The sequence below is a fragment of the Gobio gobio genome (assembly GCF_949357685.1).
Source record: "Gobio gobio genome assembly, chromosome: 23".
NCBI classification, from domain to species: Eukaryota; Metazoa; Chordata; class Actinopteri; order Cypriniformes; family Gobionidae; genus Gobio; species Gobio gobio.
This window is the reverse complement of record NC_137119.1, coordinates 20,123,938-20,190,400: the sequence shown is the minus strand read 5'-3', so window position 1 is coordinate 20,190,400 and position 66,463 is coordinate 20,123,938. Positions and strand designations below refer to the sequence as shown.

The 66,463-nt window shown below is 40.6% G+C and overlaps 1 protein-coding gene across 4 annotated transcripts; it reads right to left on the bottom strand.

Moving 5' to 3' along the window:
* Positions 1-15,615: 15,615 nt before the first annotated feature.
* LOC307119430 (myelin-associated glycoprotein-like) lies at positions 15,616-60,077 on the bottom strand. Of its 4 annotated transcripts, XM_079805696.1 has the most exons (9): positions 59,649-59,743; positions 53,355-53,468; positions 52,405-52,481; positions 25,559-25,945; positions 25,119-25,436; positions 24,710-24,973; positions 24,507-24,615; positions 24,223-24,274; positions 15,752-16,246 (listed from the first exon to the last, which is right to left on the bottom strand). In XM_079805696.1, exons 3-9 carry the CDS (start codon positions 52,469-52,471, stop codon positions 15,998-16,000), a joined length of 1,446 nt encoding a protein of 481 aa, XP_079661822.1. In that variant the 5' UTR covers positions 52,472-52,481; positions 53,355-53,468; positions 59,649-59,743; the 3' UTR covers positions 15,752-15,997. The 4 variants fall into 4 exon arrangements, with proteins under 4 accessions (XP_079661821.1, XP_079661822.1, XP_079661820.1 ...); XM_079805695.1 differs by lacking the exon at positions 53,355-53,468 and having other exon boundaries at positions 15,616-16,246; positions 59,649-60,077; XM_079805694.1 differs by lacking the exon at positions 59,649-59,743 and having other exon boundaries at positions 53,355-53,567.
* Positions 60,078-66,463: the final 6,386 nt, after the last annotated feature.

The following is a 66,463-nucleotide window of genomic DNA, read 5'->3' as shown; positions in this document are numbered from 1 at the left end:
TTTTACCACAGTATTGGTAGTTTAAATGTGATGTTTGTTGTAAATAGACAGTAAGCACAACACTTACCATGCTTTTAATGCCTTTTAATGTAAAATCCAAATATTGTGATGTAAATAGTACTTTGTCCTGTATATAATGTATGTTATATATTATGACTTTTTCTCTTTCTTTTTTTTTTAACCTGAAAAGACCAAAAGGGCCTTTCGGACTCAGTCAGCCCATTCTTGTTCATGGAAAAGTAATGGAGAAGACCGAAAGCAGCAACAGCAAATATTTGCAATGGTAAGTATGTGTTGGTTTGAACTCTTTATCAAGCATTTGTTGTTTCTCAAACATATTCTTACAAACCCCATGGCTCAATCAGTAAGAACATACTCTCAAAGTCTTAATAATTCACAAGATTTAACAAGCTGTCAAATTCATATGATACTCGTACATATTTGTACATATACTCGTACATAATCCTGCAGCTTTTACTCCGACTCCTGCCATTGGCTACAGCCTCAATTCCTGTACATATTTATCATGATTTTTGTAAATCAGTTGCGCCCCTTCTTGGAAAGCAGTCCCAGAAAGAAAAGTTTATATTAGGTCCAATGTATTCTTTAAAATTATTACAAATTGGGCCATTGGGGAGGTCTCTTCACACCTCATGACCTACCTCTGTTTGCAAGAGTGGAAATGCTCACATAACATCAGATATTCAATTATTTTGTCATCAGTTGCACTGCTGATAACGTCCCATTTGCATGTAAATAATTTACGTGATCAAAAGATCAAGTGAATAATCAACATTTTTAAACAAATTCATATGTGCTATTAAAAATATACTTTTAATAATGGAAATGCACACCTATCAGTGAACTTGTTACATAAATGTATTTAACATTTAATTATGCAACACTTTTTACAGAAGGATATCCTACAGTTATGTAAAGGGACAACATCATCATCATCATCATGTCCTGTCCTGGGCACACTGGGCAACATGTGTCCTCCAACATATTCGATCTGTGGCCACGTTCTTCACATCTTCTCATGGAACACCTGCATTCTTCAGGTCTTCGCAAAACATCTGTCTCATGTCTTCCTTGGTCTTCCCTGTCTCCTGCGTCTTCCTGGTGGTGTCCACTTCATAACTGTTTTGGGGTGTTGTTGTTTGGGCATGTGTAGGATATGTCCAGTGAGGTGCACCCTTTGCTATGTCACAGTTTCTCTAAGTCTTCACGTGGAGTACCACTCCTCCTCATGATCTCTTTGATATATGCAGAACCAATATTCATAAACTGTACTTGATGTCTGCTTATGCCTTTATCAAAAAAGCATCAGTGCTCATCAGGAGTTTTAGTAAAGGACATATTTATTGCCATCGACTTCATGATGCTATAGTCCAATGTATATATCTGCATTTGTATATTTGCATATATATGCATTTGTATAACAGTGTTTGTTTGAACAAATGAAGATAGTGAGAGTGAACACCTTTTGAAATCAATATGTATTCATTAAACCTTTTATTACAGTGCAGTATTCACTATAGTAAATGTCCACCTTAACAAAATATATGGTATCATTCATTATATCACTACCTTGCTAATGTAAATGTAACATGAATGTATTTTATAAAAGCATTTTCTTACTGAAAATGGTTAACATTTATAATAATCATTAACTATTTGAATTGGCCTTTCATTTAGTTACAATAGAAGTGAACAATAATCACAAGGATATCGTTTTAAAGTTGAGAATGTAAAATATTCTTAATGTTTTTGCCTATTTATTTCTTAAAGGCAAGAAACCAATATATTTTCAGATAAAGTTGAACCTAATTTCTTTTATTTGTACCGCAGCACGGTTATTTTATACTGTTGTGCAGTAGTTTGGCCGCTACATTTGTATTTAAACTGTTTGACATTAAATATTGGAATATGCTTACAAAATTGTGTGCATTCATTATGCTTTTGTTACATTTATTTTAATTCCAAGAGTTCAGATGGTGAACGATGGCATTTAGAAGTGATTAAATTTTTATATATATATATATATATATATATATATATATATATATATATATATATATATATATATATATATATATATATATATATATATATATATATATATATATATACATATACATATATATATATATATATATATATATATATATATATACATACATATATATATATATATATATATATATATATATATATATATATTAGTGCTGTCAGTTAAACGCGTTATTAACGGCGTTAACGCAAACCTATTTTAACGGCGTCAATTTTTTTATCGCGAGATTAACGTTCTTTTTGGTCTAACAAACTTTGTAGTTTTTTCACATGCTGTTGCAACAACTAGTAACGTTAGAAAAACTACAACACCACTCCGGATGTAGCTAGACCGGAAACAAAACATCAGGCACGCTGCGGCTGCCCGTCTCGTTTGGGCCATTAAAAGAGTAGACGTGGATGGCAAGCGTGAGACGCCGAAATGAGAAACGTATTAAGCCATGGTTTAACTCAGGGGTCTTCAACTAAAAGTGCTTGTCTTGAGCGCTGCTTTCTGCTCTGATGGTGCGTAGCCTACACACCAGACGCGAATGAAGCGTTTTGCGCGAGTGATTTAAGTCAATGCAAAGACGCAAATAGACATTCTGCGGCGCGGATTAAGCGGCGTGCATGTCGCGTCATTCGCGTCCGGTGTGAGCGCACCATCAGTCTCTTCTTCACTGCATGCTTGACCGCGCGTCTGGGTCTGAACGTAGTAACAGAGAGCATTGCAACGTTAACTGTTTCATTATGTCAAAAGGCTTCGCGGTCCGGATGGACGCATCTCGCGGTCCGGATTTGGACCGGAGTCCGCTAGTTGGCGACCCCTGGTTTAACTGCACTATAGGCGGAGTCCTAGTTTACCTTGCATGTGCACTTTGTAATTTTATTTTGTATCACCCTGTTTTGATCCCTTAGAAAGGGCTGTTGAAGGGGCTGTTTGTGCAACAAAGTATTTGTTTCACCCTTTTATTGATGGGCAGTGTTACATTGTGTGAGATTATTTGCTCCAAGTGAGAATGTTGGTGTGAAATCGAACACTAAAGTATGCCAATGTTGTTTTCAATAAAACAAACATTTGAACAAAGCAAGCCGATCCACTTTTCTATGTTGATAAGAGCATTAAAATAAGAAAAAATAATGGGACAAAAAGAAATCAAGGGACATTTAGAATAAATAAAAATGTGCGATTAATTGTGATTAATTGTGAGTTAACTATGACATTAATGCGATTAATCGCGATTAAATATTTTAATCGTTTGACAGCACTAATATATATATATATATATATATATATATATATATATATATATATATATATATATAAATACACACACACATATATATATATATATATATATATATATATATATATATATATATATATATATATATATATATATATATATATATATATATATATATAAATACACACACATATATATATATATAAATACACAGAGAGAGAGAGAGAGAGAGAGAGAGAGAGAGAGAGAGAGAGAGAGAGAGAGAGAGAGAGAGAGAGAGAGAGAGAGAAAAAAAAAGGTTTCTCTTCCATATATATCTGTAAATCAGTTTAACCACACAAAGGAGATTTTTGTTTTAAAATGTGAGTTGTATTAATTAATTAGAAGAAATAAATATTTAGCAGCCTAAATATTAAATATTTAAGGATATCCCATGAGATCTGTCATCATTTTCCATAAATGGACAAGTAAGTGTGACGCCTCTGTTCTGCTGCGTTGTCATTGGCTGGGACTTCATCGCAGAACTCGCTGTGATTGGACTTTTAACCGTTCCTTTTTTAACCGTTCTTTTAACCGATATAAAACGGCGTTTCATGTTACAAAGTATGTTTTGGTGTTATTGTTACGTTAGTAATACGTTAAGTTAACTATAAATTGTCGCTATGTGAGAAATTACTCCTTTACCGAGATCCCAACCCTAACCCTAAGCATTTCTGCACACTTCAATGAACTACAGCGCCATGTTTCCCATTGCATTGATACACTGACAAAGGTATATGGGTAATGTAGTTTAAAACGTTTAATAATGAGACAATAAATGTTAAGTAAATGACATCTTTAATGGACAACTGGATATCTAAATATGTTCATTGTGTAAACCTTTTTGACATATATGAGGGGCAGGCTGAAATTTGATATTTTACTGTGAGCACTTTTAGAAAACCTTTATGCCAGCTTTCCATATCTGTCTGAAACCTGTGCCCAACATTATTTAGTAAAAATAGCATAAGCAGTTGTCCTGCCGATTTTCTCTGTGATACGCTAACCAGACTTTGAGTAACAGCCATTTGAAATGTGCTTTTTTTTGCTCTTCCAGGGGCCTCTACTGGGTCCCTGGGGGTGAAAGGGCAGTACAACATCTATTCTCCTCATCATGGACAACAAACTTTGAGTCACATTTAAATATCAGAGTATTTTCTCTTTTCTATTCTAACATCATGCTTGTATTAGATTTTGATGGGTATTGTGAGACCATCTGATGAAATACAGAAATATTTGAAAGAAATGTAATATAATTATTAATATTTATTTTCTTTTATGGATAAACACCCATAAATATAATGGATGAACCCACAACACCTTGCCATTGTCCAGTTTCCAGTGTAAACAAAAACTATTTAGATTTACACTTCACTATTATTATAAATATAAATATAGGACAATGCACCATTAAGTAAAATAACAAAAGAGACATTGCCAAAATTTAATGTATTTTCACGTACCTGACATCGGTAATGTGCATGCTTTAATTTTTATTGCAGTAGTAGATGTACCAGTTTTATCAACATGGATCATCTTCAGTTAAGCTTGAAGTGTTTGAAATCCTTCCCTTTATTTCACTGAAAACTGGCATATTGTCACAGCATGCAAATATATGCAACTTTTTGGTGCATTGTTGTACCAAATATAATATAACCAGATTAAAAATGTTTATGTTTCAAGTAAAATAATATTGTTAATTACTTAGATAACCTAAATCAACTCATAAAATGTGTATTTACTTTAAAAACACCATACACAATATTCACCATACTTTATCACTCAACTCTTTATTGGAGGATACAGTATACAGTTGATAAAGTAGCATAAAGCAAAATTAGATTCAAGATAAATAAAAATGGGTCTTCAAAAATACATTGACATCATATTAATCAATTCACAGCTGCTGAAGCCACACAAATGAATGCCACAGAATCCCATCCAGTCAACTATGATACAGAAAACAGATTTGATATTGTGTTGAAAAATAATGATTCATTATCACAGCTAGACTGGTTTCTTGCTCTTCCCTCTATCATGTCCATGTTCTATCCTGTTCTTCTTCTAAACAGTTTGCCCACTTGTACCCTACAGTGTATAATTGATAAACAGATGATGTGGTCACTGATGTGGTGTAGCCTTTTCTCAACCAGTGGAAGAAGTTGTAACTGTTACGGGTGTGCAGGCAGGAACAGGCAAAGACAGGTAGTAGAATACTCAAACAACATTTAATACTTCAGAAGACTCAAATCAAAGTAGCACACCATACATACACGTATACACAAACGAGATCGGACAGAGACTGAAGGAAAGGGAGGAACTTAAATACAAACACAGATGACTAACTAACGAGGGGCACAGGTGATACAGATGAGGGTAACTAAGGAAACAGACAAGTGGCGGGAAACTCAGACAAAGGAACATGTGATAACTAAAACCAGGAAGTACAAAACACAACAGAGACAGACAGTAACTGTGACATAACGCCCCCCTCCCAATAGGCGCATCCTCGCGCTGTAAAAAACACAAATAGGGAGGGAGGGTGGGCACCCTGGAGTCCTGAGGACGGGAGTACTGGGGTCTGGCTGGCTGGGGTGCCTCCAGGGTGGAGCCGTGGGCGGCCATGGCGGGTCAGGAGCCGTGGGCGGCCATGGCGGGTCAGGAGTCTTTGGGCGGCCATGGCGGGACAGGAGTCTTTGGGCGGCCATGGCGGGACAGGAGTCTTTGGGCGGCCATGGCGGGACAGGAGTCTTTGGGCGCCTAGGCGGGACAGGAGTCTTTGGGCGCCTTGGCGGGACCAGAGGCCCACCCACCTGTCTCCCACCCACAGGTATATGCCCCCCCCCCCCCCAAACTTTCTTTGGGGAATTAAGGGCTGGAATGGGGGGCCTGTGGAAAGGGACAGTCCTGCGATGTAGAATGGCCTCGTGGAAGGCTGGAGCGGCTTCGTGAAAGGCTGGAGCGGCCTCGTGGAAGGCTGGAGCGGCCTCGTGGAAGGCTGGAGCGGCCTCGTGGAAGGCTGACACGGAGTCCAGGAAGTCCAGAGGTGCTGGAGCGGAGTCCAGGAAGTCAAGGGGTGCTGGAACGGAGTCCAGGAAGTCAAGGGGTGCTGGAACGGAGTCCAGGAAGTTCAGGGGTGCTGGAGCGGAATCCAGGAATGTTGGAGCGGAGTCCAGGAGTGCTGGAGCGGAGTCCAGGAAGTCAAGGGGTGCTGGAGCGGAGTCCAGGAGTGCTGGAGCGGAGTCCAGGAGTGCTGGAGCGGAGTCCAGGAAGTCAAGGGGTGCTGGAGCGGAGTCCAGGAAGTCAAGGGGTGCTGGAGCGGAGTCCAGGAAGTCAAGGGGTGCTGGAGCGGAGTCCAGGAAGTCAAGGGGTGCTGGAGCGGAGTCCAGGAAGTCAAGGGGTGCTGGAGCGGAGTCCAGGAAGTCAAGGGGTGCTGGAGCGGAGTCCAGGAAGTCAAGGGGTGCTGGAGCGGAGTCCAGGAAGTCCAGGAGTGCTGGAGCGGAGTCCAGGAGTGCTGGAGCGGAGTCCAGGAGTGCTGGAGCGGAGTCCAGGAGTGCTGGAGCGGAGTCCAGCGGAGTCCAGGAGTGCTGGAGCGGAGTCCAGGAGTGCTGGAGCGGAGTCCAGGAGTGCTGGAGCGGAGTCCAGGAGGGCTGGAGCGGAGTCCAGGAGGGCTGGAGCGGAGTCCAGGAGGGCTGGAGCGGAGTCCAGGAAACACAGAGCGGTAGGATCGCTCCCAAAGTCTATCAACCACCGCTCCAGTGAATCTGCCGTGGCAGCGACCGTCACGCCCCGAGACGAGCGCTTAGCAGCAGCTCTCCTCTTCCTCCTGGGCTTGGGGACAGGCAGGACCTTCCCGGCAGGCCCACTGGAGGGATATGCAGAGGAAACTGGCTGCGGGTGAACTGACCAGGCAGCGAGCTTTTCTGAGGGGACTGGACGAGGAAGACACATATTCATAGGAACCTCTTCGGTTATCTCGAACTCGGAACAATTTAGGGACAAAACCAGGTTGATTGTCTCGACTAGGGAAAAGGAACAGGCAGGTTCCAGAAACCGAATAGTGTCCTCGTCCAGGCCCATCAGAAAAACCGCATTAAGCGGCGCATCTGGCCAGTTCACCAGATAAGCAAGCTCAGAGAATTCCTCCACATACCTCTCCAGTGGGCGACCGTTCTGCCTAATCCCCCATAGGCGATCCTCTGCAGAAGTGCCTTCTTCTGGGGACACTGGAGAGAACGGGAACAGGAAAATGCCCATCTCGCTGAAGTCCCTTCGCTGTATTGGTCCGATCTTCTGTTACGGGTGTGCAGGCAGGAACAGGCAAAGACAGGTAGTAGAATACTCCAACAACATTTAATACTTCAGAAGACTCAAATCAAAGTAGCACACCATAAATACACGTATACACAAACGAGATCGGACAGAGACTGAAGGAAAGGGAGGAACTTAAATACAAACACAGATGACTAACTAACGAGGGGCACAGGTGATACAGATGAGGGTAACTAAGGAAACAGACAAGTGGCGGGAAACTCAGACAAAGGAACATGTGATAACTAAAACCAGGAAGTACAAAACACAACAGAGACAGACAGTAACTGTGACAGTAACATTCAATTTTCAGGCATTCTCCAGTCCTGGTCTAAAAGTAAAAGAAAAAACACAATTCAAATTAAGTTTAATGTAGTCAGGTTAGCATATGTTCTACATGATTTAAGCAGTGGTTGGCTACTCTGGGCCTCAGCATCCATTGTCCTGCAGATTTAGCTCCAACCTCAAACCCACCTGCCTATAATTATCTATAAGTAAACCTGAAGACTTTAGTTACATATTCCAGGCATGCTCGATTAGTCTTGGAGGTAAACTCTCCATTTCGAAAGGCCCAGAGTTGCCCATTCCAAATTTAAATTTACAAAGCCGCAGTCAGTACATTATATACTATACACATTGAAGCATTATGTATATAATATTGCAGCACATAATATTAGCCAAGTACTGACAAAAAAATATTTTACCCATATCAACAGCAACCTTTTAAACAGCAGGGCCCGTATTCATAAAGAATCTTAATGCAAAGAGTAGCTCCTAGTGACAAAACTCTAAGAAAATTCTTAGAAATGTGGGCGTTTACTCTTAAAATTAACTAAAAAATCCTAGCAAAGAAAAAAGTAATTCAGAAAGTATCTTAACCCTTAAAAGAGGTCTTAAGGTCAAATTTGTTAGGAGCACGGACGAGGACTTTTAAGAGGCTTAAGAGTTTCTTTAGCAGCGGAGAAAATGGCAGAAAGACGAAGAGGGAGAAGAAATGTGTTGCAGACGATGGATGACAGTGACTTAATAAAACGCTATAGATTAGATCGTGCAGGGATCATGTTTGTTGCATTAAATCCAACTTTCAAACCACCAATTAAATAGACATGCCAGCAATCAGTGTAATTGGAAAGAGTGGAACAATGTTTATAATTCTAAGCCAATCAAATACCTTATAGGAAATTAACAGCATGGTAAATAATAAAAGTATTTATATACACTGAAAAAAATGATTTGTTGAATTTACAAAAAAAATGTATCGTAAGTGGTCGCAATCAATTTATTTGATCTCAATTTAAACAAAAACACATGCAATTCCCATAAATCCAATTCATTTTTTTAAAATTCATATAAAAAAAACTAAATTTAAATTATTTAAACGAGCACAAATTAATTATGCTTAATTTAATTTTTCAGTGTACATATATATAATGTGTGTGTGAGTGAGAGAGAACGGTAAAATAGGACAATTTGCGCTTGTAAATTCAAAGTGAAGGCTTAGAATAGACCCTATACTTAAAAGCGCTCCTTTATTCCCCTTTTTAGACAACCAACCAATCACAGTCTTCAAAAGACTGTGTCATATGTAGCAACGGGGTCAGCCCCGCCTCTTCACTAAGATAAAAGTTTTTGTATTTTCCTTGCTCAGAGTTGCTCTCAGATCGTTTCTTAAAGCTCTTAAGTGTCACGGTTCATGAATGCATTGCTTTCTTTTGTGTCTCGTGTCTCTGTTTGTTGTGTTGGTATGTGCTGCGTGGATCCGTGGGCGTGGCCGGAGCAATCATGCTCATTCATCCATCATCGGCGCCAGCTGCGAGTCATTATCACTTGCATTTATACTCACCGTTTTCTCCTCTCCTTTGTCAGATCGTTGTCGATGTTGTGTGCTGTCTGGTGTCCTGAGTTCCTTGTTCCTGTTCCGTTTGGATTATCGTGTGGTGTTTGTTTCTGGGATTCGCCAATTTCTACCGACGTTTTATTCGTAACTACAGCCAACTAGCCGCGCCTCTGACTGCCTTGACCTCCCCCAGAACGACGTTCAGGTGGACTGACGCGGCTGAGGCCGCGTTCACCAAACTAAAGGACCGCTTTGTTTCGGCCCCCATTTTGATAGCCCCTGATTCCTCACGTCAGTTCATGGTGGAGGTCGACGCGTCAGAGGTGGGGGTAGGTGCAGTGTTGTCCCAATGTTCTTCCACGGACGAGAAGATGCACCCTTGCGCGTTTTTTTCTCATCGCTTGTCACCTGCCGAACGTAACTATGACATTGGTAACAGAGAGTTGTTGGCAGTCAAGTTAGCGTTGGAGGAATGGCGTCACTGGTTAGAAGGGTCGGGGGTACCTTTTATCGTCTGGACCGATCATAAGAATTTGGAATATATTAGGACGGCTAAAAGATTGAACTCCAGGCAGGCTCGGTGGGCACTTTTTTTCGGTCGTTTTGACTTTACTCTCTCGTACCGCCCGGGTTCCAAAAACATCAAACCCGATTCTTTGTCGCGTATTTTACCTGAGACCCTATTTGTCTCCACACTCACATGGGAGGTCGAATCGAAGGTCAAGAAAGCCTTAGAAGGGGTAACGCCCCCGGTCGGTTGCCCACCGAATCGATTATTTGTGCCGGAGGGATTACGGTCAGACGTTATTCAGTGGGGGCATTGTTCCAACGTAGCCTGTCATCCAGGAGTGACTCGTACGAAGTTTCTGGTTAAACAACGATTCTGGTGGCCACTTATGGCCCGGGACATTCACAGTTTTGTTTTGGCTTGCTCGGTTTGTGCCATTGGTAAGTCTTCCAATCGACCCCCAGATGGGCTACTCCAACCGCTGCCTGTCCCTTCGAGACCCTGGTCCCATATCGCACTAGATTTTGTTACCGCCCTCCCGCCCTCCCAGGGCAACACGGTAGTTTTAACCGTGGTGGACCGGTTCTCGAAGGCGACTCATTTTATTCCCTTGCCCAAATTACCCTCAGCCAAGGAGACAGCGGTGGCCGTCGTGGATCACGTCTTTCGGTTACATGGCCTCCCGATGGACGTGGTTTCCGACAGAGGACCCCAATTTGTGTCCAAATTTTGGCAAGAATTTTGTAGATTGCTAGGGGCGACTGTTAGTCTTTCCTCAGGGTTTCATCCCCAGAGCAATGGTCAGACCGAGAGAGCCAACCAGGATCTGGAAAGAATGTTGCGGTGTTTGGTTTCCAAGAATCCTTCGTCTTGGAGTCAGCAACTGTCTATGGTGGAGTACGCCCACAATACGTTACCAGTGTCATCTACGGGCCTGTCTCCGTTTGAGTGTAGTGTAGGTTACCAGCCACCTATCTTTCCCAGTCTGGATTCCGAAGTCGCGGTCCCCTCCGCCCACGCCTTCATCCAGAGGTGTCACAACACCTGGACTAGAGCCCGAGAGACTCTACTCCGGGTGGGGTTGCGCACCAAGGCTAAGGCCGATCGCCACCGGTCAAAGCCTCCCGTATACGTCGTTGGTCAAAAAGTGTGGCTTTCTACTAAGAATATTCCTCTCCGTTCCGTCTCTAATAAGCTCGCACCCAAATTCATTGGCCCGTTCGCTGTCACCAAGATCATTAGTCCGGTGACAGTCCGCCTCAACCTTCCTCCAGTGTACAGGAGAATTCACCCCGTGTTTCATGTATCTAAGATTAAGCCTGTGTTTCGATCAGCAATTAACCCGCCGGTTCCGGTTCCTCCCCCGCCGCGTCTCGTAGATGGGGAACCTACGTTTTCGGTAAATCGTATTCTGGACTCTAGGCGGAGGGGACGCGGAGTCCAGTACTTGGTGGACTGGGAAGGTTACGGTCCGGAGGAGAGAAGTTGGGTCCCTACGAGAGACATTCTGGATCACTCCCTTATCGATGATTACAATCGACAGGTAAGGGAGGCTGGGAACGCCAGGAGGCGTTCCTAGGAGAGAGGGTACTGTCACGGTTCATGAATGCATTGCTTTCTTTTGTGTCTCGTGTCTCTGTTTGTTGTGTTGGTATGTGCTGCGTGGATCCGTGGGCGTGGCCGGAGCAATCATGCTCATTCATCCATCATCGGCGCCAGCTGCGAGTCATTATCACTTGCATTTATACTCACCGTTTTCTCCTCTCCTTTGTCAGATCGTTGTCGATGTTGTGTGCTGTCTGGTGTCCTGAGTTCCTTGTTCCTGTTCCGTTTGGATTATCGTGTGGTGTTTGTTCTGGGATTCCTGTTCGTTGTTTCCTGTTCATCGTTTCACGCCGGATTTCACCCACATCACCATCGCGTCACTTTTCACCAGCACAGATACAACCTGTTGATCATCGAGGTCCCTGCGTCACCTGCCAGCGGTGTTGTCTGTCTCCAATTTGTCCTGTCTGACATTAAAAACTGAGTTTATTTGCACCTGCATTTGTTTCCTCTTTCTGTGATCATGACATTAAGCTAAGACTCCTACGTAAAAGTTAAGCTAAATTAGGAGTTTTCTGAGAGGACTCTTAGAATCTTTAATAATACGGGCCCAGATCTTTAAAAATATATTTTAGAAAGGCATGGTCTCTACTTAGCCTTTGCCAGTGATGCTAGATTTCTTTTAAGACAACATACTCTTCTGTCACTTGTTTCAAGAGCATCACTTGTGATAGCCTGCACAATGTAAAATTGTTAAAATACGGCAATACAATAGGTACAGAGGGTCAAGACTTACCATGCTTATGAAGCACCCATGGCAATGCATAGTTCTCAGAGACTGGAGTTTTTTGCCTCTTGTATTCCTCCTTGGCTGCACATTAGTCTTTTCCTGTAGAATCTTCTGAAGTGTGTGCCTTCTCTTGCTATCCATCTTAAAACACAAATGCAATGCGTTTTAGTCTGTGGAGTATAAAGCCTTGTTTCAAGCCAAAAAACTAAGCAGATATTTCACATAATTCAAAGAACATTTACTATTTGATTCCTAATATATGCCACAACTCATTATCTTCCAAAGCTACACAGAATTGAAAGAATTGAAGGCCAAAAGTGTTCCAGCCTTTATGCTAAAAGGCAATCATTTTAATAATAATTGTATCAAAAAGGGAAACCAATATTTACCATTTTAGATAAATCCAAGATACAGAACCTAATTTGCTCATTTTAGGAGTTATAAAAAGATTTAGACATGAATAATGGTGTGTATTTTATCAAAGTATAGAAAGAATGATCACAGCTGTCCTTTGAGAGATCAACATCAAATTCTGTACTACATATTACAGCAAGACAATACATCAATACAAGACATACCAATGGACTTGCGCACTTTTCTGTCGTCTTTGGGCACAAGATGGCCATGTTCCTTCCTCACCCTAAACAAAGGACTTATTCGATTAGCTTGCTTCGATATAAGGGTCTGGTCTTTCTTCTCTGCTGTAAAACAAGAAAGTCTCACTTACTCTATGTGCAATTACTATTGTTTTTGAAACATATAAATTAAGACAGTTACAATAAAATGAATTTACATACGATTCAGGGGAGCATTTCATGAGTAAATACTGATATACTAAAAATATTATTTACCTGATTACGGCAAGATTCGCTACGACTAACTAGTAGCTCTTGTGAGGGTTGGCTCATAAAAGTAATCTGCAAGTAATCCTGCAAAACAGAAAGAAAGGAAATTTCATTACATTGCATGCAAGTTGTGATTTCATACATAACTGTTTAAAAAGTGTTGCATAATTAAATGTTAAATACATTTATGAAACAAGTTCACTGATAGGTGTGCATTTCCATTATTAAAAGTATATTTTTAATAGCACATATGAATTTGTTTAAAAATGTTGATTATTCACTTGATCTTTTGATCACGTAAATTATTTACATGCAAACGGGATGTTATCAGCAGTGCAACTGATGACAAAATAATTGAATATCTGATGTTATGTGAGCATTTCCACTCTTGCAAACAGAGGTAGGTCATGAGGTGTGAAGAGACCTCCCCAATGGCCCAATTTGTAATAATTTTAAAGAATACATTGGACCAAATATAAACTTTTCTTTCTGGGACTGCTTTCCAAGAAGGGGCGCAACTGATTTACAAAAATCATGATAAATATGTACAGGAATTGAGGCTGTAGCCAATGGCAGGAGTCGGAGTAAAAGCTGCAGGATTATGTACGAGTATATGTACAAATATGTACGAGTATCATATGAATTTGACAGCTTGTTAAATCTTGTGAATTATTAAGACTTTGAGAGTATGTTCTTACTGATTGAGCCATGGGGTTTGTAAGAATATGTTTGAGAAACAACAAATGCTTGATAAAGAGTTCAAACCAACACATACTTACCATTGCAAATATTTGCTGTTGCTGCTTTCGGTCTTCTCCATTACTTTTCCATGAACAAGAATGGGCTGACTGAGTCCGAAAGGCCCTTTTGGTCTTTTCAGGTTAAAAAAAAAAAGAAAGAGAAAAAGTCATAATATATAACACATACATTATATACAGGACAAAGTACTATTTACATCACAATATTTGGATTTTACATTAAAAGGCATTAAAAGCATGGTAAGTGTTGTGCTTACTATCTATTTACAACAAACATCACATTTAAACTACCAATACTGTGGTAAAAGCATGGTAAGTGTTGTGGTTACTGTCTATTTACAACAAACATCACATTAAAACTACCAATACTGTGGTAAAAGCATGGTAAGTGTTGTGGTTACTGTCTATTTACAACAAACATCACATTTAAACTACCGATACTGTGGTAAAAGCATGGTAAGTGTTGTGGTTACTGTCTATTTACAACAAACATCACATTACAACTAAGGTTACAGCTAAAAGCATGGCAAGTGTTGTTTTTATTGTGCTTCTACTAAATGCCACGTTGGAACTACACTAGTTGTTATTATTAAATATGAATAACTGTTTAAAAGGTCTAGCACGTCACGTGACAGTGTTTAAATGCCCTATTAGCAAGGTGTGTTGATTTAGAAAGCAAAGAAATGCGAAGCCTGAGTGGAAATGAAAGATATAATGCAGTGACTGAACATAATCTGATCAATAACGACAGAAAATACTTTATATCAAACATTCATGGCTACTCACCAACATGTGGCACAAGTGCACTGATGCCAAACATCGCGATGTATTCTGAATGAGACTTCTTCAGCGAGATTTCATACCGATAGAATACCGGCAAAGGTTTCCCATTGAAAGCAATGGAGTTCCCAGTTTGTCTATAGACTGACGCCGAGGGGTATGGCCATACCTGTGGCGTCTTCTCTATGACGCCGCGGTGCGGATGGAAAAGCAGATCGCTTTTGGGTCTTTTCTTCACACAAATCAATCGTTTGGCCATTTGTTTGTTGGAATCGTTGGAATACTTGACATTTTTCAATAAAGTTTGCATGTTGTCTGTTATATTCTGTGTTTTATATCATATAACGCAAATGGGTAGGTTAAGGGGCGGGGTTGGGCTACTTTCAAACGTGTCTGAATAGCGTAAATACAAATCAATAAATGTAAATAAAATAATGCTGGCTGATTAAATTGAGAATCATACTCCAACATGTCATAATGGAAAAATTATAACCCAATAAATAGTTACATCATGATAACATTCACATGCCCAACACGACTGTGTATGACGCCAAAGGTGTCTCATTGGAATCACTGGAGTACCCTGCACGTCAAAAAATGACTTTCAAGGGGTACCCTGTACGTAAAAAAGTGACGACGAGGGGTCCTGACCAAGCGTCAATGTGACGCTGTGGGAGTGAGACTGTGTTGTAAAGGAATAGTTCACCCTCCAAAAAAAATATATTCCTCTCATCATTTATTTCAAACTTGACCTTGTGGCTACTCTTTTTCCACATGAACCAAACACTAATTCATTTCACAAAAGACAACAGTGTCAAGGTAGTGATTCTCAAGTGAGCTGTATAAATGTTTCTAATATATAAATCTATTTCAAAGCAGTACCACCCTTTAATTACTTATTTTGGAATATTGTAGAGACATTTTTAATAGTTAAAATGTTGTATGTACTGTACATTGTTTTGCAACAAAATAACAGAAAAATATATTGACAAACAAACAAACAAACAAACAGACAAAATACCCCAATGAAGACAGAAATAAATACAGTCACTCGTTGCCTTTAATAAAAGATTAATTATTCATACGAATAGGCTATAGCAATAGATACAGAAATATAACATACAAGTCATTTTAGAATGTTAGAAAACATGAACTTCTCATTTACATTTGAAAGAAAGCTAAATTGTTTTGTCTCATTTTTATAATTGCCCTCAAGTAGCTGTTTAGGATTATTTTTCATAAATAGCATAAAACATTTTTTTTTTTTTTTGTGAGATGTAAAAAATTATTTCTTCACCTGAGCATAAATGTCCTCAGGCACAACACTGATGGCTTTTGGTTTTTTGTATATCATGTGGACCTGAGCATATACTACATCTGAACCTTTTTCATGGTTGTCTTCTTCGGTTGAGTCTGTCCCTGTATTGTGGTCGATCTCAGTCGTGAACTGATCATCAGAGATCTTGTTGTCCTGGTTGGTCACGGCGAGGACATTATCATAGATGGAATTCCTGTCAATAGTTTCATCCTGTGCCTAAAAATTAAAACAAAAAATATTTGGTGTATATATCAGCATTTTAATCATGACAACTCAGTTAATGGATATGACGATGTTAATGTATTTGGCCTTAGCTGACTAGATATGCCGTAGAGTATGTATGGACTTGCTATTGCCTATAGATACATAGACATGCTACTGCTGCATGAATAGACACATAAATCCCATAGCACAGTGGTCAGTGTGCAGCAGGACCAGCTTACAGCAAACACTATCCACCTTATTTTGAACTTAAAAGCAGACATGACCATTTCTAAATTGAATGTGTCAGACTTCCTGTGCTTCCAGTTATTTTTAACTGTACAAAAGATCTAATTTTGCTGCTTGATATTGCAAACTGGTATATTTCTCACCATGTTATTTTAATGTATTGTCTTAAAGGGGTGGTAAACCACGATTTCACTTTTCTAACTTTAGCTAGTGTATAATGTTGCTGTTTGAGCATAAACAACATCTGCAAAGTTACAACGTTCAAAGTTTAAAGCAAAGGGAGATATCTGCTTTAAAAGAAATCCATTTCTAAGGACTACAGCAAACGGCCAGTAGAGACTACTTTACATTCTTCCAGGGTTGCTGACATCACCAGCCCCAATATTTACATAAACCCCTCCTCCGAGAATATTGAATAAGGCATTTTGTATCGCTGCTTCCCCACAGCTCCGTTGTTATGGTATAGTTGGTAGGCTGGAGTGTTGTTGCCGCAATGCCAACGATACGCTGTTATTTTAATCTTTGCAGGTCCACTTTGTTCAGCCTTCCTAGGGACGGGGGTGCATTGCAGTGCGTTTAACATACAACATGTTATATATGTGTATGAGACAGAGGGGAACAGGTCGCATTTGCAGCAGATATATGCTGCCCATCATAAATCAAAGCACGAAACAGACAGGGGTCGGAGGAGAAGACCAGAAAATGTGACACAATGGACAATATTCGTCTGTATTTGCATGTGAATGTGAATCATGCACACGGGCGCGCGCAGCTCCTGCTGCACATTTCACGGAGGAAAGCTTCCACAATCTTCGCGAGTTCAATCAAGGATTTGCACAACGGCTTGTCCTGAAAGACGGATTTAAAAACAGAAGCTGTTTACGGGCCACAACCTCTAAGTATGATTTATTTTTCATCAATGTGTTTTCCTGTAATAGTTCGTATTGTTAATTGTACGTTGTAGCAAGGAAGTACACAGATGACAACGCTCATTCATACTTTACGCTATCCGACAAACACCTAGGGCCCTATCTTGCACCCAGCGCAATTGACTTTGTACACCGACGCATGTGTCATTCCTATTTTGCACCCGCGCAAAGCGCGCTTTTCCCTCCACAGAAGCACGTCGCTAAACTAGTGAATGAACTTGCGCTCCCTGGGCGGTTCAGCGCATAAAAGGAGGCGTGTTCCGGCGCAAACAATCCCTGGTGCTATTTTGCTGTTTCATTAAACAATTGCGCCACTGACCAGAAAAAACCTAGTCTAAAGTCAGTGGCGCGTTGCGCGTTGTTCCTTATGCTATTTTAAGGGCGCATGCTTGACCATAATGTATAGCGTGCACAACGCGCATACACTTTGCTCATGTAATCTACACAGATGCAACAGTTATTTTTGCAAATCATAAATTGTTACACTAAAAAATATTAACTTATGAGATGACGGAAATCATTGTGGTGTGCCACGAAGATGTGAAAAAATAGGCATAAATCTAGCTTACAAATTATTCAGGCTAATTGTTGTCTAATAATTAAGGATCAGACCTGTTTGCCCAATAGTGGCAACTTCTGGCAAGACATATATGTATATAAGGACATCTAACAAATTGGTTTGTCCGTCAAGAACCAGGAAAAAAAATCGGTGAGGGTGGACGCAGCGACGTCCTCTGCTGGCGTCAGGTCCTGAGTAGAGGCAGATCCACCTCCCGTTACACGGCGTGCCCGATTGATGCTGGCAAGCTTGGACTTTCCCCGTCTTCTGATGTCACTGTAGCGCTTGCGGCACTGGTGCGACGTCCTGGGGATTCCAGCTGATGAAACAATTGTGGCTATTTCCTCCCACGCCTGTTTAACCGACGCTATTTTGGGTGGGTTTCTCCCATCCCCATACAACACAACTTCTCTGTCTTTCACTGCTCTTACAAGAACATCAGTCTCCTCGGCTGTGAACCGCTCCTGGCGTGCGCCTGGTAAATACGCCATAATAATAGCAATCCATAATGGAACTTGTGCACCTGCTTTTACAGGGAATGTTGGATGACGCTCTGATTGGTTTATTCACGTTACGCCCAAACCACACCTATGAATAATGAAGCTACTTCAGACCAACCCATTTTAGATTTGCGCCGGGCGCAAGAGCCATTTATCCCGCCGGGAAAATAGCAACAGCGCCGAGACCCGCCCACAAAGTTACTTGCGCTTCGCGCTTTGACACTTGCGTTTCAGATCGTTAAAATAGGGCCCCTAATGTTACAAACTTTTTTTTTTAAATCTCAACAGCGAACTTGGCATTAGTGTAAATTATTCTTTGATTAGAGTTTTTATGTATTGTTTATCTACAGGCATGCTAAACATGGTTCTGTGTTTGATTTGGCTACTAGTAAAGTTTGTCTTGGGTTAATAGTTCTTGCGACAGATATTTGGCTATAATCGTTCTAAAAATACAAAAGTAACAGTGCCATTCAGTAGCGATCACTATATGATAAGTTCGGGAGGAGTTCAAATGATCTATCCAATCATGATGTCATTCAACCAGCTTTCAGCAATCAGTAATCAACATGTCTACCCAATCAGCACAAGTGGAGGATCATATAAATACCCAGTCAACTCAACAAAGTTCCTTGACAGGTTTTCAGCATCCTTCCACCACCTCGTCTTCCTCACACTCACCTAGTTACTTCCTAAACCAGACATACGGGGGGAGTACTCTGGGTTCGGGCCAAATACCGAGCTCGGAGCCCTCTCCTCGGACAGCACGCCAAATACGCATACCATTTATTCTATCTGACTTATTTGTAAGTGTGAACTCGTGAAAGATCCGCAGTCTTTACTCTTGAGGACTGAACAGGAAGAACAGGTTCTGCTCGATCATCTTCACTAAAATGTTCTGGGTCTGATTCGGGCTCAAATTGGTATGGTATTATTGACGCCATTGTTTCTAATACTACCAAAGCACAGTCTATCGGTAAAGGTAAGGGGCGTGACGTTTCCGACAAACGTGCACTAGGCGGTTAGCAAATCACAACACACTGGGCCAGCTAACCAATCTGAGCCCACTGCGTATTTTTGAGGGACCGGCTTCATACAACCCGGAAACCATCAGACCGTTTTTACAAGGAGGGACAGAGCAGTGTAGAATAAAGGTAAAATATATGAAAAATAATGCAATTTTTTAAAAACGAAGCATGAACACATGTTACAGTGCACCCCACAAACACAATCAAGCCTTCAAAAGAATGTGTTTTACCACCCCTTTAATACAGTTTTTTGAATTCACTTTGGTACTATTTTCACAAGTAAGGTGTACATTTTCAAACCTCTTAGTACTAATATCACAACAGATCATCAAAAGTGCACTTTTTCAAACATTTCAGCATATTTTTTCATTGTGTTAGTACAGTACACCGAATCACAAAGTATCATTTTCACTACACAAAATAAGTGTTATATCTTTATAAATGTTTCATTCACAGTAACTGCCTTTCATAAAGCTCAAACTTTTGATTTGCATGTCCTCTCATTCAGTTTAATACATTTGTCCAAGGCCGTAACCATGTCTTGAACATTGGGGGGGACCAATTTTTTATTTTATTTTTATAAAGCATAAAGAAACAGAACAGTGAATGAAATTCTATGTCTAGGGAAATAATCATATTGGGACTATTTGCAAATAACATTTGCATTAATTTGTGTCAAATATATCGTTAGTCTCGAGATTCTTCCCGTTAGTGAATAAATACATAGATCCGCTGTTAACTTTTGATTTCTTTAGTGGTCTGGTGGTAGAATATTTGTAAACCGTGGCAAAGGTTACAGGTTCTAACCCGCCCTCATATAGTTTTTTTTCTTCATTAAAATCAAAGATGTTCAATGATTGTATATTTCTGTGCATTTTGTGTTGTGATTTCACCGGAAAGAGTCCCCGCAACGGCATAAAGCGATAGATTGACGCGTTTGTCTGTGTGAAGACTGTGAACGAGCCAAAAGAGAACGTAAACCCTGCCTACTTTGATTTGATTGGCCATCTCAATCATTCTGACATTGACGAGCGCCGTTAGACCTGAGGCAGACCACACTAAAAATGTAAGTTTTAAAACTTTTGTCATTCTAACACAGTGTTTCCCAACCTTTTTTGAGTCATGGCACACTTTGCCTCCACGACGCATGCGCGAGAATATGACGTAGCGCCGGGGTTCGGGAATCCATGAAATGCGCACTTTAGTCCCATTTTGAGAACTACGCCGAGACCTAAAGCACGATCAATGTAGAATCCAACAGCTTAGACACGCGCGTCTTCCTCTGCTTGTAAACAAATCGCTTCTGGGTCATCTGTCCGAACGCCGGATCTGCGTCATATTCTCGCGCATGCGTCGTGGAGGCACACACGGAAGGCAATAACAAGTTGGATAAAGGGTGTTATTTTGATTTTTTTTTGCGCACAAAAACTATTGTTGTCGCATCGTAAGATTATTGTAGAGTCACTGTGGTGAGATGGACTTTGTAACGACGTTTTAAGTGCCTTTTATCGGTCTTGGGAGTGAAAATGTACTGAATGCCAATGGAGGCCTATCTGAAGCCTTTCTCAGCCATCAGCTTTCAACAAAAATATCTTCATTTGTATTCCGAATATGAACAGAGGTCTTACGGGTGTCGAATGACATAAGGGTGAGTAATTAATGACAGAATTTTCATTTTTGGGTGAACTAACCCTTTAACATTACGTCGTTCTTAAGTTATACCGTAAGGTGTATCTTAACGTTAATATGCGTTTCCCGAAACGATCTTGGTTAAGAATACCTTCTGTAAGTCATTCTTTCGTAAGGTTGGTCTGGAGCACTCTTAGCTACTACCTTATCACTACTGACAGTTCATTCCGATAGTGGCCACCACTGTCTATTTACATCTCAGTCTATATGAATATAATTCTGCTAATTGAAGTGTTTTCATGCAAATAACACTATTGTCATTACACTGGTTGTTAGCTTTTTTAATTATATTATCCAAAGCAAGGCCGTGCACAGGGGGGTGGCCCGGTGGCTAGAACCACTGCCCCTCTGCCCTCATCCGCTGTGGTACCCCTCTCGCAGTCTATGGTCGCTACCCATCCCCGCTAAAAGGATCCACCGATTCCGCAAATCCGCTCCGTGTTTTCCCGCTTGCTCCCCAGCGTCACTCAGAGTCTGTGCGCGGAAATCTCAAGGGGGTAATCCACCCCGAAAGCGTACCTTCCATAGGGGCAGCCATTGCTAAGCATTACAATCCGCGGAATTAGTAATTTGGTAGTTTGTTTTTGTATTTCTGTCTGTATTATTTTGCTCCTGATCTTCTAATAGTGCTAACAACTTGTACAACATACACGTTCTTTGAAGAGAATTATAATTCTTGTCTAATCAACTTTTTGTACCCCAAGTGACCCCAACTTTGCTGTTGTTGAATATGTATATAGGCCTAATTTCATATAATAACCCATAAACTGTTACAGAATGTATAAATTACTTTTGATATAATTCTCATTAATATTTAGGCTATATCTTCTGTGTCATAATGTAAAATAGATAATTAGATAATTAGATGTATTAGATTAGATTAGATTCAACTTTATTGTCATTACACAAGTACAGGTACAAGGCAAAGAAATGCAGTAAGAGGCTGGTTCGCCCGAACAGGGTATATATATATATTGCCCCTTTTTTACATTTGAGCCCCTGCCCCTGACGAACTCTCTGCACGGCCCTGACATCCAGTATGCGGCAGTCCTGTGGGCGAAAATGCCTTGTTGATGCTAGAGGTCAGAGGAGAATGGGCCGACTGATTCAAGCTGATAGAAGAGCAACTTTGACTGAAATAACCACTCGTTACAACCGAGGTATGCAGCAAAGCATTTGTGAAGCCACAACACGCACAACCTTGAGGCGGATGGGCTACAACAGCAGAAGACCACACCGGGTACCACTCATCTCCACTACAAATAGGAAAAAGAGGCTACAATTTGCACAAGCTCACCAAAATTGGACACTTGAAGACTGGAAAAATGTTGCCTGATCTGATGAATCTTGATTTCTGTTGAGACATTCAGATGGTAGAGCCAGAATTTGGCGTAAACAAAATGAGAACATGGATCCATCATGCCTTGTTACCACTGTGCAGGCTGGTGGTGGTGGTGTAATGGTGTGGGGGATGTTTTCTTGGCACACTTTAGGCCCCTTAGTGCCAATTGGGCATCGTTTAAATGCCACAGCCTACCTGAGCATTATTTCTGACCATGTCCATCCCTTTATGACCACCATGTACCCATCCTCTGATGGCTACATCCAGCAGGATAATGCACCATGTCACAAAGCTCGAATCATTTCAAATTGGTTTCTTGAACATGACAATGAGTTCACTGTACTAAAATGGCCCCCACAGTCACCAGATCTCAACCCAATAGAGCATCTTTGGGATGTGGTTGAACGGGAGCTTTGTGCCCTGGATGTGCATTCCACAAATCTCCATCAACTGCAAGATGCTATCCTATCAATATGGGCCAACATTTCTAAAGAATGCTTTCAGCACCTTGTTGAATCAATGCCACGTAGAATTAAGGCAGTTCTGAAGGCGAAAGGGGGTCAAACACAGTGTTAGTATGGTGTTCCTAATAATCCTTTAGGTGAGTGTATATACAGATTCCATAGACAGTTACTTTCTATAGAACTTGTTTGCAATTTCCGATATGGATTACCAAATGTAATTGATTCTTTTTACATAAGTGATTTATCTTAGATGATAACCACCATGTTCAAAATTTGTGCAAAAATGTGTGTGTGTGTGAGAGAGAGAGTGAGAGAGAGAGAGAGAGAGAGAGAGAGAGAGACAGAGACAGACAAAGGCGACAGACAGACAGACAGACAGACAGACAGACATGGGCGACAGACAGACAGACATAGGCGACAGACAGACAGACAGACATAGGCGACAGACATAGGTGACAGACATAGGCGACAGACAGACAGACATACATAGCGATAGACAGACAGACAGACATAGGCGACAGGCAGACAGACATAGGCGACAGGCAGACAGACATAGGCTACATAGTAATTTGCTATTTGTGAACATAGAGCAGGATAAAGGGAGAGGAAACAGTCAATGACTGTGTACAGTAAGAACAGACTGACCAGAGATGCATCATAAGGGAGACAGATGGCATCAAATCATCTTTTGATAACACATATATGACATTATGGATTCAATTACATAAGTTAGGTAATGTAGCCTAATTGTATTTTCTAATGTTGAAACTATAGCCTGTGTTAATGTAATTAATTCAGCAACAAGGATGATTTGATACTTGTATCTTGCATTGTTCGCTGTTGAATAAACTTATTGTTAAAAAGTACTAAACGAAAGCATTACATCATGTTTTGAAAGTGTGATCAGTTTGGATTTTTGTACTGAATGACCATACATGTGTGTATATAATACACCCAAGTACATTTGAAATATTAAGTTATTTAAAATAAATGGTCATATTTAAAAGTGATAAATTGAGTGATAAATGTCTGATGTGAAGTGTAATTTAAAAAATTTATACAATTTGGTTCTATTAGATGTGCATTAGAAAGTTATTATTAATAGAGACATGCAAAATGTGCAGGAACATAATTGAGAGCCTCTGCTTCATAGCAATGACAATGATCTATGAAAAAACCCTTTGCGGTTGTTTGTGCAGTGGTGGGAACTGACTGTTTGAGGAAGTTCACAAACCTGATTAAAGGAAACTTTTTCTTCAACATTGTCTCCCCTTTGTGTCTTTGTCCTGGATTGAAAATACATAATTAAAATGAAAATTTGACTTAATTGTGCATGACTGAAATGCTTTAATAGCTGATCTGATCACTGTATGAAGTCAAACACTATCAACTCTCATATGTTTTAACTGTGGCTGAGGCTTAAATTAACACAAGCACAATGCTGAGTACATCTTTAAATGGTCTCTTTCAAAATGACATCAGCGATGATTAAGTAACTGAAAATATAACAACATTTACCTTGCGAAAAAAACAAGAGCAGAGAGCATGAGCACTGCCACAATTCCTCCCACACAACCAGCAATCATAGACATAGAGTGTCCATCTTGTCCTATGTCCTGCGAAATGACTGCAATTGGACAGAATGTTGTATTTCAAATAATCTTCATTGCTTTAGATCTGTAAATGACCTTGTTCTTTACATTTAGACTGTGTAAACTCACCTTCAGCCGTGAGCTGGATCTCTGCTGATGACTGACTGCCATGTTTATTTTGTGCAATGCAAAAGTATGATCCTGTATTATTACGAGTTACAACAAAAGTAATATTCTTTCCCCAAGCTATTGGCATCTCCTGTTCACGTTTGTACCAGGTGTAGTTCATTTCATTTGATGGACTGGCTTTGCTTTTGCAGGTCAAAGTCACATTAGTGCCAACAGAGACTGAAGCAGATGGATCGATGATGATGTGAGTTTCTTTTGGAGGTACTTTGATGGAAACACAAGCACATAAATAGGGAAAGCAGTAAAACACCTGAGCATTTCTAAACACCAAATTTGGTTTAAGCAGCACTTTGTGCATTTAAGCAGGCACAGGGCTATGTTAAAGGAAGTAAGCAGTCAAATCTCTTACACAGGACTTGCAGCATCACAGTGGTCTCCACAGTTGAGTTTTCAGATGTTTTTCTTGGATATGTAGCAGTGCAAGAGATGTTCTTTCTGTGATCCATGTATGAAGCTTTGAAGGTCACGTGTGAAAACACTAACTGAGTTTTATCAGGTTTCTCCTGTAACTGTGTTGTAATGTGGGCAGATTTAGGGATGTTGGTCCAGGATATTGTAGGAGGTTGTTCGGGGCAGGGGGCTTCAGCAGAGCAGTTCAGATTGACTGTTGTGTTCTCCATCACAGAGAGTTTATCATTGGGTTCAAGTTCAGGAGGTTGTGGTGAATCTACGGAAATAATTGTAGTTCATCATTAAGAAACCGTTATTAGTGATGTTAGTTAATTATGACTTACAAGTGAAGGAAAGCATAAGAACCTGTATGTTAAAGACAGTGGAGATGGCATTTACCTATGACAGTGATGTTCACAGTCTTTCTTGAAACATCTGTAGTGGGGTTAAAAGTTGCTTTGTACACATTTGGCTCCATTTCCAGTCTGAAGAAGTAGCGATCTGAATGATTCTTCATGATGTTATAGAAGACAGTTGTGCAGTTTCTCTCACTGAGATCTCCAGTTATCTGTATGTTACTAAATCCTCTAATGATGTTTTTACTGCTATTAAAAGCTATAAAACCATCACTTTTAGCAAACTGTGATTTATTTTTCAGCCAGATCCCATAAATAGATTTTGTCCCGTTACGTTTGTTCTCAAAATCGTAGATATTGAATGTGCAAGGAATCTGCACACAAGAGCCTGTCAGAGCTTTTATTGTCAGAGGCATCACGGCATCATCAGCTGAAACATAAAAACACATCAGTGCATTATGAGGTAAAGGTCTTTAAGGGACAGATCACACAAAAATGGAAATTCAGAATAAAATCCCACGCTCTCAATTACAAATCCTCATGTTCTTCTAATAATTTCTAATAAATATTTTTCCATGCTGCTCTTGCAAACAACAAAAGTGTGCACTGACAGGAAAGTCAAGCTCCAAAAAGCTCCATAAAGGACAAAACAGCACCATAAAAGTAATTATGACATATATGACTTGTGTCAAAGTAAACAGAAATCTGCACACTGTTAATACTGCTCCCAAGATTTATTAAAACATGCAACGTTTAAACCCAAAAGGTTCTTCATTTTGGGGTCCTTTTGGGTTGAAACGTTGCATGTTTTAATAAATCTTTGGGAGCAGTATTAACAGTGAGCAGATTTTTGTTTACTTTGATTTATTCTTTATTGAATTTGGCACCTCTAAAAGTTTCATTGAATGTGCGCACAATTCTTCCTCTATATATGACTTGTGCCCAGTTTTTAAAGTCTTCTGAGAGGCGGTATTAACATTAAGTGACAACCCGTTCTGTTTCATTCCTCCTGACCGCCAGAGGCGGTGCTAAGCACTAGTGGATAATCGCTGCGCCAGCTCGATAGGTCGAGAAAATTATAACAACAAAGTCACGTCATGACGCAGACCGAGACGCGAGGATATAATCCCCAGCAGCTCGGTGCCCAGCCTCTTTCGCTTTCTCGCTTATGATAGGTCATTATTTCGCGCTGTCCTGTACAGTTTACCTGAGTTGCGAGGATTCGCCCTCCTAAACTGTGACAGCACGCTCAACGCTATCTTCGGGACGGATATCTCGGATTCCATTTCTACGTGAGTGCATACTAATATATTTTATTGTTGTGTCGGCGATACCCTGTGCTTCACGGTACTACCGGTGGCTGGTTTCGACCGCGCTTGGGTAGCGTTTTCACCGCAAACCTATATATTATTATTTTACATTTTACTATCTTGGACGTTATAATCTTCCGGTTCTATCCGAAGATTTGAGGGACGTCTGACCTCCGGAGTGGGTGTTATAACAGTTCTGAGTTTCTACGGTGCTACCGAGGACGCGTTATTGACGGAGTCATGGATCATAGCCCTCTCATCCCCGTTTCAAGCTGCAGATTGTGTCCGAATTCGATGCTTCCTGACGACGGACATGATGTATGCCCATCTTGCTTAGGGATTCAACATTTGAAGGAGGCTCTAACTGATCCGTGTTTGCATTGTAGTATGCTACCACTGTCAGAAAGACAGCTTCGCTTGGCTGAATTAGACACTAACTCACCTGTTAGTCTTGCGCAACAGCCGCGACGCGCTCAAAAGCGCCGTGCTTCGGCAGCTGCTGGCGCTCCACCGAGTAAGAAAAAATCTTCACGACAGACGGAAACTTCAGAACATATGTTATCGAAGACTGTGGCTACTCTCTCTTCAGAAATGATGGAGATGAAACGTCTTCTTCAGTCTCTTCAACCCCCAATGCTAACCACCCATACTGGGAACACACCAGTGGATGAGAGTGATTTCCAACCCTCAAACGATATGGATATGGATTTGGACGCTCTCTCCATGAGCGCGTCTAATTCACATTTTCTCGATGCAGAGTTGGCGGAACCTGCCACGCAACCCACCCTCCCACATGATGTTTTTTCCAACCTGTCAGCTACAGGTGGTTCGAGTGGTGGGTCTGTACATTCATCGGGCGCAGGCCCATCTTCTCCAGATGATATTTTATCTATTCTGCAGATGGCTGTGGCTCGTTTGGGTCTTGACGAATCACCTGTGCAGCCCGTTCAAGCCAATGTGTTTTTCAGACAAGCTGCTGGTAGTAATGTGTTTGCAATGCCACCATGCAAGGACTTTGTGACAGAATTCTCCAGTGCACTTACAAGTCCTAACGTACCTAGAAGAAGATCAAAGACAGCCCGCACACTGGCTTCAATGGCCGAAGCTGACTCCATTGGTGTAGGACGGGCTCCTGAAATTGAACAGCCAGTAGCAGCACTGGTGGTATCACCGGATGAGGCTTTAAGAGGCAATGTACGCTGCCCAAGCGCGCAGTGTGGACGTACTGACTCTTTCCTAAAGAAGGCATATGAGTCTGTAGCATATATAACGAGGGCTGAGAATACTATCTGCCAGCTGCTTCTTGCCTGTAATAATACGTTGGAGTCCGCGAGCGTGGATGCTTCCATTCCTCGGTTCTTACAGACGGCTCTGCTGACTATGGGTCATGTGACGCGGGAACTTGGTACACTTTCATCGACCCTTCTAACAGCCAGGCGCCAGGTATGGCTTGCCCAGGCAAGGTTATCTGAAGATTGTAAAAAGACGCTGAGAGAACTGCCAATTGTACCGGGACACCTTTTCGGCCCCAATGTTTCTGAGGTATTGGAGAAGAGAATGAAGTTGTCAGAAGCAACACGACAACTAACTCAAGTACCACGGGCACCACCGTTTAGGATGCCATTGGCTCCGGCTCACCCACGCTACCACGGCTCAGAGCAACGAGTGCGTCAACACAATGTTCATCAGTTTCAAGCACCACAGCGTCATAGAGAGACTGAACAGGCTCAGGGACCCCGTCCTTTTCACCGTCACCGTCAGGGGGGGCCACGTCAGCGCCCCCCCCACAGGTCCTAAAACCAGAGGCCAAAAACCCTGAAGCTATGGGGCCGGCAGTCGGTCGTTTTACAGTGCAACACCTAGATTACTGGGAAAATTCAGTGTCCGACCCCTGGGTTCTGGCAACCTTGAACAGGGGATACACTCTGCAGTTCCGACGCCGGCCTCCCAAGTTTTCAGGAATCCTTCGGACAGTTGTCAAAGATACAAACAGTTCAAAGGCCCTTTCCTTAGAAATTCATTCACTGTTGCTGAAAGGAGCCATAGAAAAAGTTCCTCCCCTCAGTCAGAGGGACGGGTTTTACTCCATGTACTTCCTTGTTCCGAAAAAGGACGGCAGTTTTCGGCCAGTTCTGGATCTGAGACGCCTAAATGTGTTTTTAAAGTCTCTTCCTTTCCGAATGTTACGCACGGTCGATGTTCTTCGATCTGTGACGAAAGGAGACTGGTTTGTGAGCGTGGATTTGAGGGATGCTTACTTCCATGTTCCCATTGCTCCCCACCACAGGAAGTTCCTAAGATTCAGTTTTCAGGATCAAGCCTATCAATTCAGAGTCCTACCATTCGGTCTATCTCTTGCTCCTCGCGTTTTCACAAGATGCATGAGTGCAGCCCTGTCTCCCCTTTGTTCCAAGGGCATGAGGATTCTGCCCTATTTAGACGATTGGCTGCTTTGTGCCCCAACAAAACAACATGCTATTCGCAACACCAAGGTTGTGCTGGAGCATATTCAGAGGCTGGGTCTAACTGTGAACGACACAAAGAGTCATCTGGTCCCAGAGCAAACTCTAACCTTCATAGGTATAACACTCAACTCCATCACAATGTCTGCCACATTGTCCCAAGCTCGGACGGACAAGATTTGTCAGCTACTGACTCGTTTCCGTCTGGGAACAAAAGTTTCTTATGGTGTCCTTCTGCAACTAATGGGGATGTTAGCTGCCGCCACATCCGTGATTCCCTTGGGCTTGCTTCACCTCAGGCCCCTTCAGAGGTGGAGCAACAGCTTGGGGTTGGACTCAGCAAGACACCGTCATCGCATGATTTCCGTTTCTCCTGCTTGTACCCGTGCACTGAGACCCTGGAAACGAGTGACGTTTCTGAGAGCCGGAGTGCCTCTAGGGGTGGTGCCCTCCCGTCGAGAAGTGATCACAACCGATGCTTCTCTAACAGGATGGGGGGCAACTTGGAGTCAGAGGGGAATCAGTGGTCACTGGTCACCAAGGGAAGCCTTAGAACATATCAACATCTTGGAACTGAAGGCAGTGTACTTAGCTCTACTACACTTCTTACCAAATCTGGTGGGTCGTCACGTGCTTGTCCGTTCCGACAACACGTCAACGGTTTTTCACTTGAACCATCAGGGCGGCACCAGGTCACTTGCGTCTCTACAGCTAACTCGCAAGATCCTTACATGGTCTCAGGGCCGGCTAGCTTCGTTAAGGGCAGTTCATCTCCCAGGATCAGACAATCAAGTGGCGGATGCTCTGTCCAGGGATCTACTGCTCCCGGGGGAATGGAGACTTCACCCGGACGTGGTGCAGTTGATTTGGCAGCGGTTTGGCAAGGCGGAGGTCGACCTGTTTGCATCAGAACTGACCACTCATTGCCGCTGGTGGTTCGCGAGAGCCGAGAAGTCCAGCCCATTGGGTCAGGATGCATTAGCCCACGAGTGGCCGAGCTGCCTTTTGTATGCGTTTCCCCCTTTTCCACTTCTGTGGGAAACACTGCACCGAATATACCTATGCAAGCACAGGGTGCTGTTGGTGGCACCTCGATGGCCAGCCAGGCCATGGTTTCCCCTACTTCTGAGTCTACTACAGGGCGAGCCGTGGCAGCTTCCCGTCAGAAGGGACCTCCTTTCTCAGATGCACGGCCGTGTTTGGCACCCAGACCCGTTTCGCCTTCAGCTCTGGGTCTAGCCGTTAGGCCTAGTTCACAGTTAATGGCTTGTGAACCAGCAGTAGTGAACACCATCAGCAACGCTAGGGCTCCTTCAACACGACAGATTTATGCTGCTCGTTGGAGGATCTTTTCTTCTTGGTGTGGGGATCAAGGAATTGACCCAGTTCACTGTACTGTGCCAAAAATTTTGAGTTTCTTGCAGCATCTGTTAGATGACAACAAGGCGGCCTCCACTTTAAAAGTTTATGTTGCTGCCATATCTGTTTATCACGACCCAGTTGATGGTGCTTCATTGGGGTCTCATAACCTTGTTTGCAGTTTTTTGAAGGGAGCGAGGCGTTTAAAACCTGTTCGTTCTACTCCTTTTCCGGTCTGGGACTTACCGCTTGTTCTAGAGTCCCTTTGTTCACCACCATTTGAACCACTGGCTGTTGCGGATATTAAGTGGTTGTCATTAAAAATGTCATTTTTGTTGGCCGTCGCTTCCACTAAACGTGTTGGTGAGCTTCATGCTCTATCAGTGAGTGAACTGTGCTTACGCTGGTTGCCAGAGGATTCCGGGGCCATTCTTCGACCCAATCCAGCTTTTCTCCCTAAAGTTTTGTTACCACAATTTGTGAATCAGTCTATTCATCTGGCTGCTTTTCAACCGCCTTCCACTCACTCAGGGACAGATGGGGGAAGGTCTCATCTTCTGTGTCCTGTACGAGCTTTAAAGTGCTATGTTAATTCTACCGCTTCTTTCAGACAGACGGATCAGTTGTTTGTTTGTTACGGTGAAGTACGCAAGGGTGCGCCTTTGTCCAAACAGAGACTATCACGCTGGATTGTTGAAACGATAAAGTCGGCGTATAGCAAATCTCATCAGCCCTTACCAGCAGGTGTTACTTGTCACTCCACTAGGGCAGTCTCATCGTCTTGGGCTGCTTTTCAGGGAGTTTCCTTGGCAGATGTATGCGAGGCTGCTACCTGGTCTTCTCCATGTACCTTCGCAAGGTTCTACAAGGTTAATGTTGCTGCTTCCCATGATGTGAGCTCTGCAGTCCTTCTGGAGCAACCCTGATGTTGCAGGTGGGTGGCATTCCTCATGACTGTGTTGATATGTGTCATCCACTAGTGCTTAGCACCGCCTCTGGCGGTCAGGAGGAATGAAACAGAACGCTAGTTACGTATGTAACTGTGGTTCTGTGAATTCCGGATGACCGCCAGAGTTCCTTGTCATTTGGAATGCGCGAGAAAGCATTCCGAGGCTGGGCACCGAGCTGCTGGGGATTATATCCTCGCGTCTCGGTCTGCGTCATGACGTGACTTTGTTGTTATAATTTTCTCGACCTATCGAGCTGGCGCAGCGATTATCCACTAGTGCTTAGCACCGCCTCTGGCGGTCATCCGGAATTCACAGAACCACAGTTACATACGTAACTAGCGTTCTCACTCCCAAGGCGTCAAATTCCGACGCATGGTCAAGTGCTTTTTGCGTCACAATAAAGACGCTAAAGGCACCCCTAGGCGTCACTATATCGACGCGCTGAGTGCTCCATTCATTTCAATAGGCTTGTTTGAGATGAGCAAAGTCTGCGCAGAACCGATCACCGGTGATCAGCGCGAGATGCATTCCGGTTAGAAAAGTGTCCGAGGGCGGTCCGCCTTGCTCTGATGTCATGCCGACGTATGTCAAAAAACTCTCGCGAGCGAAAGGCGGATGTGTCGGATTTTGCAGTCGAGCGCAGCTGCTCTCCACCGACTGCGCGGAGCAAAAGCATGATGGGAAACGACTTGCTGACGACACAGCTTAATGCTTATTGGTTTAAACAACCGTGATGTATGGTTCTTTTTTTAAATGTTTGATTTTAAAACTCTGATATCATGTTTTTATGTGTGAATATTCCCAAACTCTCTAACAAAGGCGATCTCTCTGTGGGTTATGTGATTGTTGTCATATTTATAACAAAATATATATATATAAAAACATGTATGTAGGCCTAATTAAAGTAAAAATTATTGATAAACACGTCTTTCGAATGGAAATAAATAACAAAAACTTTGGGTGTCTTGTTCATAATATTTATTTTCATATAAAAGTAACAGAACGTAAATTACATCCAGTTTATCAGCAACAAAGCGCACGAGTGTGAATCCCGCGATATCCGCCTTTGATCTCGCAGGTGTCTGATCCACTACGAGAAGAGAGAACTGTCCGGCTTGCCTGCACTTTTTTCACTCCTCCCCTCACTGCAGCCGCCTAGTCTCGGCTGAATTTCAGGCGAGGCGAGGCGCATCTCAAACAAGCCTAATGAGAAACATTTGGCGTCAGAAACAGACGCGTTGGGCATGGGAAAGTTATCGTCATGATGATCATATATTGGGTTATGATTTTGCCGTTATGACATGTTGGACTGTGATTCTCAATTTAATCAGCCAGCATCATTTTATTTACGCTATCTAGACACGTTTTAACATGTAGGCTAACCCAACCCCATTCCATCCCTAAACCTACCCATTTGTGTGGTATAAAACGCAGATATAACAGGCAGACTCGACTGCATGCACAATTTATTCAAAAAGTACAAATATTCCAAATATTCCGAGGCCAAGCGATTGATTTGTGTGAAGAAAATCCCCAAAAGCGATCAGCGTCTCCATCCGCAGAAGATCACGAACACATTAAATTTCAAATATTAGGCTTGTTTGAGATGCGCCTCGCCTCGCCTGCAGTTCAGCTGAGACTAGGCGGCTGCAGTGAGGGGAGGAGTGAAAAAAGTGCAGGCAAGCCGGACAGTTCTCTCTTCTCGTAGTGGATCAGACACCTGCGAGATCAAAGGCGGATATCGCGGGATTCACACTCGTGCGCTTTGTTGCTGATAAACTGGATGTAATTTAAGTTCTGTTACTTTTATATGAAAATAAATATTATGAACAAGACACCCAAAGTTTTTGTTATTTATTTCCATTCGAAAGATGTGTTTATCAATCATTTTTACTTTAATTAGGCCTACATACATGTTTGTATATATATATATTTATAAATATGACAACAATCACATAACCCACAGAGAGATCGCCTTTTTTAGAGAGTTTGGGAATATTCACACCTAAAAACATGATATCCGAGTTTTAAAATCAAACATTTTTAAAAAGAACCATACATCACGGTTGTTTAAACCAATAGCATTAAGCTGTGTCGTCAGCAAGTCGTTTCCCATCATGCTTTTGCTCAGCGCAGTCGGTGGAGAGCAAGCCTGTAGTGCTCCAGTCAGAAATTGAAGCTTTCGCGCCTCGATCGCCCCCCGGTGGCCGGTCCCAGTATAGCTCCTAAACCCCGCCTCTCCATGTATTTGAATGGGCGCGAGACACACTAAACAATTTAATTACACTTCAAATAATTGTTTCCTAAAGATGGTTTCCGTCATTTTAGGCAGTTTTTATTACAATAATTTCATTTCAAGTGTTCGTTTTTTAAATAAGTTTAGTTTTAGTGAGTTATTTGATGCTATAAAAACGGGGGGTGTGACGTCATGATTGACAGCTGAGATTGACAGCTTCTCTGAGTGAACTTGTCACTGAGGCACTAACGGACTTTTTTCTGGATTTTTGGGAGGAGATTGGAGCTTTAGCTTTAATTTCTACACTTCCATAACTGTTTATTTCACACCAACATAATTCTTAGTTCTGCATCTGCGAGAGTGTGGGCGGACTTTTGATAATCGCGCCTCTACTTCCTGTTCTCTACTGCGCAACTCCGGTCCCGAGATCGCTACTGCGCAGACTCGGTCCCAAGATGTCAGCGCCATGAGCGGGCCTACGAAAGCTTCAACTTTGGTCAGCGGAAGTCAATAAAGTCGCGTCGTCCATATTTTTTTACGGTCTATGGTGGAGAGCAGCTGCGCTCGACTGCAGAATCCGACACATCCGCCTTTCGCTCGCGAGAGTTTTTTGACATATGTCGGCATGACATCAGAGCAAGGCGGACCGCCCTCGGACCCTTTTTTTTTTTTTTTTTTTTAATGCTTTATTTGAACATTCAGTTTGCAATATGGTACAACAAATTTAGAACATAACAATAATTACGAAAAACATCACTAAAAGAGAGAAAAAAACAAAAAAACAACATGAATAAGCAATACCATAGCTCAAAATAAAACAAATTGGCAGAAAAGAAGAAAAAAGGAAGAAAAGGGACAAAAGAGGGCATTACATAAATGAATAACAATTACAGATTGAGTACAGTGAAAAGTTTGTAGGCTGTGCAAACTGTACATGTTCTAAGAGCTTTTTTGTTAAGTGAGACTGAAATTGTAAGTAAATAATGTTTTATCTCTTGTAACAATACTACAAAAACAGGTTTACAATTCGCAAATTTACATTTATGAATGTAAAATCTACACAGAAAAAGAATTAGATTTATTATAAAGCAGGCTTTTGAATCTGCTTCAAAAAATCCAAAAATAACAAATTTAAGGTTCATTGAAAATCCTTGTAAGATAAAACTTGAGATAAATAAACTAACATCTTTCCAGAGCTGGGAAGTATAATTGCACAACCAAAACAAATGAACAAGAGTTTCAGTGTCATTCTGACAAAAGGAACATTTAGAGTCAAAATTAGATCTAAATTTGTTTTTAAGAAAGTGTTTGACAGGATAAATGTTATGGAGTAATTTGAAAGATATTTCTTTAACTTTGTTGGTAAGGAAAAATCTATGTTGAATGGACCATATATTTTTCCAATTTAAATTATCAAAAAGGTTGTTCCAGTACGAGACTGCAGGATGGGCAGAGACAATGTTCTCAAGGAATAGAGCTCTTATTTTATAATTTCTCCCTTTTTTCCGGGCGAAACATATGTCACCTACAGGTGTGTTGACAGGTTCAGGAAAGGAAGTTATTCCTGAAGAAAGAGTATTGTTCCTGAAAAGCATGCAGATGCCAGATGGAATAGCATCCATTGGCAAACTCTTTAGGTGTTACGGGTATACTATATTCTGAAAGAAATTCTGTATACCTAAAGAGCAGACCTTCCTTGTTAAAGAGCTGGCTAACATGAAATATTCCATTATTGAACCAATGATTATAGAACAAAGATTTATTCTTAAACAAAATATTCCTATTGTTCCATATGTAACACCGGTGGGGAGAAAAATTATGTTTGTAAATAAGAGTCCATGCCAGAAGAACTTGCTGGTGAAAGTTAGAGAGCTTTACAGGGAGTTTTTGGACATCATAATTACACATTAAGACAAACTTTGTGCCACCAAGCTGCGAGAAGACAAATTGAGGGAAAATATTCCAAATAGAGGTGGGATTATTTAGGAATCGGTTAAGTCAATTTATTTTAATTGTATTATTTAATGAATTAAAATCAATAAAGTCTAATCCACCCTTATTCTGGGAATTTAGAATCACTGACTTCTTCAAATAAAGGGGCTTGTTTTTCCATAAAAATTTTGACAAGATTCCGTCGATTACTTTACATGTGGGTTTATTAATGTACAGTGACTGAGCGGCATAAGTAAGGCGAGATAGACCCTCTGCTTAAACAAGCAAACCTCTGCCTTTCAGAGAGAGGTCTCTCTGTAGCCAGCAATTGAACCTTTTTTTTGTTTTTGTAACAATTGGGTTAAAATTTGTAGAGCATCTATGATTGTCTTTAGTTATCTGTATACCCAAATATGTAATACAATTTTTAACTGCAATACCATTAATTGAAGAAGTCATACTGGTTTTCACTGGGATTAATTCACACTTATTAAGATTAAGATGTAAGCCTGACGCTTTAGAGAAACGCTGGAGAATATGTAGGGCTGCTGGTATTTGGAGAGAGTCTTCTAAGAACAGAGCAGTATCATCTGCTAGCTGACTAATTATTATTTCAGTATTTCCGATATGAATGCCTTTTAGATGACTTGCTTTGATATATGAACTTAGAAATTGTGTCGCAATCAAGAAAAGATAGGGAGATACTGGACATCCCTGTCTAACACCCCTTTTTCAGGAGAATCTAGGAGAGGTACTATTACTTAACTTAATTGAGCTATTACTATTCACATACAGCATTTTGACCATATTAAAAAAAGGATCTCCAAAGCCAATTTTGTGCAGTGCTTGAAACAGAAATTCATGTTCTAGTGTATCAAATGCTTTATAATAATCTAAGAATAAAATAAAGCTTTCATTTTGAACTAAATGTGAATAATCTAACATATCTAATATTAAACGTATGTTATTTGAAATATGTCTGTTAGGTAGAAATCCAGACTGCGTTTCATCAATAATGGAATTTAAAATACATTTTAATCTTTTAGCCAGAACTAAAGCTATAATTTTGTAGTCATTATTTAGCAAGGAGATTGGGCGCCAATTATCTATGAGAAGGAGATCTTTGTTTGGCTTTGGGATTAGGGTGATTATTCCCTGACATAAAGTGGGAGGAAGAGAAGTTCTCTCTGTGCTTTCCCTAAAAACCTCTAATAGAAAGGGTGCTATTTTTTTGCTGAATAATTTATAAAACTCTGAGGTGAGTCCATCATTTCCTGGAGATTTTCTATTTTTTAACAAATTAATTGCATCAACAATTTCTTTCAAGTTAATGGGGGCGTCACAGAAGGTTTTATCTACCATATTCAACTGCTCTGTATTCTGGAGAGACTCAAAAAAATCATCTGCATCTTGGTGGCAAAATTTGGATGTATATAATTCACTATAGAAATTAGCACAAAACTCTCCAATACGTTTTTGATCTTCACTTAATGTTCCATCAATTATGAGTTTTGCTATATTATTTTTTTTGGCTTGTTCCCTTTCTAATCTAAAGAAGTATGCAGAACTTTGCTCACCTTCCTCAAGCCACTTTCTTCGCGATCTAATGAAGGCTCCTTCAGCTTTATTTTTATATATTTTATCTAATTGGAGTTGTAGTTTAGCAAGTTCAGCTTTTTCAGAATCAGTGATATCTTCCATATTTTTAGCTAAAAGATTGGTAATTTTAGAAATAACTTCATTCTCATAGGTTTTTCTTTTTTTAGTTAAGTCACTACTGAATTTACGAAAATATTTACACACTTCAAATTTAGTTAGCTCCCAATTATTACTGTAATTATTTTCTTCTTTTGCTTTATTCCAAAATGTACTGATAATGTCATCAATTTTGTTTCTGACTTCATCATAAGAGAGGATTGAATTATTCAGCTTCCAATAAGAGGGAGTTTTATATGAATTAACATTATTTGAAAGAGGAATTTGAATAGTAATAGACTTATGATCAGATAAAGGTGAAGGTATAATGTCAGATGAAATATTATGTAGCTCTTTAGAAGCAAGCCATAAGTCAATGCGAGATTGGCATGATAGAGAGTTATCACTCCATGTAAATGCTTTTAAGGATGGGTGAGTTTCTCTCCAGCAATCAACCAAAGAAAATCTTTGCACAAACATCTTTAAGTAGTTAGAGTTAGAGTTATTAGATTTGGGAGGCCATCTATCAATATTATTGTCCATAACCACATTAAAGTCCCCCCCAAAAACCAAATAAGAATTGGGGTAGTTATTTAACAGTAAAAGTATGCGTTTTTCCAATCGACATAAGAAACTTTCATTGTCTTTTTGTTGATTGAATCCATAGAGATTGGTAACAATAAACATCTTATCTGAAATTTCAAGTAAAAGGCACACAAAACGGCCATTTGAATCACAGTCCGAAAACAGTATTTTTCCCTTAAAGCGATGAAGTAAAATGCCCCCGGACACTTTTCTAACCGGAATGCATCTTGCGCTGATCACCGGTGATCGGTTCTGCGCAGATTTCGCTCATCTCAAACAAGCCTATTGCCGCCCGTTACGTCAGTTTTCATAGTGAAATTGCATTGGCTCTCGTAAGTCTCATGACCAGTTGCGTCATTACGTCAGCTTTGATTGTAAAATGTCATTGGTTCTCATGTGTCTTGTGACCGAATGCGTCATGCTAAAGAGGCGTGTGTATTATTTGAATGAGATATGAATGAGTGCGTTCTCGGAGCGGCGGGATCATCATCTCAGCGATTAAAACATTAAGATCAACAATGTTCTTTACATAAAGACATCGTGGGACTTCAGAAGACTTGGAATGCAACATGAGTTAATACTTTTATACTGTTTTGGGTCAGTTTTTGCAATAAATAGATGTGACTGTGCTTGTATTTGCCTGTTATGCGTTTTATATTGTTTAGAAGTGGGTAGGTTTAGGGTAGGAGTTGGGTTAGCAGCTCCAAAATATAAAAGTAACCTTTAAATATGAATAAAATATTAATAAAATCATGTCTGCTTTTACAAATGCAAAGAATAACATGCGTATTGATCTGACGCATTGGGTAAACAACTGAAATGAATGGAGCACCCAGCGCGTCGATATAGTGACGCCTAGGGGTGACTTTAGCGTCTTCGATGTGACGCGGAAGGCACTTGACCATGCTTCGGAATTTGACGCCTTGGGAGTGAGAATGGGTTGCAAGTGACATGGCATCTGACGCACAGAAGCCAATAGCACATGTCGCTATGCTTAGTGACACACCCTGTTGCACTTCCGGTTCTCATTGGCATGTGTCAGTGGATAGGGGCCTGCTTGGTGGCACACCCGGTTGCACTTCCGGTTCTCATTGGCATGTGTCACTGACACTGTCGCGAAACACTGACTCTGACAGTGACACTGAGTCGGGGAATATATATTGCTAACACAAATACGTGACTGTTACGTAACTGCAACGTAATCTGCTGACTAAACTTTCGTTGTGGTGACGTAACTAGTTACGTTGTGGCAACTGGAAAAGTGAAATTCCCGGATACTTTTTCACTACGTAACTTTGTAAAGTTGCCAGTTAGTAACTGCAACGTCACGGATCAATAGTTGTGTGTTGGTAATCAGTTGGTAATTTTTATAATTATTTATTTTTCAATAGGCAGACATGTTGTAGTTTATCCTAATTTATGTCCTCATTTGCCCAAACTAATTTAAAGGATATTTCAATAGCTGTTAATGACGAATGCAGACTCAAAGTGACTTCAGTTCATTAAATTCATTAATTTTGAAAAACACACAAAAATGAACAATAAAACACACCCAAATTATTAAACAAAAACATAGGACATACTGCGGAATATGAATGAACGCATTCAAGATGCTCTGTGTTTAGCATTATAAACATAACGTAATGTTATTTGCTATGCTAGTGTACCATTTGCTAGTTGACATTTCAAATGATTCAGGAAATATACCATAGGTATAAATATGAACAAAAATGCTTAAAGTAGACTGTAGGTAATGTTACTTAACCAATCTTGAACTTTTTTTTTTTAGATAACTGTCGATAAAATAGAGAGAAATGTTGACGCTGTCTTCCTCTCCAGCTGTGTTTATGGTTGCCATGGCAACTCTCAACGGCCACCGGGCAAACGCGCGTTCTCATTCAGTATCTACTACTGTTAGATGAGATGTAAACAGGCCATGTCCATCATTATTCAGTTTTCAATGAAATATTATGCAATAAAAAGTTTAACACCCCAGAAAAATTAACTATTGTTAATAATAATATTGATAATAATATTGCTTATTGTGCACGCGCCATGCGGACGCACACGTGACTGTAGTCATACAATTTGCAAACAATTCTGTAAACCTTAAATTGTGAATGATGCTGCACGCTCGCCTATAGGTGTCAGTACACATTAGCCAGTGCAAAAATACACAATAACTTATAGCAGTTGAGGAACATCAACGGGTGGTGTATTTGACATTTTGTTTGAGTTAGACGGTAGCAAAAAACATTATCTAGAGTCTTAGATAATTAATTTGATTGATATTAAACTACAGATAATGAACGGTTGTACTACTTTCGGTCAAACATGAATGGTAAGTAAAGTGGTTTCTTTGACGTCGCTACTGAGGATGACTATTCAATGTAATGTTAAACATCGAGATAAAAATTCCATGCCAAAAGGAGAATAACCGCAAATAGAAATAACTTAGCATGATAAGTCCATTGCGAAGTAGCAGAGTGCTAGGAGTTCATGACTCTGGCCAAACTTAGTGGAAAGCCTGGAGCAGACAGTGACCTGTCAGGTGACCCCTCTGAAAATGAACAAATTGAACTTGGTGTTGTAGGGGAGGGACTGATGAAGCACCAACTGGTTTCAATGACCAACTATCTCTGGCAAAACAAAACAATTCCAGACAATTTGCCACAGAAATTAAGGACTCAGGCAAGTCAGGTCCCGAAAAGGGACCTATGTCTACGACATAGATTCAGTCAAGAAAGGTTTGTACATTAAATAAAAAAAAGCTAATTTGTAAATGTGTGATAATGCCATAGTAATTTTCTTTTCTTTTCGTTCTCTCCTAATAAAGGTGTTACAGTGTGTGTACAAAACTGCCTGATCTGCAAAACACCGGTCAGGTTTCAAGAGTACACTTCAGGTTTTCATAATTTCAATAATAGCATTATTTTGACAACCCGTCTTTGTGCAATGATGACATCTGCCCTAAAGGTAAGAAAAAGTTATTTGTAATTTTATGTACAGCATGTCAACCATATTTTAAGGTATGTATTTTAAGGTATACTTTTAATTACCACACTTTTTGTAGACAAACACAGCTATTGGGCGATTTCAATGATGGAGGACCTTCTTGAGGTAACAATTAACCACAACACCCTGAGGAAAGCCATTTTTCATTTCTGGGCAATGACAAGATTTAGTTATGACTTTTCATGCATTCGCTGTAGCCATGAACCACCCATCTTAATTGCTGATGGTAATTGGAAGGTGGCCTTTGATTTACCTAGTAAGCTATTTATAGAAATTACATTGTAATAATAATATACAAATAACAATATTTTATGATAACTGGTGTAGCTAATTGTTAAATTTGACATTATTTTTTCCACTAGTCAATCTCCTGAAGAGACCATGTACGTCAGAATGTACAACCAAGTGACCTTAGAGTTGATGTTGATGGGAGATGGTCATCATTAGAAAAGGAGCTAATTTGGGTTGGTTTCTGTTATGGTAAAAACTATACTCACAAACATTGATTTATGTGATCATATGAATTATGAATAATTTAAATACTACAGAATTGCTAGCAGAGATCATTTGGCCTTTCCCCCTACATCACCTATAGAAACAAAGGTGAGAAACCCTTTCACCAGTGACCTGTCCTATTCATCTTTTGCCCCGTGGCTTGGATCCTCCTGCAGAGCCGGAAGAGTTTTACCAAAAACAGAGATCCTCAAAGGGTTTTCAGATCGTCTAAGTGACAAGTCACCTTCTATAGACTCGCATGCTGTTGAGGAAACAGTGCTGAAATTGCTTGATTCCAAAAAGGTATTTCTCTGCCAAAATTATTACTCATATACTCACGTTTAATTTTAAAGCAAAAAACGTGTATTACATGTCATTATTTACTTGTAGGACAAGCTTTCTGAATTGTACTACACTGTACAAAATCATAATTCAGTCCTTGCGCGAATTGACAACTGTATGGCAACAGTTAAAGACCTACAGACACTCTATCCAGCAAAATCCATTTTAACCGGATTCAGAAGACATCCTACCCAATCAACCATGGCTGGCTGATGAAGTATGTATTTTTGTGTGTGTGTTGTGTTTTTGTATATATGATTTACAAGGACACGTGTATAATAACATGGGTATTACAATGTAAACCGAGTGTGTGTGTGTTTAAGTAATCGCAAAGCACATTAACACAATTTTTTTGTAATAGACTGTCAATACTAGAGTAACACAGCTTGCATCTACAACACCCAATGTATGTACATATATTATTTTTAAGAGATTAAAAGAATACTTAATTAATTAATTAATTATATATATATATACTGTTTTTTTTCTGAATTAACTTAAATTAACTTTCTGCAAGGTTGTGATGCTCCCGACATATACATTTATTAGCTGGTGGAGAGACTGGATCACTGAAAAAAAAAAAAAATCCCCTCAAAATGTATCATGCTTGAAGGTATACTTTATAAGCAATCACAGACACACACATACATACATGTGTGTGTGTGTGTGTGTGTGTGTGTGTGTGTATTTATGGATTGTTATGGACTGTTTTTGTAATAGCAATAATTACACAGAATGTATTTTTTATTTTGAAAAGAACCTTAAAGGCAGCGACACTGTTTTTTCCTCGATGTGTCAATGACAGTGAGAACCCCGAGAAAGGGAACCACTTCATTTTGTGGGTTAGTTGAAATATTTAGATCCTACAAATGTCTTAACATTAACTATTTTTTTCAGTCTATTTTATGTATGTTTTTTCCTTTTAATATCTTCAAACTCAAAGGTGTTCTGTGGTCAAAGTCATGAGATCCGGGTGTTTGATTCCATGGGGCTTTACAAAGATACTGCATACCACAGCGTCATATGGAAATACTTTTTTTGTATTTTTTATTTGTCCCCTTTTTAAAGGTCCCATGGCATGGCATTTTTCTATTATTTTATAGTGTTTTCTGAGGTGTACTTATATTATTAGTATGATTTTTACATCATAAAATGTCATTATTTAGAAATAAAAGGCATTTTTTCTATACTGCTGTTTGCCCTGTGGCTGAATGCCCTGCTTCAAGAGGCGTGTCTGCTGTGAGACTTCAGTAAAAACGCCCACTGTTGTGATTGGCTGACATCTTTGCATTTTAAATGAGCGGAGGGGGCGTGGTTTAACGAGGCACGAGCAGGCACGAGTCTGCCAGAGAGACGGATGGACCGGTGTTCACTTCTCATCAGTTCTCTCAGCATGTCTCAGTTCAGGGTGAACTGTTACAGCATATACTTCAGGTTATTAGTTTATTTCTAGTCGGAGGGGCTGTCACTCATGTCAGAAAGTTAGTAACTTTAGTAAATTATGGATCAGCGCTGACTCGAGACGCGAACCGTTTAGAACGATTCAGTCCGATTTGGTGAACTGGTTCGGTTCACTAAAAAGAACCGATTCAAAAGAATGATTCGTTCGTGAACCGGACATCACGGAGACGAAGCGATTGCTAACAAAGTTATTTATAGTAACTACTGAGTTATGAGAGCGCTGTCAGTCAGCGCGAGTTTATTGTGTTTGTATCTGAGAGTTCTGAATAAACACGAGTCCCAGTCACACCGAGTCCTCTTCATCATTATTCTACCAACTTTGTAACACATGCAATGTACCATTACAGCGAGATGAACGAGTTAGTAAGTGTTATAGCATTATTTCTAGATATGTTCCAATCATATAAATAGCGTCAGTGACGCGCATTGAGTAACGTTACACAGCGCAAACAAAGACACAACAGCAGTAATCGAATGTTATCCAGTTTATTGTGGGGAAAGCTGGCTAGCCTAGCCCAGATATGCTCACGCTTACCCTCCTTCTGCTTAATCTCACGCCGCGTTTGGTGCCTCCGCTGTGGGCCAGATGCAGTACTGGGGGTCGGGGATGTTGGAGGCCGAGCTTCGGCGTGTGTGAAGTTTATCTCTAAAGATGTGACTGCTGATGTTAAACAGAAAAGACTGTATGCACATTTTAGAACAGATAGACGCGACAAGGACGTACAAAAACACTGACTCACAAGATAGAAAACACGAAAACACTGTTCTGTCGGGAGAGAGAGAAGCCGCTGCGTGTCCACAAATAATAAATAATAAGCTACACATAAGAAATCAATGATCACAGATCGGAAGGAACTAAAGAAAGACTTCTGTTTTCATTTGTACATCCAAACACTGAGAAACTGCCTGTGTTCACTCGTTCACAAGTAACGTTAATGATCTCGAGTGTTTGCATGGGCGTGCCAGATTCTCTGGGCGGAGGAAAGGGAGGAAACCATTCCTGCTTGGACGTCAAACCAGGAGACTTCAGGATTGGCTCGTCTGGCCTGTCATTTTCTCAAAGGCAGAGAAAGACAGCCAGAACTCGGTTTTACACTGATCAACATTTCTATCCACTTGGGGACAATATTCAGGCTAGGGGAACTCATATTAATGTTGAAATACCTCATAAAATGAAAATTTCATGCCATGGGACCTTTAAAATGTCTTTGCTACAACAACTAGGTACATATAAAGCACATTGACCATTCAGTCAAAATGTATTGAAGATCTATTTTTGTCTACTGTAAAGTACATCATTTCTTACTCATTAATTACTATTATATTTCACATAAATATAAAGGCAGGGTAATCTTAATTTACTTTTAATATAAATGATCAATCTGAATGCAGTTTGTTACATTCAGATCAGCAGAGGGTAATAATGTTCTTGTTCTTGTTCTTTGTCTGTGTCTCTATCTATGCATCTTTGTCTTCATTAGTCATACCTTCAGTAACACATGAAAACTTGCTGATTGGAGGATCTCTTATCCACCACAGTGGCTTCAGAGCCAGGGTGATGCAAACAATTATGGAGTGTTTGTATGCACTGTAAGACATTAATAAAAAAGATGTTTTATATTTGTTTTTCCAATAGCTTTTAAGAACATGTTTTTATTTTTTATCAGAAAAATAGTGGTAGAATGTTATGGTGTGATTTAAAAGAAATATACCAACAAAGTGTTAACTTTAATTTTGTTTAATTTGTTCACCTTGAATAGATGGCAGAGATGGAGCTGAAGGGCAATAGGTTGAGCAAAAAGACCATTGGTCTATCACAAGCACAATATCTAAGAGAATATCATGCAACAGTCTTAGTAAAAGATGTTGTTGTAGAGGTTGGTTGTCTTATATAGATATTATCGTTTTAACTTGAAAATGTTCCAAACTAATAATTTACAGAAACAGAACATTATTATTATTTTTCATTGTAGGATTCAATGAAAAAAACAGAAAAACCAATGGAGTGCATGGCAGGTGACTTGCGTGTGTGCTGTTTTCAAAAAGTCGCCGATGGGTAGGCCTTGTTTGTTTTTACTTTATATTTTTAGGTGAATACACTTATTATACCATGTGTATCTTATTTACAGGCCATTGTATCTCAGTTTTGTGAAGACCCTGTGGGTACAGTGTAACATGTGTTTGGGCTGGCTACACACAGATTGTGCTGGAGTTAGGGCTGGGAATCGATTCCAAAAAGTATTGATTCCTCGATTCCATAGTGTTGGGAATCGAGAGTCATCGACTCCTCTTTAAGAGCCCCTTTCAGTTCAACAGTGTTTAGCATTAATTTGTCTCTCGCTCACTAATAAAGATTGGAAGTCCATTTAATTTCTGCAAAAGATTCTTTTGGACAGTTGAAATGAACCAGTTAAATAAAGCAATTCAGCGGTTCTTCTGCGTCATCGTGTAATGACGTTCCATAATTTTATGGAATGCTGAAACATTCAAATAAAGCCATAGGCTACTTGAACGCATATCGCTGATTATTAGCCTACCTTTCATTCACTTAGGTTAATGGTGTTTATTGTCATTGTTTCCTTCTGTGATCCTGCATCTTGGACAAGTTCACTACGTTTTGCACCCAAAACAAAATTTTAGCTTAAATCGTGAAAAGGTTATGTTGTCCACAACGGTAGGTTTTGAGAGCTGCTTGGTCTACAATAACAGATGGAGATGTGAGGGTCGTATTTTCATTTGAAATAAAATGCTGTTTTTTCTTTCTATAATCCAATGATAATACTGAAAGAAAATGCACCTAGAGCACAGATTAAAGGCAGAGCCTCGTGCATCTGATTGACAGATAAACTGCACAGTCTTATATCATTGTTTTTGTTAATATTGTGGTTATTTTGCCTCGTACATTCTGTGCAAAAGCACTTAAACAAACTGTCATTTATCTTAACTGTGCACATGCATTTTAGACATGTCATATAGTTTTAACCATGCAATAAATACACATCTTTGAATAATGTGCTATCCTGTTTATTTATTAAATCGCATTTACTGCTGTGGGCCATTTCAGGAGCATCCGTAATTACTATTTAAAATCAATCAGAGTTATTGAAATGCATATTTATTTTACAAATAAAGTTTCAGAGAAGGATGCTTTCTCCTTATATCCTTCGGTCACTCCGGGACTAGGTTCCCCTATCAATATTGTTAAAAAAAACAAGAATCGAAAACAACCGTGAGGAATCGATTCTTGGAATTGATTCCAATCGATTCCGGAACCAGGAATCGGAATCAGAATCGATTCCAAAAATTTCGGAATCGACCAGCCCTAGCTGGAGTGAAAGAAACTGAGGCCAAAAGAGGCACTTTTAAATGTGGATGTGATTTGACACAACCATACACTTTTGATGGGTAAGTTTTTATGGAAAGTTTGCTCTGTCATTGAGAAACATGGAGTTGAATTGTGGTCTAGACCAGGATTTCATATTTTTTTTTGTTTTTTTTTTACTGAAAAGTGTAAGATAATGCAATAAAAAAACAGGAACAAAAGATACACAGGATTAATAATATGGTACTTCAATTTGTTACATAATCAGTATGATGCTACATAAACTTTGATTTAGCTAACCAAATCTGTTATATATTTTTGTATTTTTTGTCAATTGTATCTGTGTTTCTAGTTCCTATTTGTTATGTTTTTATGTGTACAGCACTTTGGTCGGCCAGAGGCCGTTTTTAAATGTGCTCTATAAATAAACTGAACTGTTGGTGCCAGTTTTCATAATTCTTTTAACAATAGCAAATGTCACTTTACAATGGTCATTTTCTCTCATGCTAGTTTAAAATTATATGAAATACCCAATTGGTAAGTGTCAATTTGTTGTGGCACATGCCACATACCCATGCTGGTTGGTACCACTTTAATTAGAACGTTTCACTTTTTTGAGGCTAAATAGTTTCAATATTCTTTTTTAGTTCCCTTTCGTTCAGTCACTCCGAGTAATGTCTGTGACTGACGAATGGGGGTTTCGCTTAGAAGCCAATCATCTTCGAGATCTTAGAAAATGCCCAATGGTAGTGCCAATGCCATGGGCATTCGGAATTTGCATGCGTAACTCCGCCCCACCGTGTGGGTATATAAGGAAGTACGCTGGCAACATTGCATTATGTTTCTGCTTCGGAGCCAATAACTACTCTTCACTCCTACAAGCCTGATACTGAGTCTTTGTCAGCCTTCGAGACGAGCAACCTTCCAGTGGCATTGGTGTAATGGCGCATTCCAGCGAACACATACTGCCTGCCTGCTGATCTGCGCAGTGGTCTGCTAGTCAGCTGGTGTGTGCTTCCCTGGGCGCTTCGGCGTCACTGCGAGGTTTCCTCTCACAAAAGAGCTTGCACTTGGCACGTCCTTTTCAGGATGTCTCGCCTGTTCACTTCTGGGTGCGGCCGGTCGTTGTTGCCTTCTGATGGGCTTGGTATGCTTGGGCTTTCAGCACGCTCAGGCAGCGTTTGTGGATGCGTCATGTTCCCACTGCGGGAACATGACCATTGTGATGCTGCGATCGAGACTCAATGATCTTCGTAAAGAAGTGAGAGTCCCCTCTGCCACACCCCAATCTACCGTCTCCGCGAGAGGCCTCGGGCCACACCCCCCTCTTGTGCACCGCAACCCGCGAGTGTCCAGGCTGAAATCGCGGGGCCTGGTTTTCTCGGTATGGATATCGACTCGGTTTTACCAGCGAGCGCGCGCAGTCACTGCTGACTTGCCTCCGTCAAATCGAGAGCAAGAGTACAGTTCCACTGAAGTTATTTCAGAGGCTCCTGGGGCACATGGCATCTGCAGCCGCAGTAAGGCTGCTTGGATTGCTTCATATGAGACCGCTTCAGCACTGGCTTCGCGATCGAGTCCCGAGATGGGCATGGCAGTCAGGCACACTCCGGGTCCCAGTGACTCGGGCCTGCCTCCAGACTCTCACCCTGTGGTCGAACCTCAACTTTCTATGGGCAGGTGTGCCCTTAAAATGAGTTTCCAGGCATGTTGTTGTATCAACAGATGCCTCCACCACGGGCTGGGGTGCCATGTGCAATGGACATGCTGCCGCGGGCTCCTGGAGAGTGAATGAAAAGGCACTGTGTTTGAGACCTGTGTGTTCGTATGGGTATAATCCAACAGATGAGCTGAATGAAATCTTTATAGAATTGATCATGTCCTTATAGTAAGAAATTAGGTCTAAATTTACTCCCTGCTTAAGAGCAGGAAACTAAATTACTATAGATCACCCAATTTTATGGGAGGGGTGGATACACAGTTACCCCTGAAGCCTAATTGGCCAGAACCCATCCAGGGGATGGGCAAATATTTTAGTTTAATCTCAGAACATGAACAAAGTATCCAGTTCAGTTCTGTTCACAGCAGTTCGGTTCCAGTTCACGTCACAGCTAGTTCGCGGCCTGTTCAGAGCCAGCAGTTCGAGCCGGTTCAAGGCCTGTTCATTTAGAGATGAGTTAAGTCCTAGCAGTTTGACCAGAGTTGAGTTCTGAACGGAGAGCTCCCAGGAGACGATCTGGCGATCGTGGCAGACCAAGATCAGAGAAAATGGGTTAAACAACGATTTCATTTAGGCCATCTGCTTTTCTCTCACTTTCCTTTCTTTTACTTAAAGTTTATTTTCTTTCCGTTAAGTATCGGGTTCTGTTAAGTTCCGCCGCAAAAGTTTCTCAACAACGAGTCTCCGACAGCGCGCTTCAACTTCAAACAACGCCCACAAGACTTTCATTCAGCCGCCAACACGCCACGTGATTGGCTTCCCAAGGCGTCGATCCAAGACACGACCAGACCTTGAGCGAATCAAAGATCCGGGAAAACCCCTTGTCCAGCCAGGAAAAGGGAACCCCCTTGTCAGACGACACACGAGACACAAACGCAAGTAATGCCTCTAGATTCCCAGCTGAACTGGTGCATTAGATCAAATGTAATAACCCTGCCTAAGAAACGATAGGAGTTTAAATTACTGATCAATGGTTTCTTCAGGTCATGTGTCATAAATGCATATATTGCTTGGGATTTCATAATTTCTCTCTCTTAGATCTTATTATTTTCCTCACCTTGTTCCTTTCTGCAACGTGTGAATGTGCGAGTGCGTGTTAGATATTAGTTTGATGTGTTAGAGTAATCAATAAAGTTCTGTTTGTATTCAAAGATAACTGTTCTTGTGTTCTATATCTATATTAATCTATATTAATATCCGCTGCAGGGTTGATATTTACGGCCCGTTCAAATGAACGCTGGAAGAGTCATTTGCTCGGCTGTAAAATAGACTCTCAAAATTCCCTATGAATTCATTAATTAATTCATTTGAGCTAAATATACATGTTTCTCTAGCCTGGATGCCAGCCGAACTTAGCCCCGCCCACAAAATTTTTACTCGGGCAGTTCGGTCTGGACTTGCTCAATAGAGAAGTAATTATGCCCGAACAGAAGCTGTTCGGACCAATGAAATTGTCAGGGCGGGCTTTAGACGATGATGGACAGATGATAAACAGTAACGTAATCATTCCGTCATCAAAGAGCGCTTGGGTTGAATTTGTTCTAATCCTAAACGGAGAACTTGTTCATATATACATTCACCTTTACTATTTCTCTCAGAAATGATGATCGTGTTGGTAAGTACTCTGTGTATCCTTAAATTCTTTTTTTACAACACTGGCAAAGATCGTTTACACTCATCTTTTTCTTCTAACGTTAGGCTACTTATTCTAGCGTGCAGACAGGGTTGCCAAGTTTTTACAACGAAACCCGCCCAATTGCTAACGTTCTTCAAAACTAGCCAAAAACAAGCCCAATAGCTTTCCAGGGGGGTTCTCCGGGAAAAAAAGGCATTTGGGGGGTAAAATATGTGTTATTTTGGCAGGGCTGCCTGCTAAAATTCGCATTCCTGGGTCTGTATATCACATAATTGGGGTCGCTTCAACCCGTGGACTTGGCAACACAGTGCAGTTGAGTTCTGTTGACATTTGACAACTAACGTTATGCGTCGCTTCGTTGCTCTGATTGGTTGTAGGTCTATCCAATTGAGGTCTTTCCTGGTTCGGTTGAAACACGCCCCATAATCACAGCCCAACGGAGCAGTATCAGACTCAAATTCTGACTAGAATTGAGTATGACGACGTCAGGCTAATGTTTCCCTTTAACAGAGCCCCCTTTAAGTTCTTACATATCAGCGGACGAATAAGTTAAGGTGTAAACATTAATTCTGAATTATTTATAAATTATAGTGTCATTCGAGTCTCTTTCATTTTAATTCAATTCCCCGTTGAGTTATTATTTTATCTGACTCATAGCCGCTACGCAGCCAACGAGCTCTCACGGTCTCAGCCACTTCCTGGAGATTGGAGACTCCATCCCCAGACGGTCTGCTGATTTGGGAACAGTTCGGCGACACACAGATAGACCTGTTTGCCTCCCACGACTCTTCCCACTGCAGCCTGTTCTATTCCCTGACCGAGGGCACGCTCGGCACGGATGCAGTGGCGCACAGCTGGCCGCGGGGCCTACGCAAGTATGCGTTTCCCCAGTGAGCCTTCTCGCACAGCTTCTGTGCAAGATCAAGGAGGACAAGGAGAAGGTCATTTTGTTCGCCCCGTACTGGCACGGCCGGACCTGGTTCTCAGAACTCCTACTCCTTGCGACAGCCCCTCCCTGGCCGATTCCTCTGAGGAAGGACCTTCTCTCTCAGAGACGGGGCACCTTTTGGCACCCGCGTCCCGATCTTTGGAACCTCCACATGTGGCTCCTGGATGGGACGCGGCAGGTTTACTCCGGTGGTGGCTGCCATCACTTCCACTAGGGCAGAGTCTACACGACACTGCGAGTGTCCAATACTAATACTGTCGCGGAAAATGTTGCTGTATGTTCTGTCATGTGCAGTAGCCTACACATGCCGCTGTCTACCATGGTGTGACATTCAGGCATCTCCAGAAGGAATGGGTTCACATTTGTAAAAATTTGTATATTTCTTATTACATAATTCCATAAAATTAGTTGTGAAATATTAAAGCCATGAGTAGGTAGGTATGCAAAAATAAACAAGTAAACAGAGACTGAATTGATGATTAGTAAATCATTTATATAATATAAATTATATATAGTCCTACATAACATTTTATATCATCTAAATCAGAAAAAGTATTTACAAATTAGCCTTTGTATATATCAGACTCCGCATACTGCACACATGTTTTTTGCTACCTAACTTTTGTCGTCTAACTCGCAAACAAAATGTCAAATACACCACCCGATGATGTTCCTTACATTGGCGAGCATGTAGCATCATGCTCAATTTAAGGTTTACAGAAACGTGTGCAACTGTTAATGCGGTATTTGTAGTGACTTATGATGAATGGTTTTTCGTGTTTTATAGGATGTGCAGTTTGCGTGATCAACAACATTGGCATTACATATAACATTCAGTGGCACATGCCACTCAGATACAGTTTGTCACAAACCAACACGTCATGTATTACTATCTTTAACATGTTTAATTGACATTTATTTAAACATATCTCGAAAATAGGATATTTATTTAGGCTTTTGTGGCACAATTACGTCAGAATAGCTGCTCAGCTCATCTGTCAGTCACTGCTGAGTGTCACAACATACAGCGACATGTTCCGCGACTCAGTGTCACTGTCAGAGTCAGTGTTTCGCGATAGTGTCAGTGACACATGCCACTGAGAACCGGAAGTGCCGTCGGGTGTGTCACCTAGCAGGCCACTATCCACTGACACATGCCAATGAGAACCGGAAGTGCCACAGGGTCTGCCTCTGCTTCAGATGCCATGTCACTTAATGTTAATACTGCTACTGGGTCTTCTGCAGCCATATGATAGCTTTATCTGATGAACAGATCTTTGTTTGATACATTTTCTTGTCTTTTACCAATCACATACCTGCACATTATTTTTCCTTGTGTCTTCATATCATTAGTGGTTCTGCTGGGGACTATTATAAAAATAACAATAATAATAATAAACTGAGTGAAATATGGACCAACCTGAGTGAGTGTGTAGAAACACAGAGATGATGATGATGATGAAGGACGTGATCTGGAGCACAGACATCACTGGAGCTCTATGGAGTTGAAGTATATTTTTAAGTATACTTTATGCAGTAAGTATACAAATACCAATGTACTAGTAGTAAATTTGTAAGTGTACTATTTCAGTACTGATTGGGATTAAAATGGCCCACTTTTAGTATATAAAAGTAGGTATATATATATATATATGTATATATATTTCTATATGTATTCTATATGTATATATATGTATATGTATATATATATATATATATATATATATATATATATATATATATATATATATATATATATATAAGTATATATTAAGTGTACTATAAGTTCACAACTACGTTCCTTATTTGTGCATCTGAACTACATGAACGTATAACTATACTAGTAATTTACTATTTTCATACTTGTAGTACATTTATATAATGAAGTTCACTTTGAAGTATTCGCTCGAAACTAGCAATCTAAATAACTAGTTTCATGAGTTCACACTTACAAATAATCAGATAGATTTAAATGTATATTTGGCGTGCTGTCTGAGGGGAGGGCTCCGAGCTCTGAATTTTGTCCCAAACCCAGAGTACTCCTCGTATCTCTGATTAGGATAGTTAACCAAGCAAGTGTGCGGAGGTTAGTGGTGGGATACAGGAAACAGTCAAGGAACATAGTCGGCTATATATACAGTTGCAAGGTAAAGTGTGAACCGCTTGCAGAATCTGTGAAAATGTGAAATTTTTTTACTGAATAATAGGGATCATACAAAATGCATGTTCATTTTTATTTAGTACTGTCCTGAATAAGATATTTTACATAAAAATATTTACATATAGTCCACGAGACCATTTTTTTTTGCATTTATTAAAATGACCCAATAAAAGTTTAAGAACCATTGATTCTCAATACTGTGTCGTTACCTGGATGATCCACGGCTGTTTTTCAGTTTTTTGATGGTTGTTCTTGAGTAAATTGTACTTAATTTATCTTCTGAGAAACATGTAAGTAACTTCTGTTGCTTCTGAAAGGCAGTACTAAATGAAAAAAAAAAAAGAAACATTTTGAGATTATCCTGTTCAAAGGTTTCCTTCTGGAGCATCAGTGAATGTTTCAACCTTTTTTAATAGTTGTGTTTGAGTGCCTCAATTGTCCTCAGTGTGAAAAGATGGATCTCAAAATCCTACAGTCACTGATAGAGAGGGTTCAAATATGCAAAGGATGCTGGAAAACTGAAGAATGTGCAGGACCTGGAGGATTTTTCTGAAGAACATTAGGCAGTTTAACTGCTCAGGACAAACAAGGGACTCAAGTACAACCATCACAAAACAAAAAAAAAACAGCCGTGGATCATCCAGGGAACGACACACAGCACTAAGAATCAATGATTCATAAACTTTTGAACGGGTCAATTTTTTTTTTTTTTGAACTTGTCTTTTTATTTTGTTTTATCATGTGCAGTCATACAGTATGTCACAAATGAATTTTTGATGGTACAATAAGGTGTTTGAACGGGTCATTTTTAATAAAATCAGCTATTTTTTTTGTCTTGTGGACTATATGTAAAAAAAAATAATAATAATGTATGTAAAATATCTTATTCAGGACAGTACTAAATAAAAAATAACGCATTTTGTATGATCTCTTTCATTTTGTTAAAATTATTCACATTTTCACAGATTCTGCAAGCAGTTCACATGCTTTTCTTGCAACTGTATATAGGCCTCATCTCGTACTGATTGGATAGGCAATTTGAACATGTTCCTCCCGAACTTTGTTGATAAAACATAATTTAGTAGTTTTATACAGCAAGTAGGCTATTCTTGCAAGTTTTATTTTAAAGTGAACATCACATCATACTTATAGTTTACTATTTATATATATACTATTTACGTATACTACTATGTTCCTATATGGGTTCAACATTTCATTTGGTATAACATTTGGCAGTTTTGATTTATATGCTGTTTATTGTTTGATGATCGCCTTTTTTTACATTTGCGTTTCTTCTATCACGTTTCTTCTTCTTCTTCACCTGTGTTTTGATCCAGAGATTCTGTACTTTTTCAAAAGATGTGTAATAGCGCCCCCTCCCGTATAACAGTGAAAACATGGATAGTCAGAAAATTCAGTCAATGGCGGGGAAAGATTTGAAGTCAATTCCTAATATGTACACTACCAGTAGAGTTGTTCCGATTCCGATACTAGTATCGGAAATATCACCGATACCACAACAAATTCTGGCATTGGTATCGGCGAGTACTTGAACCCGTGTACCGATCCGATACCATTTTCTTAAACAAGACCTAGTTATGATAGCAAGCTTTGCCTAACCACTGCGCGGTTCTTCTTTGCTGCTCAGAATGCATTGCAAACACAGGAAGTTATGATGTGTTGCCACAAGCAACCACTGTTTAGAGCAGTGAAGAAGAAATGAAGATGCGTTTGCAGTTTTTCTGCTGTTTAGCAGTATTTCAGACTGGACGACCAACCAGACAGTAAAATGGCGACTAGGGATGTCACAAGTACGGGTACTTCAGTACCAAGTCAGTGCTGAAATTAAAAAAATGTGATGATACCAGCATTTCTGTTGTACCGATTCCCGAGTATACTCGTTACCTGCAGCTGTGTTAAGGCGCTTCCGTGTTAATCTAAGCGCAGGGCTCCAGACTGTAGGCGAATATATACTAGTGTCTGTGAATATTAAACTGCAAAATACTATTTATAGCTACACTGTGTGATATTTTCCCCCAACTAGCGGTTAAAAGGTATATGACCATTCAGTGAATATAAGTTTCTCTTCCTCTCAATTCCGATTTCGTTTTAACTCCTACGGTGGCCGATTTAGTCCAAGATTAATATGGCTTCCAGTTCGACCTCGTCCACATTCGACACGGTGCCATCAAGTGTTAAAACGCGAAAGGCGTAGATTGAATTGACGGGTATGTCCCTCTTTGGCTAATGTACTTTCAAGATGGAGGGGCAACATGGCGACCCGCATTCGAACCCCTTACCCGTATGTATTTTCAATGGCATATTATAAACTTACGAGAATACTTTATTACTTGAAAGAAGTAAATATACATTAATGAGCACATATATTTTTGAAAGAACTAAGTGTTTTTAGCTAATAATAAACTAAAAAAGTTACACAGTGTAGCTTTAAATATCACTCCTGCAAATTCTACGTCTCTGTGGATGACGGGAGCAGATGCGCGGGAGAGCACACACACACACACACACACACACACACACACACACACACACACACACACACACACACACACACACACACACACACACACACACACACACACACACACACACACACACACTCGCTCGCTGTCTTTGTAGTCTCTGCCGTGTGTCACTATAGGGACACCACAAACTCTTAAACTGTCACTTTATGATAATTTACCATTTTTATTTGAGAAAACTGTCATATCATGAACACAGACACTCAAAGATCTTCACGGCAACCCGTCAAAATCAGCAGCCATATCACCCTGCAGCCCAAGACTGGTTTCCCACTGAAGCTAAGCAGGGCTGAGCCTGGTTAGTACCTGGATGGGAGACCAACTGGGAAAAACCAGGTAGCTGCTGGTAGAGGTGTTAGTGAGGCCAGCAGGGGGTGCTCACCCTGTGGTCTGTGTGGGTCCTAATGCCCCAGTATAGTGATGGGGACACTATACTGTAACAAGCTCCGTCCTTCGGATGAGACGTTAAACCGAGGTCCTGACTCTCTGTGGTCATTAAAAATCCCAGGATGTTCTTCGATAAAGAGTAGGCCCAAATTTGCCCATTGGCCCCTCTCCATCATGGCCTCCTAATCATCCCCATATACAGATTGGCTTCATCACTCTGTCTCCTCTCCACCAATAAACTGGTTTGTGGTGGGCGTTCTGGCGCAATATGGCTGCCGTCGCATCATCCAGGTGGATGCTGCACATTGGTGGTGGTTGAGGAGATTCCCCCTTCTATATGTAAAGCGCTTTGAGTGCCTAGAAAAGCGCTATATAAATGTAACAAATTATTATTATTATTAAAATAAAAGTTTGGTTTAACGTGAATAAATTGACAATATATTAAGCTACTCTTGTAGCCTACAGTAGATTTAGCTACATCTCTATGTAATAATAATACGTCCAGTGCTTTAAGTGGGCCGGTACACGCCGGTACTGAGTACCGCCACTTCCAAATATAGCTCTTGAGCGTACCGCCACCTCTCCGTGCGCCCAGAACGTGCTTTTAGCGTACCGGTACGCTCATTTGCGAGCAGAGACTACATTACCCATACACCCTTGAGTATTACAAGTGAAAAGCGCATGCGTCGCTTTTGCCGCTGTCAGTGTCAACAACTCAAAGTGGTCCGGAGAGGGTGTGTGAAATGCGCAACCATAGCTGCTCGTTTAAAATCTATAGTTAAAATACAAAGCACTTGTGCCGCGGTCGCGGTCACAAGTGGTGACGAGGACGAGAGTGGCACCACTTCTACCGATGACAACAGCCGCATGTTGTAGCTGGGTCGTTCCTGTTATACAGTGACTTTTCTGTCTTTTTATGATTTACTTACTCATATTTTCTATAAAATGAGTCACATAAGAAATAGCTTAAATTATAAATGTAGGTCTTCTTTATCACTTAAACAGATATAATAGGTATTAAAAATACTATTTTGTATTTTACACACCTTTTTATTGATATATGCATTCAATTTTATCATGTCCTCAGTGCAAAGTAATCAACTTCCACAAGAACTATAAACCATGAAATGATAAAAATCTCAAAATATTTTTAGATTATGTTATAGAATAGGCTAAACTACCTGTAGTTATACATATAAATCATGTGAAATCATGTTATTTTTTTTACAATTGTCTTCATTTACTGAGTCCCTGAAGTCATCTTCCACCCTGTTAGAATGTATTTCTCGACTTCCAAAAAAGACTTTTCAGGAAATTACATAATTAGTTTTTCCTGCTGGAATTCAACTGTACAAAATTAAGTACGCTTCAACTCTCACCTCTACCTTTTTTTTTTTTTTTTCAAATTTTGTTTTCAAATATGTTACCCTGCTTGTCCCACTCTTAAAGTTCCACCCTGTTAGGCTCTGTTATGAAGAATGTTTGTCCGGTCAAAAAATGTTAAAACATATCTGACATAGTTATAAAAGTTCTGTTTATCTGTAGAAGGGTAGCTAGCTAAACGTTGATCCCTCAAAGAGCTACGGCTAACTTATCTTAAAATTTCCACCCTGTTAGATTCCGCCCTGTTAGGGTGCGGGGTGAAACCTAACAGGGTGGAAATTCTAATAGAATAAATCGTATTTGTATATTGCAAATTCTATAAACACATAATGCATATATAAATATTATATATAAAACCATGTTATATAGGTGCAGTGCCACACATTACTGATGGCAACTCATGCAGGACAATGACGAAAAACTCATCCACTGTTATGGTCTTCCACCCTGTTAGGCGAGTCATTTTTAAATAATAATTTGACAGCAACGTTAAATGTTTTGCATACTTATGTTTTATTTTGGGAGGTGAGGATCATTAACATCATATACAATATATGTTTTTGAACACATTTTTTTATTATTTACCATCCTGTTGGCAAAAATGGGTACAAAAAGTACCTGTTCAAGACATTCTATTCATCAATAATAGTTTTGCTATTGTTTCAAGAATTGAAAAAAATACCATTATGGCATAAGAGACATATACTATCCAAGAAAAACTTGTTATTGTTTAACATTTACATTATTAACATTTTGTGATAACTGCATATGTCCCTTACAGGGTGGAACACCTTCACAGCCAGTGTCAGAACAATGAATCTACCCATAATTATTATTTTTTAAGTCCCTGAGCTTGACCAATATGTATTCCGACTAGTTAAACATGTCACCATTTTGGTAGAATGCTAAAAACATGAAAATCATGTACTTTTTTTTCAAACATTTATGAAGCCATACCGCATACCAGGAATGACCCAGCTATAGTTTCTAACTGTGTTGCAATTTGATTAGAAAAAAGAAAGACAAAAGTGAACATTGGCCTGCATGGTAGCCTAATGAGGTGCTGTCAATGGTCTTGCTTTGTAAATAAACCCTTATTGTAACAAATGATATAGTTAAACAATTACAAGAACTATCTGTTAGTTCTAAGGCTGAGAACAAGTTAGAAAGAGCTTTAAAATACGGACCTTCTTGAATTATTGACTAAACAATCCCATAACCACGCCCCCCAACAAAGCCCCGCCCCTCTGGTGAGTACCGGCACTTTATTTTTTTCACTTCAAGCACTGAATACGTCTCTATTAATAATAATAATTATGCCTAGACGGTTGATTATTTTTTTACTTGTTTTGTTGTAAAAAGAGATTATTTTCTGATTAATATATCATTTTTTTATATTCCTAGACTTATTTGTTGCACAGTTTTTTTATACAGTTATATTGTAAAACTAAAATATATTTTTTAGTTTGCGGTGTTAGATTTGTGGCTGCATTTGAAGTTCTTTTTTGTTTAAGAAAAATAAATAATATTACTGTCAAATCCATGTCAGATAATACAAATATTGTAATAAATACAGTAGTTCACTGTATGTATTTGTTCATGTTTTATTAAGGGATAAGTCTGAAGCACACCATAAAATAATTCTAGCAATTCATACAGGGGTAGTATATACAGCTGTATATACAGATACACACCCTGGTATCGGATCAGTACTCTGTATCGGCAGATACCCTGAGCCCAGGTATCGGAATTGGTATTGGGAAGGGAAAAAGGGTAACGGAACATCTCTAACTACACAACAATTCATATACTCAGAACTCGGAACAAACAATGTAAGTTCATAAAACAGTATGTAAAACTATGTGAAAATACAAGTATAGTCCAAATATACTTAGACTTTTCTGTCAGTATAAATCAAATATACTTAAGTTTTAAGTATATTTCTGAGAAGTAAAAAGTTGACACAAAGTATACCTTTTTTTTCAGATTAAAAGAAGTAATAGCACACTTTTTTTAAATAAGGGTCTGTCCATAACTGTAAGCAATGAATTGTACCTTCAGCTTGTGTGTTATTACTGTGTTTAACTAAAGAGATATGAAGAGAGTTATAGTCACTGCAGACTTTATAAGTGTTGTCTTGAATTTAATGTTTACAATTAAAAAGATCATTTCTCAAGAAACAAGCCTTACCTCAGAGCAGTGCAGTCAAAGGAAAGCAGAAGTTCATGAAGACGTCTTCCTCTATGCGAGATCCCTTAAACACTTGACGTGATGTACCCTCGACTAACTCCCAGCAGCACTACAGGACGGGATATTTACAATCTGCCTTTGTTCATTCTGTGCTTAAATGCCCGTCATTTATTCAGAGGAAGTCATAACACAAGAATATGCAGATAAACTCAAATACAATAATAATGTTTATTAATCAGAATACATCATTATTGGAAAAAGGGTCATATCAAACAAGGAAAGGCAATGCATGAATGTTTGTTTGATATTGATAAATGTTATTTGCATGTTCAATCATGCTAACTTTTTTTTCCAGTGCTCATTAATAAAACTAACCATAACTATACCAACTAACTAACCACACACATCTATTGAAAGCAGAGGAGCTTCTGTGGTCATTGTAACTGGTGAACAAGACTGCAACACTTAAACCCACAAATTTACACCATTTTTAGACAGAATGCTTATTTATGAGAAACGGATGTTGTGTAAAATTTTATTCTTATGCGAAAATGAAGTCAAAAAGAAAGAAAGAACTGAAACCCAACGTTTCTAAAATGTGTCTAATTTCTGCTAGTCTGTTTAAACATGTCTTTAGTGATGTGATGCTGTATGGTGATCCCGCTGTAATACAGGGAGACACACAGCCTTTAAAGGTGCTGTATGTAGTTTTCTGACTGTACTAAAGCATACAAATACCATAATGTGTTTGCAGATATTTAGGAAACATTATCAAATCAATTCTCGTTTCTCTAAAAAACAATTGTACAACCATTTATTTTACTTTGAAATGTGCGTTCCGTGATGGTATGTCTGTTTTTGTTTTGGTCTGTGTGATTCCGCCCACTGCCAATTTACCCAATAGTATTTCGACACCCCGGGTTGCCATTTGGCTGAAAAACACCGCGTATTGCAGCCATGGATGCCGTCAAACGAACTGGGTCAGAGATCGCAGATTCTACCCAACTTAAAACAGGAGCATGTTACTTTATGATGCCAAGGACCCCCAAATATGATGAACATTTATGAGGGACCCCCTTCCTAAAATCCATCTAGCCTATATATTTTTATGTATGAAAAAACATTTAAACTGTTAGATAAATAGTAAGTGTGACATTATACATATTGTTTCATAATGTTGTATGTGTATAAACCTGAAGAAGAACATTTTCAATTAAAAATTATTTGTATAAGCAACTTTCACAAAAAATGTATGTAAGCAGCATAAGTACTGCGTTAAGATAACTGCCTTACAACCCCAGTGAGCAAGATAAAGGGGTGAGAAAAACTCACTAGAAAGATACAAGTAAACATACAATTCTTTAAAGTATGTATATGGCAAGAAAGGAGAGAAAAACCCTTTTTCTCAGATTCTGAAGCCTTTATACAATCACACAATGAAACTGCACGTCGATTGGTTCGTATAGTTAAAGAAAACTAACCAATGACGGTGCGGTGTGAGCGAGCCGCTCGAGCCCGCAGAAATGGGCGGAGTCTCGGGCTATAGAGACAAAGCGTATTTAGGCCACAACGCTCTCCATTGACTTTGCATTGCGCGAGGCTGCCTCTTTGTCATTTCAAACTTATACCAAAAAACAGAATATTGTCACAGGGTGTACAGCAAACAAGCTAATAAACATAATTTTTGTTTATTAGCTTGTTAATATGTTTATAATAATAAGTTTATATAAGCTGTCAACCCCAAAAAATTAGCGTTTAAGGAGACAAAAGTGGATACAGGCAATCAGCTCCCGCGTGACTCGCTCTCCCCAGAGGAAGAGGTTAGACAATTTCTGTTTCATGACCGGACTACCTTTAGTGCGCCCGCCGAAGCACACAAAGAGCTGTTCCAACTGCCTGAAGGAGGCAGAATGCTCTATATATAATCTCAGTGCCCTGACCGGGCAGAGCAGGTTTGCGTCTGTTTCACCTTCTGATGAAGGCAGCGCTGAAAACCAGAGTTATAGAGTTATACTCACGGAACACTATAGTTATTCACAGTCACGAAAGTTCATTATATGCATGCGTTTTAAAGCCTTGCCAAATAAACATTTCATTCACATGCCTTTGCACGGTTTTAACATGCGTTTTTCCGAGCGCGCGCACTAAACGCCTGTCAAACACATGATTACTGGACTAAGTAGTTGTCTTATTGCGCTAATACGGTCAAATACACACAAGGTTAACATAAACACAGTCGGTTATGTCTAAAGTGAAAGTAAAATCGGTGTGTCTGTATATTAGATGCACGGAGGTCTTATTGAAAGACCTCTAAATTGACTGCAGCGCAGCTTAGTGAACACGCTGTCCTTAAAAGGACAGTTCACCTCTAAAATGATGTCATTATTTACTCACTCTAATATTGTTCCAAATCTGTATTCATTTCTCGATGACAGAATTTTCATTTTTGAGTGAACTATCCCTTTAATGTTAATACAACAACAAAAGACAAATAGGAAATCACTCACTGCTCTTGACTGGAAAACTAATACAGTAGCTTTAAGCTTTATTTCCTGTGTTTGTGTCAGAGCTCCAGTGATGTCTGTGTTCCAGATCACGTCCTTCATCATCATCATCTCTGTGTTTCTACACACTCACTCAGGTTGGTCCATATTACACCCAGTTTATTTTTCGATGAAAAATATCACAACATTTACCAGCAGAACTACCAATGATATGACGATGAGGAAAATGAATGTGCAGCCATGCAAAGGACATGAAAATGTTTTGAGCAAAGATTACCTTTTTCTATTCCTCAGATAAAGCTGGCTTCAGAAGACTTTAAAAACAAGGCACAAGTAATTTATAATTCATAATTAAGTTACTTACTGAAATGCTATTTAAACTTCTTCTTCTTCTTCTGAGACTAACATTTCTTACTCTAACTCCTCCTAGAGCTTTAACTCTAGAAGCACCAAACTCGGCTCAGACCTTCAGACTGTTCTGACTCGCGTTGCTATATCTTTTCAAACTGATCCGACTTACGTCTATTATTAACACTGTATCACATGGAAAAAAAACCTAACAACCACCCAGAATACTCTAGCAACCGCATAGCAACACCCTGGCAACCACCTGAATACCCTAGCAACCACATAGCAACACCCACAACCACCCTGAGAACCCTAGCAACTGCATGGAAACACCCTAGCAACCACCCCAAGAATCCTAGCAACCGCCTAGAATACTCTAGCAACTGCATAGCAACACCCTAGCAACCCCAAGAATTATCTAGCAACTGCATAGCAACACCATAGCAACAACTCAGAGAACCATAGCAACAACAACATAGCAACATCCTAGCAACCACCCTAAGAACCCAAGCAACCACATAGCAACACCATAGCAACCACACTGAGAACCTTAGCAACCATATAGCAATACCCTAGCAACCACCCCAAGAATCCTAGCAACCACATTGCAACACCCTAGAAACCACCCGAAGAACCCTAGCAACCACATAACAACACATTAGCAACCACCCAGAATACTCTAGCAACTGCAAAGCAACACCCTAGCAACAACCACGAAAACCCTATCAACCACATAGCAACACCCTAGCAAGCCCCAGAATACTCTAGCAACTGCATAGTAACACCCTAGCAACAACCATGGGAACCCTAGCAACCACATAGCAACACCCTAGCCAAAAATAGCCAAATTCCCCGTTTTCCACCACTTGAGGGCGTGGCCTACTTTCAGACTACATCAATAAACCGCGCCCTCAAGCCTGATTGACAGTTGACTGTGTTAGACATCGGAAATGCAAGTGCAAAGGGAATTTGAATATTGAAAATCCATTTGAATTTTGTGCAGGTTGTGGCAGGACATGGAGGAAATTAAATAATTTTCTATTGCTATAACACGGACCTTGTAAGACATTGGAAATGCAATTGCAAACAGACTTTGCTTTTCCTTTTGAAATTTGGCAGTCGTTGTGCGTTCGAGTAAACGAAAATGCAAATGGAAATGCGCGATTATGTCACATTCTATGCGTCCACAAATTGACAACGCAATTGCAAATACAATTTGCAATTCATTTCGAAAATTGTCCGCAATATCCATCCATACAAGAGGGTGAGGAATTAATGACAGAATTTACATTTTTGGTTGAACTATCCCTTTAAAGGCCCCCTGAAATAAAAATGGAAGTTCCCCTTCGAGGGAACTCGCACTGCGTCGTCGAGTGACAACACTCTGGGAACGCCCACAGCGTTACGCATCTGAAGCATGAATGAAATCAAGCCAATCTGATTGGTGTTGCGTCGTGACGTAGTAGATGACGGCATACCCGGAAGATACAAAAAGGAAGCTGATGCAAACACACACTAGCTTTTTTGCTCTTCAGCGAAGCACTCTGTGTTTTGTCAGTCTTATTTGATGTTGTTTGTCTACCAACGTTGTTCACAAGCAGGGCTCGCGAACCCCGTGGCTGGTCCCGTGTCTGTCAAAAAAAAAAAAAAAAAAAAAAAGACAGCACGGTTGATCAATCATGGGACTCGCAGATGGGCTGTCAGGGGAACTGGAGAGGGTGCTGAGGCATCTTCTCCTTCCCTGTTTGACAGTTCCATTGTTCTCCTTCCCCGTGTGGAAGCCCGCGCTGCGGCTTCTTCCCCCGGGGTGGAGGACCCGATGCGTGAGCTGTCTGATTTTGAGGAATTAGACGTGCTCCGTATCGAGGCTCGCCATTTCCTATGCAAGATTCAATCTCGCGTTGCCAAAAACAAAAAAAGGGCAGCGCGTAGGTTCGAGTCTGCTAGTAAAGTGATACAACGTGATACGGTGAAATGTGATACTGTTGGGTGCGAGGCATGCGGTCAGCACCTGAGGGTGCTGGCTGTTTTCATTGAGAAATATCTCGACGCGTACTGCCGTGCGCTTTTCGGGTGTTTCAGCCTCGCGCCTGTTTGGCTTTTTTTTCTCCCAAGGGATGAAAGCCAATTGTATTATAAGGGCTCGAGCCACGTTGCTGAGGCAACGTGTGGTTTACGAGTCCGTATAAATACAATAAAACAGTATCGTCTGGTGTCATTTCTGACCATGTTTCACTGTATTGTGGATACTGTTGGGTGCGAGGCATTCGGTCAGCGCCTGAGGGTGCTGGCTGTTTTCATTGAGAAATATCTCGACGCGTACTACCGTACGCTTTTCGGGTGTTTCAGCCTCGCGCCTGTTTGACTTTTTTTCCGAGGAATTAAAGCCAATTGTATTATAACGGCTCGAGCCACGTTGCTGAGGCAACGTATGGTTACGAGCCATATAAATACAATAAAACAGTATCGTCTGATGATTTGGCCTGTATTTAATTCTGAGGAATTAAATAATATATGATCTGACTTTGAGGAGTTAGATATTCAGCCTATCATTCAGACCATATTATGGCTGCATTTAATTCTGAGGAATTAAATTAAAGTATTATCTAACGTGAGGAGTTAGATGTATTTTTTATTCAGCCTGTTATTCAGACTAGGTTGCACGGGTTGGGTGATTATGATGACATTTAATTCTGAGGAATTGAGTGTCATGTTATCTGACTTTGATAAGTTAGATACTTTAATCAGTCTGTCACCCAAGCGTGTTTGACTTGTCTGGATATTCATCTAAGAGGGAGCCCTCCTGAAGTTGATGTCGTTCTCGCCGCCTGGTGGCCTGCGGGACACATCAGTTTCAGGCGGTTGCTAGGCGTAGTGTCCGCCCTAGTGTTGCGGCCCTGTCGAGCTGCTCCCTTAGATGAGGCCCCTGCTGGCCAGCCCCCTCTCCCGGGTAGGAGCGACCGAGGTCGTTTTCCCCCAGGAGCTCTCGGGAAATCAGTGCTGTGTTCCCGCCGTCAAAGACGCTTCGGGCCTCACTGATTTCCCGCGCACACACGCTGCCTTCGTCGCCTCCAAGGGGACTTGCGACTGGGCAGCGAACGTGTGCGCCCACCGAAAATCGTTCTCGACTGCTCCCTGCCGGTTAGCCGCTTCAGGGGGGTCGGGAACGAGTTTCGGTTGACACCCGAGGCCAGCCTCGAGAGGCTGGTTCCCTTAGTAGATTATCTTGGCGCATGGTCATGCCCTCCGAGTGTATCTACATGGGTCCTGCAGACTGTAGAGCTGGGTTACAGGCTGCAGTTCGGTTCTCCTCCCCCGAGTTTCAACGGGGTGGTCCGGACTGTGGTCGGCCCAGAGCAGGTTCGGGTTATGGAACAAGAAGTACAAGCCCTGTTAGCCAAGGAAGCCATAGAGCGGGTTCCTTTGGCGGACAGGGACTCCGGGTTCTACAGCCGGTACTTCATAGTTCCAAGGAAGGATGGTGGGTTGCGTGCGATAATAGATCTCAGGCTCTTGAATCGGTCTCTGAGGAGATTCACGTTCAAGATGCTCATAATTCCAGCCATCGTGAGTCAGATCCAGTCCGAGGACTGGTTCGTCACGATAGATCTAAAGAACGCATACTTCCATATTCCATCCTTCCATGTCACAGGAAGTTCCTGAGGTTCGCTTTCGGGGGCGAAGCGTACCAATATCGGGTTCTTCCCTTCGGCCTGGCACTCTCCCCTTGCGGTGGCGGTTCGGCATCGAGATGTCGTTCTGTCCCACATCAGATGCTTGGGGCTGAGACTCGCCCTCCCAGCGGACTACATTCCTGGGGGTTGTAGGGGACTCCACGTCGATGCGGGCACAAATGTCTCCCTCACGCGTGGAGTCCATACTGGCCAGGCTGCAGCCTCACTGTGAAGCAGTTGAGACTGCTGGGGCTCAGGGCAACAGCGTCCAAGGTGATACCTTTTGACC

What these genes read in the sequence shown, in the direction of transcription:
- LOC307119430 (XM_079805694.1), bottom strand. Translation starts at nt 53,533, where the DNA reads ATGCTCCAGAAGGAAACCTTTGAACAGGATAATCTCAAAATGTTTCTT. An exon ending in AACAGCCGTGGATCATCCAG is followed by an intron (nt 52,482 to 53,354) that starts GTAACGACACAG and finishes TCAACTCCATAG; the next exon opens with AGCTCCAGTGATGTCTGTGC. An exon ending in GATCCAGCTCACGGCTGAAG is followed by an intron (nt 24,616 to 24,709) that starts GTGAGTTTACAC and finishes GTCCAATTGCAG; the next exon opens with TCATTTCGCAGGACATAGGA.